At 45.1% G+C, this 60948-nt stretch overlaps 1 protein-coding gene across 1 annotated transcript; it reads left to right on the top strand.

Moving 5' to 3' along the window:
- Positions 1-9254: 9254 nt before the first annotated feature.
- Positions 9255-39111, top strand: rybpb (RING1 and YY1 binding protein b; the record flags this gene model as incomplete). Its single annotated transcript, XM_080001560.1, has 5 exons — positions 9255-9280; positions 9823-9948; positions 35746-36186; positions 37025-37123; positions 38862-39111. 5 exons carry the CDS (start codon positions 9255-9257, stop codon positions 39109-39111), a joined length of 942 nt encoding a protein of 313 aa, XP_079857686.1.
- Positions 39112-60948: the final 21837 nt, after the last annotated feature.

Here is a 60948-nt window from a genome sequence, read left to right as displayed (position 1 = left end):
GTTATAAATGGCTTTCATCACTGGCTCCCACGTTTCCTCCAATTTCTATTTTGTAGTGAGTAATGAAAGTGTATTATATGGAGTATATTTTTTTTTTGGGGGGGGGGCTAAACGTAGCTAAATAAAGTAAAAGTCGACAGAAATATAATAACTGGGGTAAAGTACAGATACTCCCAAGAAATACTTAAAACAGCACTATGTAACTTTCAGTATTTTGTATTTGCACTTTTACACCATTGTCGTAACACTTGGTTCGGTGTCCGAAAATCATTTATTTTACTGGACAAATATGAACCTTATCGCTGACGTTTCAACCACATTTCATAATCTCTGTTACAAAGGCAAATATAACGTACACCTCGGTAACAGCCCCCCTTGCATGGACCTCACAGCTTAGCAGAGCCGTGGGCTAAGCGCTCAGGCGCGGGGATCAGCCCCCTGCTACCGGTGTAGGTACCAGATGTGCTCGGCCTGGCAGATTGGCTCGCACACACGAGTCAGAGGGTGAAACAAACCCCGTGGCGCAATGAAAGGGAGGGCTGGCGCGCGCTGGCCGAGGTCAGGGTGCCGGACGCACCACTGGCCCATCTCATCCACGCCGTCGGGGGGCGGTGGAGTGGCTACTATAATATGAGCATTATTACCAGACATTTTGACTCGCAAGTCTATAATTTTTTTAACACACTTTTCCCACGGTTTCGTACCTGAACAGAAGTTACATTGTGCAAGAACAGGTGTTCGGGGGGAGACGTGGCATTCTCCATATTACAAGTCAGTGTACCATCAAAAATATTTTGAAGCTGTGATTTTAAGGTAAAAAAGAAAGTGACATAGTGTTGCTTTAAGTACAGTAACGCATTTTTACTTTACTTTGCTACATTACACCACTGTTGGCGGATGAGTCGCTGCTGTTGTTTTATTTTTGATTCAATGTTGCACACCAGAGTTAACAAAGCGTGAGATTGCTCTGAGGCCGCAACGTGTTCTCGGCTTGCAGTTTGCAGGCCCTTTGTGTGGAGGCTGCCCGGGATCCATTGAAACTCTCCGCTGCTGAGTGAGCCCAAGGGGCTCTCCCACAACACACAAACTCCAACTCCTATGCACAAAAGGCTGTAGCACTGCCAGCGTTTTTAGGGATAATCTACCTTCCTGGAGGTTTGGCAAAGCGACCCCCCCCCCCCACAGACCGCCCTCACCCCCACCCCCTCCACCTTATCAGCCCCGGTCTAGGCAGCGTGCTGCTTCCTTTCCTGCCAAACTTCTTCTCGCCAAACAGGAACACACACACACGAAGACATTCCTACTGCTGTAGGAAGTGCCGTCCTCACACACACACACACACACACACACACACACACACACACACACACACACACCTCCTTCAACAGGATCCTCTAGACACTTCCACATATCCCACCCGACCACCCCACCTGCTTCATAGGGGCTTCTTGACTGCTGGATAGTACACACACACACACACACGCACACACACACACACACACGCACGCACGCACGCACGCACGCACGAACGCACGCACGCATGCACGCACGAACGCACGCATGCACGCACGCACACACACACACACACACACACACACCCCACTGGTCGGAATGTGTGGTCATTTGTGTGTGTGTGTGTGTGTGTTAGCGATGGAGAGAGAGAGAGAGAAAGAAACAGAGGAAAGATTTCCACACAGGTGGAAAGTGAGAGCAAATGAAAGAAACGTGTGTGTGTGTGTGTGTGTACCCGCGTGCACGCCGGCACCTCTGACCGGGATTGGAAATTAATTTGGTGAAGCAATCTATCATCAGCTTATTCCACATCATTTATCTTTTCACGTCCCACTCTGACTCAACCCCCCCTAAAATTGAAACATGAATTCAAACTATATATATATATATATTTTAAATAGTCAGAATCAAACTGAAAACAGTTTATTATTGCGTAAGTGAGTAAAGCTACATGTTAATGTGTTTCCTCCATCGGCTTAGCTTTAACAACGTCCCCCCCATACTACCTGCCCCCCCCCTCCTTTTTTATGAGCGTCATTAAAGCGTCTGTTTAAACACAATAACACACGCAAATGTCAAGAGCGCTGAAGAGAGCACTTGGGGACGCCTCCATTCCTGCATTAGGGAAGAAGACGAACAACGATGTGGAAGGGATGCTCTCAGGAATCCTTGGGCTATACAAATATAAATATTCTAAAGCAGACACCGCACTCGTGTTGGGTCCTCCAAGAATGGGGGGGGGGGGGGTCAAGTGTCGAGTGGACCTAATCGCATTAACACACCAGACGCAACACGACTTCCCGGGTGTTTTTCATCAGAGAGAGCGAGCGCGTCTTGGAAGGCAAAAATAAGAACAAATAAATATGCTCCTGTGGGAAAGCTGTCGCAGCTGTCGTCACAGGGTCACAAGAGAAATTGCAGTGGCTCTGGAGGAGGCAGAGCGGGTCGTCTAGTAATCGAAAGGTTGCCAGTTGAATTCCCCGGCTCCTCCCGGTAGCGTGCTGAAGTGACATCTAACCCCCCCTCCCAAACGCTCCTGGCGAGTTTTGCATCTATGAATAAGTTGTGAGTCGCTTTGGACAACAAAAGTGTCCCATCAATGACTTGATGTAAAATTTCTCATTCACTTAAATTCATTTAGCAGATGCTTTTGTCCAAAGCGACTTACATGAAACAATCACAGCACACATCAACACTGACCTTAAAGCAACACTATGTAACTTTTTTACCTTAAAATAACAGCTTCAGAATCATTTTGATTGTACACTGACTTGTAATATGGAGACTGCCCCCCCCCCCCCCCCCCCCCCCCCACACACACACACACACACACACACACACCCTGTCCGCACCTTCTCTCCCCCCAGGGGGGCCGTGGACTGAGTGCTCACTGAAGGGCTGATGTCAGAGAGGGAGCAATCGGGGCGCAGAGCCGGGATTATTTAAAATGATATAGGCTGATGTACGCAAGGAGAGCTGTAACCTAGGTGTACATTATATTTGCGTTTGTAACAGACTGTTATTGACATGTGACCGATAAGTTTCAAATTAGTCCGGAAAAATGAATTATTTACGGACACTGGACTGAGTTTTAAGACAGTGGTGTAAAAGTGAAGTGGCACTCAGACCGTAGGGGCGCCAAATACAAAAAGTTATACAGTGCAGCTTTAAATGCATGATCTGTTTCTAAAGTTAACCACATACGAGTGCAAGATGCTTTAAGGAATCAGAATAAAAAGGGTTGTTAGGTTTTTTTCCATGTTAGTGCATTATGTCTAATAACAACTTAACAGCTGGTCAACATCAACAAGAATACTTGGTCATAGCTAAGCTAGAATTTGGTGTTCCTGAAAGAACAGGGTGTTCAGGTGTTACTTGAAGTTTGGGAGTGTCTCTTTAGAGCGTAACGAGCTCGGTAGCTTGCTCCACCACTGGGGCATCACGCCTGAGAAGAGTCTGGATTGAGAACTCATTTTGCGCAGTGCAGACACCATCAGCAGCCTCTCATTTTAAGACCTCAGAGAGCGGGTTGTGTTGTAGGGCCAATATTTCTAGCAGACTTGGATGGTATTAATGAGGAGCTGAACATTTATGCGGTGTTGAATGACTGGACCGGGATGATGAGGAGATCTGTCTTGGAGATGGCGTTTCTTCATCCAGACAGAGATGTCTGAGAGTCATGCCGAGATTCTCGCCGGGGTAGTGGTATCCCCTGGAGGAAGGGAGATGTGGAGCTGGGTGTCATCGGCATAGCAGCGGTAGGAGAAACCATGCGGCTGGATGACCTATCCCAGTGAGGAGGTGTACAGTGAGAAGAGAAGAGAGCAAAGCACAGATCTCTGTGGTACAGGGGTTTTTACCTGGTGAGATTTGCACACCTCTCACTTCCACGACACCCTATAGGATCTCCCTGAGAGGTAGGACTCAAACCATCGGTGTGCAGTCCCTGTAATACCAAGATCAGAAAGACTGGACAAGAGAGCATGGTGATTAACAGTGTCAAAGGCTGCGGATAAATCAAGTAAAATCAGAACAGATACTTCATGGGCAGCTCTTGATGCCCACAGAGTGTCCACAACCATCAACAGGGCAGTCTCAGTGGAGTGACCACATTTGAAGCCAGACTGGTTAGGATCCAACAGGTCATTCTGTGTGAGAATGAGATAAGTTTGTTTAAATACATGTTCACAAGTGTTGTGGATAGAAATGGCAGAAGAGAGATCGTTCTCTGGGATGGATGAGAGCAGCATGTCCAGTTCCACCACAAAGCTCCCCAGTTGACCTGGTGGACGATAGATAACGACAATGTACATTTAACAGGATCAGTAATAGTTATTCCATGATATTCAAATGAATCAATGCAGAGGGAGACGAGTGGAGTAGATTTCCACATCTGCAAGATTATCAAATCTGTCCCTCCTCCTTCTCCTCCTCCTCCTCCTCCTCACCCAGTTGAGCAAGGGGTGTGGGAGAAGGAGAAGTGGGTCAAGAGGGCAGCAGGGGTTCCTCTATTCTCTGTGCCCACAGAAATCCAAGTTTCTCTGGGCGCCAGAACTTGGGAGTGCAGAGTGGGTGGCAAACGGGGGAATGAAGTCGGCCTTGTTGACTGCAGACTGGCAGTACCAGAGTCGCATGGAGAAGGAGGTGGCATGCAGGTAGGCAGGCAGGCAGGGTGGCCAGTTCTCCTAGGAAAGGAATGAAGTGCGCTTGCGGTGAACAACAGGAACATACTGAAAGCACACGGTGTATTATGTTTGAATAACGTGTGAGGGGAAGATGACGTGTACTTGAGGCAGGGTGTCCTCACTCGGTGGACTCACGCAGGTAGGCTCGTGGGTTTGAGTCTTTACACAAGCCAGTCTTCAGGCGAGCAAGGCTGTCGCTTCAGTACAGCAGTGTCTACATATGTACTGTATACTACCCTTGATTTGTAACAGCAGGTACCGCCTACTCAATTATCACCACAACTGGCTGGGATTCAAGATTCAAGATTCAAGATTCAAGATTTTTTATTTGTCACATACATATACATACTTTCATACATATATGCAGTGAAATATAATGCAACGCACCCGGTGATAGCACACAATATGTCCTAGGAAAAAAATAAAAGTAAAAAATTCCTTTCTAATAGACCGGACTAACTGACTCCTAAAACGTAATACAGTAAGTTGAATACTTATAGAATAAGATAAAAATATATAGAATAAAATACAATAAAAATAAAATGAAATAAAATGGAATAGATAGAGGGAATATGCCTATGTATATACAGATATGTGCATTAAAGTGGCATGTGAATTAATTGGCCCTAATCAAATCAAATCAATGAAACTAATCAAACAATGGGTAAACAATCACGAAACCTAGTACTAACAGTTCTGTTAAAACAACAAGAATTTTGCTGTATCTACCCCTAAGCCAACTTACAACGAGATACTGATAGACAGGGAACAAGTTACAAACACTCACAGATTGTAGTGTGCTCCTCGTCAGATAGGATGCTTTGCCTGTCATAGAAGTCAGCCATTTGGCGGCCATTTTTATCGCCCCGCTTTTAGTGTGGGGGCGGGGTCGAGACTCTCGAAAAAGAGGGCGATTTGGGAAATTGTAGTTTTCCAAACTTTCTTTCTCTCTTCCCACCAGTTTTGACAGAGAGGCTTATCGATCCGGCAGCGGCCATGATTGAGGGTCATCTTGTGGAAGGGGGGGGGCAGCGGTGATTAATCATAAGTCATTTTTCTTCACCAGCCGCATGGATCAGTGCCAGAGCGAGGAGGCACCCTCATCTGCTACCTTCTTCTTCTTCTTCTTCTTCCCTCTCTCAATCTCATCCACCGCCCCCACCCCCACCCCCCTTGTTCCCGGCTCCAAAACAAATGTTTTCCTGACAAACAGAAAAAGGTGAAGAGAGAGGGAGGGAGAGAGAGAGAGAGAGAGAGAGAGAGAGCGAGAGAGAGAAATTATGGCCAAAATGGAGACGTTTTAGGGGCGAATGTCGGGTTTTTTTTGTTGGTGGGCGTATAGGCCTATTCAGTGAGCCATGGACACCCTGGGGAATTGTTGATTGCTCACTGTTATATCCTCAAAAGGAACCCTGCTCTCCATGGAATCCAATAAAGCATCAAATTAGATTCCATTTTGATGTTGCCACTTCTTTCACTTCTTGCATTGATTAGCATCCTGATAGAAATGGCCGTGAACATTTTCTTCATTTTCGCACCTGTTGGGGGACACTAGCCACTGTGGAGGTCTTGCATCTTCGGTCGTCAAGCCGTTCCCTGTTACCACGGTAATAAAAGCTCATACCACGATTCTAAATGTAGTATTTAGTTGCAGTTCTGCTGCAACTAAGCGAAAAAAAAAACCCCAAAGAAATACAATCAGACAATGGTCGCGTTGGCATTTGGGGTGAGCAAGGTCCCCCGTCGAGGGGCCAGAGATGGAGTTTCAAGACTATCCCAAGAGAGAAGCCCCCCCCCCCCCATCCTTTAGTCTATCCCTGACTACATTTCTACCACTTGTGTACCACCGTTATTCACCAGGCTTCACCAATTATTTGGTCTTCCCTTAAAAAAGGAAACAAGGAGCCTCATCAATCGAACCCTAAACAGACTCTATATGGAAGCCAGATTCATTACAGAACCAGCGAAAGACGGGCGCCTAATGTTGTTTTGACTGAATTGTACTTATCGGTACAGGGCCTCAAAGATGAGGCTCAATTAAAAAGCGGCACGGCAGCAAAGCCGTGGTGTGGGCGTGTGAGAGAAACCATTCTGCAAAAAAAAATTAAATGAAATAAAAGATCAACAACAGGATCGGGAGTGGTGGGGGAGAGCTCAGCACAAGGAGCCGACACAAGTCAAGCGCTGGTCCCCTCCCTCCCCTCCCCCTGGCGGAGGGACTCATCCTGAAAGGTGAGGAGGGAAGAAGAAGAGGAGGTGGAGGTGCACAATTTGTGCTTCACTGCATTCCACGTGTGGAGCAGCCCCTGGGAGACATGTATTAAAAAATTATATATATATACGTATGCAGTATATATAATTTTTGAGTCTGGTTACAGGTTTCGGTTAGGAAAGTGCCATTCACTCATGGTTTTTGCTGACGGATCACACGACCAAATTTTGTTTTTTAGTCCATCTGACATTAAGCACCTGACATTAAATATAAGCCTTTTAGGCTTATATATCATTGCTGGACATTTGGACCTTTTATTTTTGAGTCGTTTTTCTTTGTTTTTTCATCTTTTAATTTTAAGTTTCAAGTTTTTTCTGTTATTTTTAGGTTATATTTGTTGTTTATTACCATCCATCCATCCAATGGCTGTGGCTTGTCAAAGGCCGCAGAGGTTAGAGGTCATAATCAGGTAATGTTCAAAATGACAGCATGGTTGGTCTGGGAGCTTGAGAGCAGACACACACACACATAGAGCAGAGGTGCTACTAGGATATTATATTTGGGTGGGCATCTGGATTATTTGGGTGGGCAATGACAAAAAATGTTGCTGCTCCTGAAGAAAGTATGTACTGTAAAAAGGGGCGTAGTTTAATTTTGAGGGGGTGACTGACAAAGTCTCCCCGTTATGCAGGGGAGACTTTGTCTCATTCAATTCATCTACAACATCTTCAATACAAATACACCGTGTTCATCTGTTTTGTTTGGAGAAACTGAGCAATTTACGGGAATATTTAAACAGGACAGAAGGGCAAAATACGGGAGAATCCCGGGAAAAGCGAGAGGCTTGACAGGTATGTCATTTTTTTCACAGTTTGGGTAGATGATCCTTTGGGTGGGCAAGGCTTATCTCCGGGTGGGCAATGCCCACCTCAGCCCACTTGGACACGCCCCTGACACAGAGGGTTTGTTTTGCTGGCGATGAATGTGAGGATGGCGTCGCTGAGCTGTCGCAATTATTGGAATGTGTTGGGTAATGAGCGTCTTGGCCTTGCTATCGACAGAAATCCGCTCGCGTTAAATTATTGTTTGGCCCTGGCTACATCCCGCTATCAAGACGGTGTTTGTGAATTGTGATGTCCTATACATTTGATCAGCTTTCATTTAATGTCGGGGGCGGGACAGTTGGCTATTGCGTTATAGGTACAATGTCAGTGGAATGTGTGTGTGTGTGTGTGGCAGGGGGGGGGGGGGGTTCTCTCTCTGCGCCTGACTTCACACAATTAACCACCAGTTAATTTCATATTGAAGTTGAGGGCCGGTGGCCATTCCACATCTGGATACACAATCCATTTGGTCAGCGTTGCAGATTTCTTTGCATTTTCTGGTTATATGCCATACGCCATATGTGTGTATGTGTGTGTGCAAGATAATATTGAAGTGTCTGCTGGGTATTGTTATTTATACTCTGTGATCTATCTACCCATCTATCCATCTATCCATCTACCCATCTATCTATCTATCCATCTATCCATCTATCCATCTATCTGTTTTTCAACGCCATGGACCTAACAAGCTGAAAGATGAAACAATATACAGCTCATCCTTATCATGCGTTTTTCTCTTCTTTTTTTTTTGCCTTTCATTTTCTATTCTACTTTTTGGTTTTCTTCTTCCTTTTTATACAACGTAACTCGGGCCTCATGTGAAGTGTTTACAACTGTGTGTGTGTGTGTGTGTGTGTGTGTGTTGTGGGTGTACGAAACGTGCTCTAAAAGACAGGCTCGCCTTGCCTCGCATCCTGGCTTCTACCGTCCAGCCCTATTTCTGCGTTATTATCCATAATAACCCTCCGTGACGTCCTGCCTTGTCCCAAGATGAACTTCGCCTCAGACTGCGATGCGCTGCGAATGCAACACCTGGCCGCAAGCGGATCCCTCTGAGCAGCCCCCCCCCCCCATCCGCCGCCGCTGAGCCTTTTCTGTATTCCATACCTGTCAACAACAACAAAAAGAGGGTGGGAAAAAAAAAAAAAGGGGGGGGGGGGGGAGAGAGAGAGGAAAATAAAATAAAAAAAGATCGCGTCTCCCGGAGCCCGGCGCGCGGGGCGACGCCGCCGAACCCAGAGACTTTTAAACGGAGCCGCGCGCGGATTGGGCGCCCGGCGGTCACGTGGCGCCGTGCGGTCTCGAGCCAGCCCAGCCAGAGCCGAGCTCGAGCCTCCTCCCGTGCGCCACAGCGTTGGTCGAGCCGCGGCTTCAGTCCCGATCCGCAGACCCCGCTGCCGCCCGTTCCACATCGCCGGAGCTCCGCTTTTGCCCTTTCCCTCCCGAGGAGAATCCTGCACCATGGGCGACAAAAAGAGCCCTACAAGGTAAAGCCGCGGAGTGTCCCCGTCGACCCGCGGTCGGGCTTGACATTCGTCTCCCTTTTTCTCCGGCGTTTCTCCCTCTCTCCCCCTAGCTAGCAGAGCACAGGCACGATGGCGGCTTCTCGCCGCCTTCCAACCAGTCTCTTCCAGACAAAGGGATTTTTTTTCTGCGGGGTCCGCCTGCCGTTCCCCTGCGAGGCTCAGCCGACTAGGCAGGGGCTGTTTAGACGGGCCGACGTCGAGTAGACATTGCGGGGTGTTCGTTTTATTCGGCGGACATGCTAAAAAATTGCTAGCTGGAGCCACAGCCGAGCGAATCCCGACCAGTAAAGGTCTCTGAGACCTTTACTGGTCGGGATTCGAACCCGCGACCGTGACATCACGATCACACCTTTTTGTCATGCGGTTCATGCGCCGTGGATCGCGGGCGTTGTTATTGAGAATTGTGCAATTATTATTATTATTATTATTTTTTTCAACAAACTTGATTGTAGCCCACAATAAATTTTTTTTTTTTTTTTTTTTTTTCGATTTTGCTTTTCAAGGCCAAAAAGACAAGCCAAGCCGAGCGCCGACGACGGCTACTGGGACTGCAGCGTGTGCACCTTCAGGAACACCGCCGAGGCGTTCAAGTGCAGCATCTGCGATGTGAGGAAGGGCACATCCACAAGGTAACAGCAGCTCTCTTGTCTGATCGTATTTTTTCTCTTGCTCCCCTGGCTGGCTGGCTGCAGTGTTGCATCGCAATTTTTAAGAGGCATGACAACTTTGGATGATCGACCAATCTGGAAAAACAGGCTGGTCCATCAAAGTTGTGTCATGCCTCTTAAGAAAAATGTGCGAAAGTGGAAGGTGTGTGTGTGTGTGTGTGTGGTGGACTTGTTGATGGAGGATCTGGGAAACCAGATCTTGCAACGTGAATCTCGCACGGTTTCTAGTCACACAAAACCCGCCTTCAGATTTTGCCTGATTGTGGAGGCAGTTATCCACCTGCTCATCTGCCGTTGGGCGGGGTGGGGTTTATTGCTCGAGGACCCCTCGACATGCTACCAGGCTCAATCCTGGGATTGAACTGGCAACCCCCCCCGCCCCCCCCACAACCTGCTCTATTGACGTCCCATTACATCCCTGATTGCCCTTGTCCGTCTCTCCTCAGGATCCAAAGCCCACGTTACAGTGTTTTTATTCATTGGATAGTTCCTCACTAGCCAGAGGTGGAGGAATGGGATGGGGACGGGAACGGCAGAGCTACCATGCCTCATGATGTGCTGTGCAGCTTCAGTGCAGCAACAGGGCACAGAAAGGACTACTTCGCTGTTATTTTAATTAATTTTTTTAAAGATATGTACACCATATGAGTTCATCTGCGAATGTTACGCCTACCTGTCGGATTGCGGAGATGCTTGTCAAAGGGTTGATGAGTCAACCTTGACAGGTGAGCTGGTGGGTTGACTGCAATGTGGGGAGTATTGGGAAGAGTTTGAATAACCAGTTCAAATGATAATTGTTTTTTTTTTTTTTGGTTTTTTTTAGATTTATGACAGTGACTCTAGTTGGGTCCAGGTAATTTTGACCCAATGTGCATGATTAAGTGAGCTCAAAAAGTAGGCCACCGGCAGAAGTTTATCAGCATGCAGACATCTTACAGAAAACAATCCGTTCTCCGGATTTAAGTCATTTCATTTCCTAAGTTTGTCGTCAGATATGTCTTTCAAATAAACAGGGCCAATCTTCCCATCAACACGTCCCATGACAGAGTCAGAAAGTTCATTTTTGTGATGTCAGCGGAGGGCTGGGTCTTATGGGAAATCGAGATCACATCTCGGTCGGGCTGGGTGACAACATGACGGGATTCCCTCTTGGGTTCCCGGTGTGCGCCACTACCTCCCACCTGTGGCGGCCAATGATTTTTTTTTTTTCTTTTATGTATTTATTTGCGATAAGCTGTCTTGTCGCACGGTGTGAGTCCCGCACACGCTTCTCATCAGCTGCGCAGCGCTATCGGAGAGACAGATGAGTCATTTGTGGACGCATTTGACAGCTCCCCCGTGCGGTAACCTTTCGAGCTGTGGTTTTACAATGAGTGGCTCGGCTGACACCCCTTGCGCACCGCAGACGGGGGAAAGCACTCCCGACATGAGTTTACTGAGAATGCAAAAAAAGAAAAAGATTTGTGTGGCTCCCCCTCCCCCACGTCATTTTCCTTCTCCCGTAGCAGCATGTAGCTTAAGCCCATAGCTGATGATGCAGGCTGAGCACGCTGCAGGAAGCGGGGAGAGAGGCACGTCGTAGACCCTCCTACCACTGTGCTCTGGCCACGACCCAGAAGGCCTCTTGTTTGGTAAATAGGAAGTACATGACATCACTGACGCGATTGTCGCACAGCCACCCCCACCCCCCCGGTTTGATCTAAATAGTTTAACCTTTGATTGATGAAACTCTTGGCTGTTGTAGTGCTGCCTGTTATTCTAATGAGAGCTAATTAGCCAAGAACTCCCCCCTCCTCGTTTGATGTGATCCAGCTGAGCATAGGACAAGAGCAGCATGCGTTCAGCCAAATGATCCACACTTAGGAGTGTGTGTGTGTGCGTGTGTGTGTGTGTTCCTTTTATCTGCGGTTGTTACTCGAACTGGCCTTTGTAAGCGCATTACAAACACCCCTCAGTAATTACTGGAATTCCTCACTGGTGATAGCAATCAAAAAAAAACAAAAGGAGAAACTCTTAGCTTGACTTTGTACTTTGATTCGTGCAGCCTCGCTTCTGTTGTGTTTGCTTTAAGGTGGTTGTGCTCGAGTATTGATTCCCGCATCGTTGTAGTCTATAAGATTTGGCACTCTGTGCGATGGTTGAATTAAGTCTTGTTCGGTTCTCAAATTCACAGGAGAAGCAAAATGAGATATATATATATATATATATTTTTTTTTTTTTTTTTTTTTCTTTTTTGCAAAATTGAAGATGTAAACTTTGATTCACTGAAACCATGAACTAAATCGCTATCGGCAAACTGTTTGTTTAAAAATGCTTCTAAAAAAGGTACTTTGATTCGGCTCGGTAGTCACCCTCACTTTATGTTGTTGTAGCTCAGTAGCAGACTGCCAAATATTGCAATAATCCATGAATGGTGCCGTCACGCAATTTAAGTTATCCTTATCAAACACGTTGATGTTTAGCGACTAAACACAAACGCTTTTCATAAACAAATTTAAAGAAATTGTAAAGAAAAGGATGTGTCAAGCTCTGTGTGCCGTGATTGGTCCGTGAGTAATTTCCCCAAGTTCCTCCATATTTGTTTACATTCACACCCATGTGCAGATAACGTAAAGCACTGTGACTCCAAATGATGTAAGATATTACCCTAAAGCAGTTCTGTCGCTGATTTGCCAAATATTGATAGAAACCGTGTAAAAAATATATATATGATAGTAATTGTCTTACATTGTCATATCGCACAGCCCTGGTGAAGTATGAGGAACCAGTTGTCTCTGCCTGTTCACACGGTTGGCACTTCAACTACCAAACGGAGCATTACCATGGTGATATCCTTAAGGCGTCTGCTGGCTTGACCTGTATTCTTTACCAAACTGTCAAAGGTTTCCATGCCTACGGTGGGCCTAGAAGGTGTGTGAACCTTCTGGAACCTTCAGAATTTCTGCATACGTTTGACCTAAAATTTGATCAGATGTTCATCCAAGTCCCACAAATTGATTTACTTTTTCGACATTCTATGTAAAATTTCTGGAAAATCTCAGGAAAAGATTAACAAACCTTCCAGCCACACTGTAGTAACAACAGTGCACAGTTTAGTGGGTCAAGTCTTTACATTTACAAGTTCTGCATGAATAATGCTGGTCAGAAAAAGAGATAAACCCCTAGTTATAGGTTAACCAGGCGGTATACTACAAACAACAAAAAGACCTTGGGGATGAATAGGGCGATGGCCATGTCCTCCAACACCGCTGCAACATACAAAGTGTACAGAGGGAATGACCCGGGAAAAAGGAAGTTGAACCCTGCAACTGTTGAAATGCGACACAACCAGCCGTGTGATATTTGGACCACTTGCAGACGGGGGGAGGGGTTGTCTGTGAACCGACCAACCGTTCGCTGCTTCTAGACAAGTCGTTCTCGCAAAGCTGCATTTCATCGTGAGTATACAGCCGCCTTTTGGACAGAATGCGCCCACTAAGGGTGGTGGGTAAGGTGGCTAATTCTGGGTCACGTCGCTCTGCTTTACGTTCGGGTGGGGGGAGTTTAAGACTTGTGTGTTAACAGGAGCATAATGCCGGCTACTGAATCAGCATGCACGGAGAGGCCCTGCTTTTCCCCAGCTGAGCGCAGGCTCACAAACCTGATGACCCACTCCAGGCTCTGTGATGTAACGCGATACCCAAGTAGGCTAAATCCAGCCTCTGCCACTCTTAACTCTTAAACAAGAGAGCCCTATCCGTTTTGTACCTGACCTCTAATCTACAAGTCCAAGTAGCACCAAGTGCTCTGCCTCTTTTGTTGCTCTGTGCCCATGTTGCGTAGTAATTGGAGCAGGGTTTGTACTGGGCACACGCACGCACACACACACACACACACACACACACACACACACATATATACACACGCACACGCGCGCGCACACACACACACACACACACACACACACACACACACACACACACACACTGAGACGCAAGCTGCATGCTATCATATTCAAATGTTTCTGGCACCTGAACCCGATCGCTGTGTGAATGTGACACTGTGTCGGCGCACAGCCGTCTGCGGCGCGGTCGTGTTTTTGGTATTCACCTCAAGTTGTCCCCCGGGCCCAGGGAGATACCATTAGAAGCCCTCTAAAGTTGATTGATGGCAAGGATCACAGGAAGTCTTGAGGTACCGCCTTTCTTGACTGCCGAGCCGTTATCTGTTTTTCTCTGTGAACTGTTGTCGACCATTTCAACAAGCGTCCACCCACTCCATCTGAAAGAGATCAAATAGAAGGCGTCTCAAGTTGGCATGTTGTTAACTTTAAAGTTTCAATAGGTTAATTCGACAGAGAATGGGGTTTAATTATGGGATGGTTCAATATCTCCAGACATCAGACAGGTGATGGGTGCAGTGACACACTTTGGATTCAACAGTAAAATTTGCTGATGGACAATGTCACGATATCTGGGTGGAGATTTAAGAATATCAAATGAATACAAATATTTTGAAGTGGCAATCCGGAAGATCAACTGTGTTGGGTGGATTACACTAAAAGTTCCAGAGTTCCATTAGAAACTGCTATGTTTCTGTGTTGACCCTAGTCTTTCCTCCAAGACAGTTAAATGATTTAAAAAAAGTGTGATTTGTTTGTTTTTATGGGTAACTTGTGGTGGTGGGGATATTGGTTCATGCGAGGGGGCTGTTCCTTTCGGTGAATGTTCATCCATATCAACAGTTTACTGACCACAACTCCCAATCTTTGCATTCTTGCTGGGAAATGCAGACCCCATCACCAAAAATGGAACAGTATATATAGGAGCAGTATTATTTTCAATTCCTGCTTGTATCCTGTGCAATCCAATCTCTGTTCAATTATCAAAATTACAGCACAATTTATATTTTTTCTTATAATCCTACAGATCATGTGTGTATTACTATCATGTTTACTATTACCCTGTGAGATTATCCATCATGATCATATCGGTATAAGTGAAAGGTGTATATAATTTTTATTAAACTTTTTATTTATCACTTAATCACCCTTTTTCTCTACTTTTGACTCTTGAGCTACTGTAACAAGTGAATTTCCCCGGTGTGGGATTAATAAAGTTTATCTTATCTTAAACATAAGGCAATATATTGTTCAGGTGCTGAATCCAAATGAAACAACTCTTATTTTCAGTGTAATTTCCACTCATGGAATCCTATCCCTGCGCTGTTCTTGAGAGGAATAATCACGTTAACAACGCCTCTCACTTGGAGTGGATTTATGTATTATTTGAAGCAGCTCTCTAAATAAACAAGCCTGTTCCTCATCTCTCGTCTTAATACAAATAAGGGGCTTAATTGTGTTCAATGCAAAGGTCAACTGCATTTATTTGTGCAAGTTAACAATAGTGTAGGTGAGCCATAACTTCACTGATATGACTCAACTTTATTTTCAAATTTTTGAAAAACACATTAGGTCTTGTTTCCCCTTGAATTTGTATTTAGTTCAGACCTGATGTGGCAAACAGACAAAAACCCCTAAAGGTTTCACGATTAAGCAGAACTTGACCAAAACGATGTTCAAGAACAAAATGGCACTGCGTTCGAGTCCCCAGAGAGAATGGTTCAGCAATCAGCCACAGCCAAGAGCTTAATTTTCTCTTCTGATTTTATGACAATGGTGTGGATGTATTCGCTGGTGGTAATTTTTGTAAAGTTATTCTTTTGTTTGTTGTATTTGTTTGTAACACGGAAACTGTAATTGTGAACAGTGATGGTTTATCAGGCTGTCCGCAATTTCAATTTCCATGTAACCCTAGCTAGATAGAAGTGTTAAGCAACTAGTATTTGTTTCATCCTTGTTTGAGTTTGATTCAGTTTGGGGGGGGGGGGGGATGTTGCATATAAGGAATAGTAAAATGCTATTTTATGGACTGCAAGTTTATAATCTCTTAATTTCTACCATTGTTGCATATTAGTGCAAATGCCTTGGTTGCTTTACTATAGTTAGGCCAATCTCTTTTGTTCAGGTTAACATCAAGGTGTTTGGAAATGGCATGGTGCAGGGGATCCAACGCTCATGTTTTTTGTTTTTCTTTGTTTTGTTTTTTTTTTCCCTCAGAAAGAATACTCAGTGGTTGCTGTTATTTTTGGCATAGGAAAGGAATTTATCGGACCTGGCGGGGGTTCTTGTTGGCGGCCCTCCAAGCCTGTACAATTATATGGGGAAACCCTGTAAGGAATACATGAAGCAAATAAATAATGTGTTATCGCCACGGATTTACATGGTGGTGGACGGATGGACTGTAAAGATTATGCAGGGTGGCAACTAGGGAGTGGGTACTTTTGAAATATCTGTTTTGTTTATTATTGTGATCTGTCTGATAATGCTGGACGATATAACGATAATTATCGCATTTTTCATGTCTTCTGCAAAGTTGTTCATTCATAGAGGCATTAGGCAAGTGGCAACGAAAAGCCAATCAATTCACCTCTATCCAATTACGTTTGTTGTTATGGAAAGAAGCCCCGCCCGCTCCTTCGTGGGTCGATTGCACTTGTAAACACGCCGGCAGCGGCGACAGAGCGGCAGCGTCCAAAATGAGCAGCTAACGAAAAGAGAAAGATGATGTGTTATTGACCAATGAGGGCCACATACATTCATACCTTGGCATTTTTTGGGGATATTTAAGTTCCGAACCAAAGCAGATGGTAAATATCCCTTGTGTAAAATATGTTGACGAGAAGTGCCGACGAAGCGGGCAGCACCACCACAAACGTAATTCTTTATTTTGATTTAGGTCTACTTGCCATATTTGTGTGTTTTGTTTTTATTACGAGTGCTGTGCAATGTTCATTATATAAAAATAATTTAGTTTAGCATTTTAATTTCAGATTATTTCCCCCTATTTTTTTTAATACTTATTTTGTTTAAAAAAAAGAGGATGCTAAATGCGGCTAAGTTTTGTTATAACTTTTTTATTTACAATACAGATTTTAAGACTAGTGTTCATTTTTGACAATTTATTCCACCAATAAATGTGTTTTTTAAAATGAATCATGGCATACAACAGCCTTCTTTATTTAAAAAAAAAAACAGTTAAGAGAAATTGTGGTTTATATATACATTGTGATAAATATAATTATCGAATGGTATGAAATATTTTATCGTGATTTTTGGCCATATAACCTAGCACTAGTCTGTGATTATTGTAGGAGCAATGGAGAAAACGTAGAGGCTGCACAATTTCTGTAATATAATTAGTGCGTATCAGTGTTTTCATGTGTTTCTGTGCCTCTGCATTTCTGTCTGTTAAAATGATGGAATCAAGTCGTTACAATCCATGGATTCCGCCGCTGCTGTCACATTAAGGCAAATTGTCGAGGATAATGGAATTACATAAGAGGGACATGCTGGCGCAGTCCATTTGTATCTGCGCTTCCTTTATACACACACACACACGCGCACACACACACACTCAGACATACACATGCAGCAGCCCCTGCTCAAAGAGAACTGCTTTTGCTTATCCAGCATTATCAGCAGCTGCACTAAAACCCTAAACACGAGCGGCTATCCCTAATCTTCATGTGTTAATTGACGGATTTAAAAGTTCTTAATTACTTCATGGGATTTCGCAGAATGTGAGTGATTAAATACAATGGCTAATTTGGCAATCTGACAAAGCTGGAAGAAATGTCGAGAGAGGGAGAGAGAGAGGGAGAGAGCTCTGTTAAATCGGTGGGTCCTCCCACCCCAGGATGGAGACGTCAAGCGAGAGCGAGTGTGACTGAGTGAGAGTGACCGTGAGCATGTCTAAAGGTACAGAATAGCTGAAGGGCAGGCTGGGAGGAGGACAAGGAGAGGTAAGGTGACGAGGGAGGGAGGGAGGGAGGACGGGGGGGGGGGGGGGGGGGGGGGGGGGTTGAGTGACTTGTCAGGTATGGAGTCTTAGCCAGCTGAAAAGTAAGGGAGAGGGTAAGGCAGGACAAGTAGAGATGGAGCAGACGTGTGTGTGTGTGTGTGTGTGTGTGTGTGTGTGTGTGTGTGTGTGTGTGTGTGTGTGTGTGTGTGTGTGTGTGTGTGTGTGTGTGTGTGTGTGTGTGTGTGTGTGTGTGTGTGTGTGTGTGTGTGTGTGTGTGTGTGTGTGTGTGTGTGTGGAGGGATATGATCAGTCAGTCAGGAGTCTCCGAGGTAGAACACAGTACATTATTACCCAGGAAAGGAGAGGAAGCCATGCCGCATGGCCTGTAGTATTGCAACTTTAGATTTGAAATTTACAAGAAAAGGGTATTTTTTTTTAACTCTGAAAGGTGTAAAAATGTGTTTTTTGTATCAAATTTCACATGTTTAAAATATCGTATGGCATCCCCAGATTATGTTAACTCTCAGCAAGTATGTTATAATCTGTGGGACTCTTTCCTCTGTGATGACAAAGGCTTACACACTCTATTAGCTCAGTCTATCCCTAAATATGAATCAGAAGATTTCATTGCCAAGCAGAGCTCTGAACTGTCTTGAACGAAGAAGCCCGCTTTCTTAACCTAAAAGAATGGCAAACAAAGGAAGGGCTAAAACTAGAATCGGCGTCGGACTCTGACTGTTTTACAAGATGGAGAGCTCTCAGAGAGGCAAAGTTCCTCAAGGTCGCCAGCCTCTCCTTCCCTGCGACATGGAAAATTGTGCAGCACTTTATTTCAAGAAACCTCAGCATATTCTCTCTCTCAGTAGTAACTTTGAATGTTTGAACATTGAAATTTTCTGACAAACCAAATCCCCTATTGATTCAGGCTTTGTAACTGTAATGACAAAAAACATGCAGAAATGGAAAATCCTCATATTCAGATTTTGACTAATAACTGCTGCAACTTACTAATTTCTCTGATTGTGTCACTGGTTGTGAGTTTTTATTTTTATTATAGGTTTACTCTTGTTTGTGTTTATTGTAGTTTGGTATGTGTCATTGTTACTTTTGTTCCATTCGATTTGTCTAGTCTACATGAAAGCCTGCTGTAATTGCAACCCCCCCACCCCCACCTTCTCCCATGTCCGAGGTGTTTGAGTACTTGAGGTAATTTAAAACGGTTTCTGTTTACAACGGCGGTGGGAGGTAGTTGGCGGCAGGCCGATGTACGACCAGCTGTCAAGTGGCATGATGCTGGCCAGGCGATCTCCCCAAAGGGTCAGCCAGGGATTTCACAGGCACACTGTGTGGTACTCTTGCGTTTGGCCTCCCGACAGGACACTAGTTTCGGTGCTGGTGTAGAAGTCGAGATGAGCGTTTGTCGCGGATTCTCGGGCTCTCGTCAGATCTCCCAAGTGCTTAGATGAAGTACGTCGATATGACAACTGTACATCACCCCCATTTGCCCCCCTCTACCCCCCCTCACTCTTGTGCCGTCTGGTCTGATCGCAAACTGTTTGTGCTCTGGGGACCCCCGCTACGCCTAATAACTGTGTGTGTGTGTGGTGTTTGTGTGTGTGTGTGTGGGTGGGGGTGTTGGTTGTCCCTAGAGTCATCAGGAGTGGAAAGCTGGGACCGCTGCCTTAAGTCCGCAAAGTCCCATGTCTGTGGGGGAATCGCCAGGGGGATGAATGTTTAATACCTCCTCCCGGCACCGACAACAAATGGAGCGGCGCTGTCGCCCCCAGGCTGCTCCTCAGGTAGCTCTCCTCGGGCTACCTCAACCTCCGGACGTCTAGAGGTGACAACAGGCTCCCACACCGCCCCGACATGCGTCAGATCCACAATTCGCTGGTGGGGGAAATCGGTGTCCCCATCCCCCATCCCCCGCCAGTTTAACACATGGACTCTGGCTGCTCTCCGCTCTGTCACTTTCCATGCTGAAAGGGGAAAATGGGAAGGGAGGCAGGGAGGGGGGGTGGGTTCCTGCATAATGATCAAGGTGCAGAGCGGGATGTTGACACAGCTGAGCGCTCGTCAATGTTGCGTCGCCGCTAACACGGTGTAGGGAGGCGTGCGATCAAACCGATTGCCCTCTGGCTGCAGCGGCAGCCTGGCTGATCTGGGAAGCGCTCGGGGCTGCGGCTTCCGCGGGCGGAAACAAGGTCATTAAACACGAGAAGTGAAGCCGTGTTGCAGACGCGTCCCTAAGAAAGCAGTTCTCACACTTTAAACGTGCTTTACCGCACACCTGATTACTGTTACAAAGTGTAACAGCGAGTCTGTGGGCGGGTGGGGGATGAAGTGTGCTCGCCATACTGACCACAACGAAGGAACTTATCTGTTGCTCTCTCGCTCTCTCTCTCTCTCTCTCTTCAGCTTGCTGCCTATTTACCGGTTGACTGATTTGTCTCTGTTTTTTTGCTATGTTTTTTTGGTTCCTTCGTGATCAAGTTGCTGCTGTGACATGACTTACTGCAAATAAGGGAATCTTAAAAGTCAAAGTCTCTCTCTCTCTCTCTCTCTCTCTCTCTCTCTCTCTCTCTCTCTCTCTCTCTCTCTCTCTTCAGCTGTCTGCCGCTGCATTAACTCAGCTTGGCAGGAAATAATTGCTTGTCCTCCACACAGCACTTCAAATAAAAGAGCTGTGTTAATGAGGGCTTTCCTGCATCTCTCTCTCATTCTCTCTCTCTCTCTCTCTCTCTCTCTCTCTCTCTCTCTCTCTCTCTCTCTCTCTCTCTCTCTCTCTCTCTCTCTCTGAAGTGTTAGGTCTCTTTGTTTCTCGTTTCTAGAAAGAGCCCCCTTTACAAATGGGCAGCGCCAAGCTTTTGGCTCTGCGCTTCTAGTTTTGGCTCTGTGACTACTAGCGGTAGTTTCCGCTGACTTACAGCTCAGTCTCCCACCCAGGGACGACTCCGGGTGGGTGTGTCCATCTATATGCGGCTGTCAGTCGGCCTGAATTAGGAGCGTTTAGGCGTGATGATAGCTATTTCATGGCGTCCGACGGAGGGAGCCTCCACGCACTCCCCCTGCAACTCTGGAATTTAGGGGGCGGGCACAGGAGGCGCTGACAATCATGGCCCGTTGTAGTGTGAATGGGGAGGTAATACGCTGTTAGCCCTCACAGCGGGGCGCGGGTCAACAGCAGGCTGTGAGGCTGATGCACGCCAGAAACATTTCGCTAGGAATTTACTGCCAGAATGTTGTGGCGTTTTCGGTGGTGGATGCTGAAGTTGCTTCCTCATTCTTCTCACTGTGTCAGCTGCTCTGCCTGTTCTGGTTTGCATCGTGCTGTGCGTGTTGGCATGCCTCAACCTACCTTGATATGTACCGGTTCAAGAACTTCTTTGAGGTAAAAAGCTGCAATTTGGATGCAATTTTTTATGAAGAATCTTGCATTAATAGTCTCTGAATTACTAATGAATAATCAATAGCCATTAAGATTGATGGTGACTGGATAACTCGACAATAATTGCCTGATCATGTGTTTGTCTCGCACAGTGAAGGAATTTGAGCCAAGAATAGTAGATGTATTGATTTCCAAATGAACACCATGACTAATAACTTGCATTTGTCCAAACTCTAAGGCTTAATTAGCGAACAGCTTAGTGAATTAATGGAAACAATTCATGACAGAACGTGACAACTTACTTTGAACTTCATTCGCTGCTAAAAAAATGCAAATGCAAACTGACCTCATTGGCATTTTTTCCTCTAAAAGGAAACAATTGAATATTTGTGCTGCGGAAATGCACTTTCTTTCTGCCAAGTCTAGAAGAGTGTCTATGAAGGACTTACTTTTTAAGGTTTAAAGTACACTCACTCTGGTTCCCTGGAGTCAAGTTCCCTCAGCTTGACTCATTCTATTAATTATCAAGGGAGATCAGGAAAACATGCAATTTATCAGATTTGCAAGTGGTGTGTTATCTGGTCTACGTTTGCATGATTTAAATGGGACCTATTATGCTTTTCATGTTTTCTGTCACATATATATAATGTTACAATGTTGGATGTTCATATAAGATGTGGCCAGAATGTCAAATAATGAGGTAAACTAATGACAAAGTAATCGCTGTGAAAAAATGCTAGCTTTTGACCGGTCCCAGAGTCCTGGTGAGACGCAGTGCGGTGTCTGTCTCCCACATACCTGGAGCACGGCAACGAAAGTCGGAACAAACTAGGCCTTGGGCAAAGTGATGTAATTAGGCCTTGCAGATATAATATGAGCGAAGATTCAGCAACTGGATTGCTGAATTCTCGCCTCAAATTTGTTCAGAAACAGATTTTGATGGACTGATAAGGTGAAATCAGTGGAAGTTACGAAGTAGATACAACGAAAGCCGGAAGCCACGCTCAAACCCCATTGGTTTACAGAACTTGTGGCCTCAGGTGTGTAAAAAACAAAAAACAAAAAAAAAAGCATAATAAGTTCACTTTAAGCTCAAACTCAACTTTATGCTAATTAATACATCCAGTGTAACGCATCTGGCTCACAAAATTCAATACTGGTGGTTTGGTTTTAAGATTCAGCAATTGCCTATTTCTTGTTTCAAACATCCTTCAGTGAACTATTTAGATGGAATAAGAAACCAAGGACCGCCTGACCTTGCACTGTGTCAATCCAATCCGCTGCCAGTAGTGATTCTGTGAACACAACTTATCGTTGCACATATTGTGATGGAGGAAAATAAACTGTCCATCTAAGTTGGGGTCTTTGGCGTGTCCCGGTGTGTCCTCGCCACTCAGTGAGAAAGTCATGTTGATTACAGGCATTCTTGTCATGAACATAACATCACAGTTGCTCTTGGTGAACTGTGAGTCATGAGGAGCTTAAGGAGACTGTCAATGATGCAACAAAGAAACTTTTGTGACATCCACGCCAGGGCTGATCAATTTGGGAAAATAATCTCATTGCAATTTTTACTTTATTTTTATTTATTTTATTTTTATAGACCAAAAATGCGATGTAGTATGGGACTTTTTAAGTTTCTTATCTTCTGTATTATTCACGAAACACAAATAATAAGTCATTCTATAGTATGACCAACACACCATTGGATACAGTCAACATATAAACGGATGTTTCCTTAAGGCCTACGTGTTATGATGAAATTAGATTATTTGATGCATGAATTGAGAGAAGTAAGATATCTTTTATGTATCTATTGAATTATAAAAAGAAAAACCTTCATTCACAGTAGAATATTGACTGATTGATTTAACTTCAAGTGTTGTTTGAATATGAAAATAAACATTCAAAAAATATGCAGTGTTTCAGCAGAAATGTATTATTTTTATCAGGGCCGGCAGAAGAGCGGGCCCTCGACAGCCCTATTGATTAGATTGTGGAACATGAAAATAAAAAAAAACAGGAAGGTTTTTATTTTTTTTATTTCAGCCTTTGCAGTTTGAATATTGCGTTCTATTAATAATTGCAATAATTGCAATGTTTGAATTCGATATCCATATCTACGGATAGGCTTTCCTGCGCTGGCTCTGTACGCTGGCGTTTGACGTAATGAGGCATTATGTTTTGTTTTGTTCATGTTGTCCCTCAACATATACCCCTTGTTCCAAATGATTATGCAAATTATATTTTTCTCTAATTTTCCTAAATAGTCGATGCAAATGACAGTCAGTATAATTTTCAAGTCATCAACCATTAGGGTAGTGAAACCACTAATATTGTCTAGCCTCCCCGCTCACATGCCCATAGTAGGTGCTTTCGTGGTGGACGCGTGGGCACTTTGACTGGTCTGTGGCTACTCGGCCCCATACGCAGCAAGCTGTCATGCACTGTATGTTCTGACACCTTTCCATCATAGCAGCATTAACTTTTTTAGTAGCAGGAGCAGTACTTCTCCCCATGTGAACCATGCGCATCAATGAGCCTTGGGCATCCATGACCCTGTCGCCGGTTCACAGGTTGTCCTTCCTTGAACCACTTTTGGGAGGTACTAACTACTGTATACGGGGAACAACCCAGAAGACCTGCCGTTTTTGAGATGCTTTGACCCAGTCGTCTAGCCATCACAATTTGGTCCTTGTCAAAGTCATAACAAGATGATCAATGTTATTCACTTCACTCGTCATTGGTTTCAATGTTGTGGCTGATCGGTGTATACCCCCTTTTTTTGAAGAATGAGAAATATTGTCGCGTCACATTATATACCTTGTTACAAATTATTATGCAAATGATATTTTTCTCTGATTTTCCTAAGTAGTCGATGCAAATGAGTCAGTATAATTTTCACGTCATCAACCGTTAGGGTATAATTCAAATGTTATTGAACAAACCTCCCAATGATAACAGTATGTTTTACAAAAATAAAAAACTCATAATGCACTGTTCCAAATTATTACACACAACAGAGTTTCAAAGCAAATGGTCATTTGTTGAATGTGCAGCATTAGGAGGTGATATTTACTGAAATCAAAAGCTATTTCAATCAAAAACATCTTAACAGGCCAAGTTACATGTTAACACAGAACCCCCTCTTTGATATCACCTTCACAGTTCTTGCATCCATTGAACTTGTGAGTTTTTGGAGAGTTTCTGCTTGAATTTCTTTGCAGGATGTCAGTATAGCCTCCCAGAGCTGCTGTTTTGATGCAAACTGCCTCCCACCCTCATAGATCTTTTGCTTGAAGATGCTCCAAAGGTTCTCAAGAGGGTTGAGGTCAGGGGAGGATGGGGGCCACACCATGAGTTTCTCTCCTTTTATGCCCATAGCAGCCATTGAAACAGAGGTATTCTTTGCAGCATGAGATGGTGCATTGTCATGCATGAAGATGATTTTGCTACGGAAGGCACGGTTCTTCTATTTGTACCATTGAAGAAAGTGGTCAGTCAGAAACTCCATTTACTTTGCCAAGGTCATTTTCACACCTTCAGGGACCCTAAAGCAGCCTACCAGCTCTCTCCCCATGATTCCGGCCCAAAACATGACTCCGCGACCTCCTTGCTGACGTCGCAGCCCTGTTGGGACATGGTGGCCATCCACCATCCATCCACTACTCCATCCATCTGGACCATCCAGGGTTGCACGGCACTCATCAGTAAACAAGACTGTTTGAAAATGAGTGTTCATGTATTTCTGTGCCCACTGCAGCCATTTCTGCTTGTGAACATTGGTTAGGGGAGGCCCAATAGTAGGTTTATGCACAACTGCAAGCCTCTGGAGGATCCTATACCTTGAGGTTCGTGGGACTCCAGAGGCACCAGCAGCTTCAAATACCTGTTTGCTGCTTTGTAATGGCATTTTAGCAGCTGCTGTCTTAATCTGATGAATTTGTCCGGCACAAACCTTCCTCATGATGCCTTTATCTGCACGAACCCGTCTGTGCTCTGAATCAGCCACAAATCTCTTCACAGTACAATGATTACGCTTAAGTTTTCGTGAAATATCTAATGTTTTCATTCCTTGTCCAAGGCATTGCACTATTTGAGGCTTTCCGGCAGCAGAGAGTTCCTTTTTCTTTCCCATATTGCTTGAAACCTGTGGCCTGCTTAATAACATGGAATGTCCTTCTTAAGTACTTTTCCTTTAATTGGGCTCACCTGGCAAACTAATGATCACAGGTGTCTGAGATTGATTTCAGTGACCCAAGGAGACCTGAGACACAATACCATCCATGAGTTTAATTGAAAAACAAAAAATCTAATGTTTAGGACACTTAAATCCAATTTGCATAATAATTTGGAACGTGGTGTACATTGTTTGAATTCTAGTAAGACAAGCACATGTGCATGTGAACAATGCTCAATTTGTTTGTGCTTTCTTGTTGTCTATCTCTGACAGCCTTATGTTCATATTTCCAATGTTTCATCAGTAGTGTTTCCCCTTGAGTATTATTTACTTTTGTTTTTCCCAGTCCTGGTGGTTTGCTTTTTCTTCTGTAGCTTAGTATGATTTTAGCTTTTTTAAAGGTCACATATTATACTCATTTTCAACAAGTTATTATAGGTCTCTGTGGTCCCCAAAACATGTCTTTGAAGTTTTTTTGGCTGAAAATACCACTCAGATTATGCATTCGAGCCATTCAAACATACCTCACCATTGCCTCAAGTTTGCAGACAGAAAATCATAAAGGACGACAGCCAGAACAGGCTATGGACTGTTCATATTGCTTCCGTCTGGTAGACGCTACCGGAGCATTTGTGCACGAACTACCAGACTCCAGTTTTTATCCCCATGCCATCAGGCTCCTTAACCAGCAATGCTAAGCTGCTGATCATATTGATGACACATGAACAATTCTACACATGCTCTGGTGAATTGTACATTAATGGTAAATTACCCATTCTAATGTACATATTCTTCGGCACACTTCCACTTTATATTATAATATTTAAGAGTTATATTCTTATTGTCCAGTCATACTGTTCCTCTGTCTACAACCATTGGAATATATGACCATTTTTGCATTCTCCAGTACTGCTGCACAGGTTCTATTATTGTGTTTTCCTTTTTTATTATGTATATTATGTATTATATTATGTTGTTATTTAACAATTGAATACCTTCTTTGAAAAAAAAATCAATGCTTTTAGGGTTGCTGCGTTTATCGATGTTACCAGTGTTACGTGGTGTTTGGGCGTACGCTGATTACATCACTTGCCCACCGCCCCTATAGTCATTTTGCTTTTTTTTTTTTAATAGAAATAAAACCCATTTAGTTAATTTTTCTGTATCAGTGTAAATGTCAAATTTGTAAAATACCAAGCGTGTTATCAATCGAGCTTTGTCAGTTACGCGTGTGTGTTGCCTGTGATGTCACCGAGGCACCATTTTGTGGGGTAAGTTGCAGTGAGCGTTATAGTAAAACACGCCAGTTTTTTTAAGTAAGTCCAATATTCAACCCATGAAATCAGCAAATTAAATCGTCAGACTGCATTCAGCATTCAAATTGGGCACCGGAAGTTGGTTGATTGAGTTTTGTGATGATTCTGCAAGACAACATGATCTCCGCGGTGCAGAACATAGCCCGGCAGGCTCTTCATGTTCAAAGACTGGCCTCTAAACCTCTAAGAGGGAGGCAGCTGAGAAGGTGTGGTGCCTTTGTCGTAGACCAGACAGCACGGATGACATGGTAGCCTGTGACAAGCAAAACTACGTGATTGTGTGGGTCAATCTAAGTTGTTTTGGGCTACAGCATGCACCTGCTAAAGAAGGCCGTTGGATCTGGTTGTCTGGTTGTTCCAACCACTCCAAGCAACTGCATAACAATGTAGTTTCTAATTGTAACTGGTGTTTTTGTTGTAGCTATAATGTAATATATACATATTATTTGATATATACCTATTACTATATACACATTATTTACATTATTCACATTGTTCATATTCATAATTGCAATCATCCAAATATATGTCTGTCATAATTTATATTTTTATATCATATATTATATCTTTATTTATTTATATATATTTAAACGTAAATAATCCTGTGCAATTCAATTTTTATACCATGCAACCATCCTGTGCAATCCAATCTCATTATCGACTTGAGAGCGCAATATTTTATATTTGTAGTATTATCCCACACACCGTGTGTATATTACAATCATGTGTGCAGTTACCCTGGGGGATTATCCATCATGGTCATATCTGTATAATTGAAAGCTTCTGTGTTTATAGTGTATATAGTCTTTGTTTTATTTCAATTTCACTTCACTTTTTATTCTTATTTATCACTCAATCACTCTTTTCCTTTACTTTTGACTCTTGAGCTGCTGTTACACGTGAATCTCCCCAGCTTGTGATTGATAGTACAGTCCTGATACAGTCCTGATAGTACAGTATCTTGTCCTGATGCTGCTCATGTTACTTGCTTCTTGTTTACGTATGCATAGTACTCCTTCACACTATTCTAATACAGCATCCATTATTTTTTTTCTAAAAGCACATCACTACAAATACAGTACATACCTCTTCAGAAAATTACGAATGTCCTTTTCTGACACAAAAAGTCTGATGGCCTTATGTGCTGATAGTAAGAAGTGCACATTACTGTTCTACTTTTGTCTAAGTGTCACTTTTTAAAAACACGTTTGTTCTGAAACATGGGATGTTAGAATGCAGATAAATTAACCATTAAACCTTAACTTGGTTCACGACATTTGCTTTCCATATTTTATTTGGCTATCAAATTGTCGATGTCAAGGAAACAGTCAAGAACAACACGTTTATCAATACTCTACATACTTTGTTTTACATGCAAGACAGGGTCAAATACAGTTCTAAAATGCATAACAAAGGACTTGTCAAGCAGAGCGTACTGTGTGTGTAATGTCTGTGTGGCCCAGAGGTAGGGATGGTGACCACTCTCCATGATCTCGTATATAGGTTGACCTGTAGTGATATGACAAGTTTTTAAAGATAAACCTGTTTCTGCAGCAGTCTGCTTCAGTCTGCCGCAGTCTGCTTATCCTTTGAGGAAAGGAGAGAAGGCTATAGGAGACCTTAGATCAGCTATGGATCGGGACCTGTCTCCCTCCATCCGTAATTAGCGCCCGTGCATAACTGGTACACTCTGCTCGCCAAATGTCCCATGAGTATATTAACTGGTGGGAAATATTCCTCACCGTGGCATCCCTAAATGCCTTCTACATAGTTGTCACTTGCCATGTCAACTAACAAACTAATACTGTAAACATTATTGTGGATCCTGCAGCAAGTAACGGCAGTAACTTTCAAGAAAATTGCATCTAATATGATACCTCAGCGATTAGTGTTAGCTAGTGCTAAATGGCAAAAGAAACACAATTATTTTTTAAACACTTACATTTCACTCGTCTGCAGTTTTGACACGGTTTGGGACCTTTCCATTCAAAATAAACTTTATCCGCTCAGGTTCCACTCTTCTGTCCTCTGAGGCTGAGGGTCAATGTAGAGTTTTGTGCTGGTCTGTGCAGCCCACAACAGAGCAGTTCCCATGCTTAGCTCTTATCTTCGACATGATGCCAACAGGTCCAGCGCTTGTGAGAAAAAATGGCGCACCTTTGCAAAGGTAGTTCTCAAGTCATGGGTGGAGATACTCAAATGGGGGGCGGTATTGTTCCAGTGAGCCCCCACATGATGTAAAAGTGGGAGGCAAATCTGAACAACTTGTTGAATCACATGTTTTCTGACCCAGGCAGCTCACCAAAAACTGACTGGGTTGTCTTATTACACAGTTGGTGCGTTAGTAGGCCCATCAGAGACCTACATGTATGTGCACAAGCACTGAAGAGGTGAGTTTACCCATAATTGGTGACCTTGAAATGGCATTTTCTATTTTGAATATACCCGAATGACAATTAATTGAAATGGATTTGAATATTGTGTTTTTCAAATGAGACTAACTGGTAGAACTGCTTGTTTGACAGCTTGTTCTTGGCTGTGCATCAGCAACAATTATCATATTAATTACTTTTTTTCATGAAAATTTTGGTTAACATAAAATTTTTATAGGCGATAAGTGTATTTAGGGCAGCTCATGATGGCAGGGGTTCTGCAAGCTCACTAGAGGATTAAGATAGACTTTGGCAAAACTTACTTTTACAGAGGCAACACGAGAAATTAATCATATCATCTATTTGTGGGGTTAATAGCCTTTGTGTCATCCCATAATCAATGAACCATTGCATTATTCGTGCTGGCACGAGATGGTAGATATTGGCATCAAATAGCGCAAGGCTTACAAATATTTATTTGTTTTCAGAACAACATATCACACAAGTTCCAAAAAACTTCCAAGATCCAGAGTTTTTTCACAAACATCATAAGTTGATGAGTTGTGGTTAGTGGTGCAACGTAATCGGTACGGAAAATTAAACATCATAGTGAAAAGCCTGAGCTGCAGGAGCCGGAGCTCAGCTGGAGTGCAACTCGTGCCTTCTAATAATATCGAGAAATTGCTCGCTCCGATTCAATAAAATATGATATATTTTACAATATGTCCACTTGATTTGTCCACTTGAGAGGACAGAACAGTAAGAAGTGGATTGTGATATCAAAGATAAGGTAATAATTTTAAACGGAACATGATGCTGTGATATGAGTAGAATGAGGAAAAAAAAGTCTGAGAGAAGAACGTACAGAGTGGACGCAGTGGGAGGAGGAGGAGAGAGGCACTTGCAGTAATCTTGAAAACTTTGTCTCTTACGGCTCCCAAGCATTTATTTTATCTAAGAAATTGTATGAATATTTTGTTTATGTTTATTCCACTACAAAAAATATAATTATTTATAATGATTGAATGTGACTGGACTCAAAGTTACTTATTGAGAAACAAGTGTTTTGTTTACAAATCAAGACTCGATAGGGTAAGGGTTAGTGCTGAAAAGAATACATATGTTTAAATCGATTTGAATCATGTATTGAGAGACTTACTTCATTCTGAACCGATTTTTATGAAATTTAGTTTGTTATAGACGTGAGAAATTGAACACGATACTGGAATTCAATACAGTTACTGGGGACGTATCTAATCATATTTTTTCATTCACTACCATGTTTAAAGGAAGGTATCATGCGTGCCCCATATTGCAGTTAAAATTAACAGTTGAGAATTGTATATTTTATATAATTTAACATTTTGTTCAAACATTGGACTTCTTAAATGTTGTTTTCATTTAAGCCCATGGGCAAAAGGTCCTTGCTTTAAGTGTTTTACAGAATAAATGGAAAGCTAAGATTTGTCTCCATTTTTCTTTGTTTGTTTTGCTGATCCGAAAAATGATCCGATCCATGACTGAAAACCGTGACACAATCCAAACCGTTAGTTTTGTGATCCGTTGCAACCCTAGTTGTGGTGTTTGTGTAATACTAAGTTTTGGAAAGTAGTCTTCATGCCTCTTATTAGGGCTACTCTTGCCATGTACTCTTCCTTGCCTAATGCAGCTCGCTCCAGTTGTTGTGTGGATAATTGGCATTGGAATATTGTGTGACGTGCATCGCTCTTGGAATATGTAATTGAAATTTCTCGCTTTTGAAACTACAACTTAAATGTTTCAGAACAGCACCGCCATTGATTTCGGAATGAATGGACGATTGGCGTTATTTTTGGAAATTTAGTTTGCTCAGCCAGGGTTCTAGTTTGATGCCAAGGGCGTACAAGTATAGAGGAAACGGCAAATAAATCAAATTTCAGTTTGGATTGTAATACGACTCATTTTGGGGGGGGTGAGGCTTTAAAAAAAACCCACATCACAAATAAATCAAAATTGAATGGGAGTATTGAGAGAAAACGGGAAGGAGGAACCAATTCCTCCAATTTCCAGGACATTATATTGTTTGTAAAAGCCTTGCGTATCACTTATTTGTACTTGCCATCCTTTGTGTAAAAAAAAAAAAATAATAAATAAATATTGAGTGAACATGAAAATCTTATTGTTGGTTATTGCAAATCAACAAAATGTCTCCTCTGTAGTTGTGTTATACATCGATATGCTTCCCCATATAGCCAGGGGGGAAGGGGGCATTGACACACCAGTGTGGATTCGGGAGTAAGTAGCAAAACCAACACTTGACTGTACCGTTGCTGTCTTCTGCGGCAAACCGTGATGTTTTTTATTTATTTATGTTGCGGATTAGTTATTAATGTCTATCAGTGGGGAAACTAACAGTTCCTTCTGAATCCTGGGGCAATTTTGCCCACATGCACACAAATAAAAACCAGCACCCATAATAATAGAGTCATGCATGGTGACTCGTGCGCCTGGTAAATGATGGGCCAAAGAGAGCAGCGCGCCCTATCATGCCAGCAACAACTCATGGCTGACTTGCAGCTGGCACTGAATCACAGCTTAACTACCGGAGGGGTGGGGTGATTCTGCCGCTGCCACCATTCCTGACACAAATCTCTGGCCACGGTCTGTGCTGGGGAGACAGGCAGGAGGAGGCGTGGAGCTTATCAATCTATCAATCATGCCTGCCCGCCTCCCAGCTAACGGCTCACACTGCCAAAACAGATTGATTTTGGATCCTGTTGGACGCCGTTCGCGCTCAAAACCTGTTTATGAATGTTGCGCTGTCTGCTGTTGCCAAATCCTGTGACGGATGGAGCAGCACAGATTTTGTAACTTTACTGCCGCTATGGGTGACGGACACATCGGCCGGTGTGCACGGGAAGATACTGCCGGTAACACTGAAAGCTGCTCAGACCAATGGCTGAAAAAGTTAAAACATTTTAACCATGGGCAGATTCATACTCATTAATCATACTCATACACACTGTGACCCTCAAATTGCGACTTTCACAAAACTATGAATGGAATAGTAAACTGTATGCCAAATTGGATGTTCAGAAAAGCAGATCTCTGCTAATATTTGTTTTGCATGTTACAACTATCTAAAGTATATCTTTAAAGTATCTAAAAAGCATGTGTGTTTGTGGGTCAGCACACATCACTGTGCTCCCATGGAATAGATCAGCTGTTTTACGGTTCCTGAAAAGGTTTTACTCACTGCCGTTTCCTCGAGTTTTCTTCCACAAAGCGATTCTAACACTCTTATTAAACATGATCTGGCGATCACTGGCCCTCTGCTCCCGGGCTCCCCAGTCTTGGGACTGACACAGGGGGGGCGGCGGCTGGAGAGCAATGGCAGCCTCTGGAGCAGCTGGGGCCGCCAGATCGGCAGCCAAGAGGCATCATGAGCACTAGCCACAGCTGGCGTATTGATTGAAGCGTGGCGCTAAGTTTATGACATGACGCCCTATTATGAGGCGATTGATTGCCTTGTGATCAGATCCTCTGAGCCTTGGGGAGAGACGGGGCGACTAATGGGCTCCAGCAGGCGGAAAGCAGACAAGCTTGCTGGTGCAACAGCGCTGAAAAATGGGTTTGTTTGTGCAGTGTTGGGAGGGGAGTTTATACGATGTAAAATGGATATGATAAAAACTTGGAGGGAGTTGTATGGGGTATGACTGACAAAGTCTCCCCGTTAAAAATCACTCTGATCGCATTGCGGCACTCACCTTAATCAGAGATATAAATGGGCCAGCCCAGTGTCAGTTTAGAAAATGAACCAATGAGCCGCTGTCCCTGCTTTATGGGCAGGCCGTTGGGCAATTTATTGTTCTTTTTTTTTTATTGACAAAAAATTATATCGGGCCCAAGGTGCGCCGGCCCCAAAATACCCGGTATGCCAGAATACCAGTCTACCCCTGTCCACACCTCAAAGAAAGACATTTACATTTATTCATTTAGCAGATGCTAGAAGCTAGGCTAGAAACAATCAACGCATACATCGACCATTGGAGAAACCACAAACCCAAGTGCATGATCTCCTGGTTCTAAATTCAACATGATACAAGTGTAAGATGCTGGAAGGAATCGGAATAAAATAGTGTCGTTAGTATTTTTTTTATGTATTTTGGTGCAGAATGATAAGCACTCATATTTGTGCATTATGTCAAAATAACAAAAACTACCATGTGTTGTTAGTGCATTGTCAGTAGAACAACTTAAAGCTAGTCAACCTCAACGGAAACAAAAATAGTCACAGCTAAGAAAGTACCAGGTATTCAAGTGTTTCTCGAAAGTTGTGGGTGTCTCTGCAGAGCATAGTGAACTGGGTAGCTCCTTCCTCCATTGGGGCATGAGAAGAGTGTGGATTGAGAACTCTTTCCACACAGTGGAGGCACCGCCAGCCGCAGCTTATTTGCAGACCTCTGACAGTGGGTTTGGGCACATGTCCTGATATGTAATACGATGTGTGTTAGGGTTGGGTGATAAGACCAACAACTGGTGATTGCCGATATACAGTATACATAATCGGGCCTTCCGGGGTGCAATGCAACAGCAGCATCCCTCTTTCTGTTCGCCATGTTTACATACAGGTATGTGCACCAGAGAGCACTTTGCATTGTAGGACTAGGCAGAAAAATACAAAACATTCTGATATGCTAGACTTCATCAGGGTTCACAACCGTCAGTAGGGCAGTCTCAATGGAGTGACAGCATTTGAAGCCAGACTGGTTAGGATCCAACAGGTTTTTCTGTGTGAGAAAGAGATAAGTTTGTCTCAATATAGCACGTCCAAGTGTTTTGGATAGAAATGGCAGAGGAGAGACAGGTCTGTAATTCTTTACTTGTGATGTGTTTACTGATTGTTCCTTGAGCAGTGAAGTTACTTGAGCCTGCTTAAATGTGTCTGGGAATGTATCTGTCATCAGTGATGTGTTGATGATGTGTGTGAGTGAGGGTATGAGGGTGGGAGAAATGGCCTGCAGAAGGTGAGAGGCGATAGGGTCAAGGGGACAGGTAGTAGGGTGGCTGGAGAGACAATGTTAGATATGTCAGGGTCAAATAGGGGGGAGAACGAGTGAAAAGTCAAAAGCTAGAGGGTGTAAGAGAGGGGGTGGAGAGAATTGGCTGCTGATGGCCGCTACCTTCTCTTCAAAGAAGGTGGCAAAGTCATCAGCAGTCAGGGTAAAAGTAATCAGCAGTCAAAGTAGAGGAAGGTGGAGGGTTGAGAAGAGTTTTGAAAGTGAAGAACAGTTTGCGTGAATCAGTAGTGTTGTTAACCCTGTCCTAATAGAAAGTCATTTTAGCGTTACTTAATACTAGATGTTAAAGAGGATTGACAAAAGACAGACAGAAGAAATATGTAAAAAGACAACAAATAACTTCTGTTGAGTGCTAAAGATGGTGGGTTTAGAGAGAGTTAGCGCTAGCTAGCCTGGCTAATTAAACTCCCATCCAGGGGGCCGCCCGAGTGGGCTGCAGGCCACGCCAGGGTGTTTGTTTGGGCTCCGAGCACCTCAAGTGTGTTTGTGTGCAAGAGCATGCTTGTGGTTTATTCTTCGCTGTGCCGCCAGCGCTGGCCTGTGATTAGCCATGCTGGCTGTTGGCTGCCGTCCCCGCCTGGCCAAGCCTGTGCCTCTCTGCCAGTCTGCATTCAGTCCCCCTCCCCCTCCTCCTCCGTCAGGTGCCTCTCATTTCCCTGCAGATGTTACCAGCTGGTGTCCATTATGCTGCAAGTGTGTGCAGAGGACCTGGTGTTGGTGTTTTCCAACTCTCCTCTTCACGCCCCCTAATTCGACGGAGCTGACGAAGCAACAGGCTCCCACAATTGGTGTAGGAGTGTAATGTGTGTCTGCGCCTACATGGCTTGCATTATGTATATTAGATTGTTAAACTTAACAGAGTAGAACCATGGGGGGGAGTATTTTATTTATTTTTATTTTTTCTTGTTCCTCTCATATTACTGCTGAATCAGAATGTTAGAGCTCAGATCGGCAGCTAGGAACGATTTTGTCATTGCCCACACATTTCAATTTGCCTGGTGTCTGATTTTGTTCAAAGAAAGCAGTGGATAAATCAGTGCTACAAATAATAAACAGGGTCAATTTTAGGTATTGCAATAGAAAATGAAAGTAATTGTTTTGATTTCTTGCATATAGAATTGTATATGGATGTTGGGATCAGCTTTTTGCGTTGGAGATGTTCTAATACGACCCTACTTCTGCCTGTTATCAGAGCGGCATCCCACCCCAGTGTTTGTCCGGCTGCATCTCTGTGGGCTGCGCTTGGGTAGCGCTCTCACCAGCGATCCTGGTGGCTGCAGCCTCTCTCGCAGCGTCCCAGCCTGTGACAAATGGGGCCGAGCCGGCAGTAATCAGATTAGAGGGCCTAAGTGACGTGCTGCAAATGTCCCACCTTGTGATCCTCGGGATTCATTTTATTACAGCCACTCGCTAATGAGATTAGCCTGGAAAACGGAGCAGAAGCCCTAGTAAAAGGTGGCCCCTCACTTACACCCCCACCCCCCACTCCACCCCCCCAGGTGTGCCCACCACCCATGAGCCCACAGTATTGTAGCGTGCCGGTGCGTGGCCCTTCACCTGTAAACTAATCCCTGTCTGTGCCCCCCACCCCCAAAAAACAGGAAGCCCAGGATCAACTCCCAGCTGGTGGCCCAGCAGGTAGCCCAGCAGTACCCCATGCCGCCTCCACCCAAGAAGGAGAGGCGGGAGCGGAGCGAGCGTGAGCACAGGGAGCGCCCAGACGGCGACGGGGAGCGGGCGGACAGCGAGGGGCGTCCAGAGATGGAGGGTCCAGAGATTGGGCGTCCAGAGATGGAGCGTCCGGAGGCCGAGTCCGGGCGTCCAGAGGCGGATTCCAGGCGTCCAGAGTCCGGGCGTCCGGAGGTCGAGCGTCCAGAGGCCGGGCGTCCGGAGGCTGAGCACCCGGAGGCAGTGCGGCCCGACGTCGACGCCCCCGACAAGGAGAAGAGCGACAAGGAGCAGCCGCCCATCAAAGACAAGCCGGACAGGGAGAAGGATGTCAGCCCAGCCATCACCAAGAAGCCCAGTAGCAAAAAGACCAGGTAGGTGTACGGCTGGCGATATGGCCTAAATCTTCTATCCGGATACAGGTCATTTCATATCTCAATAACGGTAAATATCATGATATAGTACGTTTTCTGCATATTCAATGATAGATAATAGTTTATATTAAAAAAAACACATGGTAAGCTGAATTTTTTTTTGACATATACATGTTTATCAAAATCCAACTTTTAACATATTGAAGATGAAGATATTGAAAATTGAAGATGTAAACTCATTCACTGAAACGTTGAACTAAATCACGATTGGGGAAACATCTTAAAATGCTTCTAAAAAAGGTACTTTGGTTCAGACCAGTAGTCACCCTCACCTTATGTTGTCACGGCGTAGTAGTAGCCTGCCAAATGTTGTAATAATCCATGAATGGTGCCGTCATGCTATTTGAGAGATCCTTATCAAACACAAGTTGACGTTCAGCAACCAAACACCACCATTTTTATAACACCCTTTAAAAAAAAAAAGTACATTACAGAGCTGTGATTGGTCTGTGAGTAATTTCCCAATGTTCCTCCATTTGTCTGTTTGCATTTGCTCCTACATGCAGATAACGTAAAGCACCCCGACTCCAAATGACATCCACTATTGCCGTAAAGCGGTTTTGGCACTGAGTTGCCATGTAGCGATTAAAAACGGTAAAACGCTAAAAAAAAAAAAATAGTAAAAAAAAAAAAAAAATAGTAATTTTTCTATCGTCTTGTGATATACTGTTGATCGTCATATCGCACAGCCCTAGGTGGGTGTCTGAACCACTCCTTCAACCACAGCCCCACCCTCGTCTCTCTGTAACCTCGCTGTGGCTCCTCTGTGCTCCCGCAGGCCCAAGTCCGACACCCACCAGAGCCCTCCCAGCGACAAACACAGCATACAGTCTGGGAAGTCTGCGACCAAGACCAACAAGAACTCTCACATCTCCAGGTGTGTAGAGACTGCAGCACCAACACATGATGTGTCTCACCTTCTTCTTGTTTTTCTGTTGTTTTTTGATGATCAGTAGTACTCGACTGTTCGTGATTCACTCGTGCGATCTTTTCCACTCTACACCCACTCTCACTTTATACCCACTTGCTCTGACTGTGTGTGTGTCACCAGCTGAGATGAGCAACAGTCTTCCCACCCCCGCAGAGCCACTAACCCCCCCCGCCGCCCCACACTGTTGCTCAGACTAGAGCCTGCACGACTCCCATGTCTATTTGTATATCAAAAAAATGTATTCGCTTGAATTATTTTGGGTTTCAATTGCCACACTGACTCCTCTGTATATTACGTTTGTTTACATGAAAGTCACACATGTTGGATTTGTTATATATTTTTATTACTGGACTCTAAGTAATATAGATGCTTGCTAGTCTACAGTTTATTTTAAAAATAAACGTTACTTTACTCATGAGGGACAAGATATACAACAATATCAATTACTTTTTTCGATAATTACATGCTAATTACTTAAAGAGACATAGTCAGTGGACTTGGATATGGATGGATATGTTGATGACATAAATGGAGGAAGCCTCAATAGTTTACAGTATGTACTGTACCTGGTACAGTACTGGCAAAAAGTTGTCACCCTTTGTACTTTTAGAAATGAAATGAAATATATACACCGATCAGCCACAACATTAAAACCAGGACAGGTGAAGTGAATAACTTTGCTCATCTCATTCCAATGGCACCTGTCAAGGCGTGGGATATATTAGGCAGCAAGTGAACAGTCAGTTCTTGAAGTTGATGTGCAGGAAAAATGGGCAAGCGTAAGGATCTGAGCGACTTTGACAAGGGCCAAATTGTGATGGCTAGACGACTGGGTCAGAGCATCTCCAAAAAGGCAGGTCGTGTGGGGTGTTCCTGGTATGCACGTGGCTCCCACCACGCACACACACCCCCGATAATATCGTATATCAGCGATCCCTGCCCCCCAGCGATCGGTGATTGAAATTTTGCACGATTGCCCAAGCCTAGTAGCTACACAATATTAGTGGTTATTAGTGGTGGTTTTAATGTTGTGGCTGATCGGTGTATATTCATGACAGTTCTGACCACAAGTATTTGGGCAGTGACCTCTCTGTACATTTCCATTCCATTTTTTTCATCACTATTGTGTTCAAATGAGCCACTGTTTTTATTATTTGGTCAGATATATTTTGTATGAAGTGACTTTCTGAAAGTCACCAGACTCTCTAATATCTTACCTCAGACCATAAAACAAAGCTGCAGACTAGATTCAACTGTAAACTACTCCAACACACTTATAGGCTGGATGGCTGGTTAAATGAATGTATGTCAAAAAGAAGTACAGGTGTGAAAGGAGCCATTGATCATCACAATCATGCCAGAAATGAGGGAGTTATGACTGGATTCTTTCAGTAGAAGCTTCTTCTGACTCCTTTTTCTTCTGAAGTCGATGACAGAATGATGAGTTATTTGTCAGTTCTTAGTATACTGCGTTTCCTCATTGACTTCAGCAGAACATTGAGTCAGAAGAAGCTTCCACTTAAATAATCCCGATGTAACTCCCCCAATTCTGGCTTGAAGGTGATGATCAATGGTTTGACCAATAGTTTTTCACCACCTTGACTTCTTGTGGTTTGACTACCGAATAGGGAAACGCCTCCCCACTTCCCATTCCTCACGTCCACTATCCTCCCACTCTTCCCAGGCCTAAACTGAAGAACATCGACCGCAGCACAGCCCAGCAGCTGGCTATCACCGTGGGCAACGTGACGGTGATCATCACAGACTTTAAGGAGAAGACGCGCTCGTCCTCAACCTCCTCGTCCACCGTCACTTCCAGCGCCGCCTCCGAACAGCAGCACCAGAGCTCCGGCTCCGAGAGCATGGACAAGGGCTCGTCCCGCGCCTCCACCCCCAAGGGGGAGCTCTCCCTGGGCCACGACGAGTCGTTCTGAGGCCCAACTCAAGCCGTCGGCACTCGAACCCCCTCCCCCTCTCCCTCCGCCTTTCCGGACACTATGGAACCCCCCCCCCACCCTCCCCCACCCAAGAAGGAGAGAGGTCCACATGTGACGTGCCCCCCACCCTCTGTTCAATAACCCCCAACACACACACACACACACACACACACACACACACACACACACACACACACACACACACACACACACACACACAAACACACACACACACACACACTTACACTTCCTGGATGCTGACTGGTGGTAATGTATCCTCTTCAGTTGAAGCATGGATGGGGGTCACAGCCACTGTACAGGCCCTTTGGATCCATGACCCCCACCCCGCCCTCCTCCCCCCGGCGGTAGCATCCAGACACTTGTATGTATTGTTTTATATTCGTACGTGGATGTGAGGCCGAGTTCTCCCCTCTCTCTCTCTCTCTCTCTCTCTCTCTCTCTCTCTCTCTATCTTTCTCTCTCGCTCTTCTCTCTCTATCTCTCTGTGCTCTTTGTTTTTGTTTGTTGTTTTATTTGTGTTTTGTAAAGAAGAAATTCTCCGCTGTGCACAATAACCACCATAATTTTAATAACGATGAACTATTATTACCCTTATTTATTTATTACCCATTGCACCCGTATACTTTGATATTCTTTTTTTTTTTTTTTAGATACATCTTTTTTCCCCCCTTGGTTTTGTTCGTCCAAGCTTCGCCGTGTGGCGCCGGTCCTTCTCCCTCCGTCGGGAACGATACGACCAGGCTCCCAAGTCTCTCTCTCTCTCTCTCTCTCTCGCTCTCTCTCTCTCTCGTGTTCTCTCTCTCTCTCACTCGCGCACACGCACTGGTGCTAGATACACTGTGAAGCGATCTTTCTTTTTATTCGTCCTCCATTTGGCCGCTCAGCCAAGCTGGACTCACTCCTCGCCTCCTCCTCTGAACACTGCTGAGACCTCCGCTAGGTCCGACGGATGGATTTGTACAGGTCAACGCCCGTCAGGTCACCTCAAGTTCAAACGGCTTAACCTTTTTTTTTATTATTTATTCCCCCCTCCCCCGACTAGGTTGTCTATGATTTATGATTTTTGGTATGCTATAGCAGATCACTTACGCAGTAATATCGCGTCCTTTTATTGTACAGCGTAGGCAACGTGTAAAACACTAAAAAAAAAAAAAAAAAAAAAATAGGCTGTCGATGTATGCTCTGCATTCCATACTTTGTTGGCTGTTTTGGGTTTCCGTGGCTGGAGGTGTACCTTTTTGTTCTTTTCTTTTCTTCGAGCCAGGCTCTCTTCTGTTGTGATGGGAGGATGGTCGCTTGCGATTCCCAGTTGGTAAGACCACACTGAACCGCCAGTAAAGACCCGCCCCACACCCCGACCACCAACACCCCCTTTGCCGCTGCCGGCGAAATGATTTGATTTGTGCGACGTTGGTTTTTCTTTTTTTTTTTTTTTTTTTTTCTCCTCAAGACGACTTGGAAAATCCGTTCCGTCACTTTGACCTCCTCAGTCACTTAAAGGGTAGGTTGGCCGTTTTTCAACCCAGCCCTTGTTAAGCTGTTGGTTCCTCATCGTTTATAACTGTTCATAGCCTCGCTTGAGCCCTTTACGCTTCAGAAACGTACCACTCTGCTGCAACGTCTCACTGTAAAACACAGTCCAACATGTGATGTTGCTGACATTTAAAAACATGTTAAAAAAAAATAAAAATACACTAAGACATGTGGGACGATCATGAGTTTCAAAAAGAGATTTAATGTTTTATTTTTTACCCCACTGGACTGCATTGAAGCCCATTGAGAAGCTGCAGCAGAGTGTTAAGTCTCTCCATCGTAAAGTGTTCAGCCAGGCTTTGCTATGAAGCGTTCTAAATGATGGGAAGAAGGCCCAGGTTGCAACATTCAAACAACCTATTCTTTGCAAAGTGCAAAGGCCTGAACAGTTGATGACGATCAACAACTGCTTCTCAATTTAATTTAAAGACTCCAATATGTCATTGAAGACAAAATATACATAATATTCCCAAGTAGTCGGTAGAACTGAAATGCTCTTTTGAAGTTTTCAGAATGGTAAAAGGTTTATGGAAGGGGTTTCCAATTCACTTTCACCTTAGCTGATACTAGACCAACATAATTACCTTTTTAATTGTATGAAATTGTACAAAGAACAAATGTGTATATGATATCTTAGTTTTATTTATTGAAGGACCAAAGGAATTTCATAACGACGCGATGCGTGGGCAGGTGAATAACCGTCTGAAATGCAATTATCGAAAATGTGTGAGATGAAATGACAGTTTAAATAAAGACTAATATAATCCTTGTAAAAGCAGTGTTCTTATTGTCCACTCCTCCAGTGTTGCGGCTAAAAAAAAAAAAAAACACAGTCCAAGAACACTAACCACTTCGACTTAGGGTTGTTTGCTGTCTCTCGAGCGGGGTGAAAACAGTGCGTGTTGTTGAGTAAGCGTTGTTTGGGCGTCCCAGAGGTATATCATTCATGGCTTTTTTTTTTTTTTTTTGTTCTTTTTATTCTTTCCTGCTATTCAGCTATGATCATTATGTAATTATGTACTTTTGCTACATAATAAAATGAAATTGTTCCGAGCGAGGACAAACTCAATGTGAATAGAAACACTGGGACAGCTTGGTCAGGATGTGAGTCTGTCCGAATTTCATTTTTAATTTTTGATATTTTTGTTTTCTCGTCTTTTTAGTGAGGCTATTACCCTGCTTTGTAATGCAATCTTGTTAGAAAATGGGCCCTAAAAGCCATCTTTTCACCTGCCTTATCTGCACCCGAGGACCGAAAGGATTCATTGTGTTAAATTATTGACAAATGGCCATTTTGCTAAGTATATTAAATATTGCTTGTATATAGAATTTGAAATGGTCCAAAAGCCAACACTATGAGAAACGGCGTTGAAGCTGAACAGTCTTTTGTTCCCGTCCCCCCCATCTCCTTCCCGCGCAAGCAGTTCTGTTCTTGTGTGCGACCAGTAACCTTAATTTACTGTGTAAAGATGGTTACATTTTTTTAGCTTTGTTTGTCAGAGAACCACATATACAATGCTTGTTTACTGACTGTATAACCTTAACCGTGAATTTTCAATTTAAGTGTATTATATGGACTCTTCTCATTTGCTCATATAACAATGTCTTGTACAATGCTTTTAAAAGTTATTGCTTGGTAAAAACGAAAAAAGAAAAAACGTACATAGGGACAATATAATAATACATACTTTGTTTAATCCAGTTTATTTTAAAAAAAAATTGTTTTTGTTCCTTTGTTTTTTCTAACTTAACTAGCTGATGTGTCATTGTTTCCTCTTGTGAAATGGTCACATTCTGTTCTGGTGTGGAAAATGTATGAAGCATTTTCAGCTGATCACGGCTCCTTGTCCAGCTTATAATGTTGAAATACTACATATTTCTGGCATGTGCACGACTTTGCGCTTATAGGCTAAACCTTATCATTTCCCCCCTCTGCTTCAAATAGAAATGTCTATTTATGAATTTTGCTTGTAGTTTTTCACAAATAAAATTGTTAAAGTTATCTACTTTGGCGAGTGCTGTGTGTCATTTTATTCGTGTTGAATTTCCAGAATGATGTTTTCCCACATTTTGTTCGATCGCTTTCTTTTCTGGAACGTTGGCCTGCTGATCAATTGATTTTGTTTTTCTCGGTCACTTGAGGTTGTGGGGATCCTAAATCCTAATCCTGCTGAATGCTTAAACCTTTGTAGTATTAACCGACACTGAGGAGAATAGAATTAACGTATGAAACAATCAGTTTCTTCTTCTTTTAGCTCACATCTACCATGCTTCAGTGTGAAGAAACGGCAGGAAATCAAACCTCTTTCCTTTAATATCTGACATGTTCCGTCTGGGTCTGGATATCAGATTTTTGTGTCGGGGAGTTCCTCTCAAACCGATCCCCTATTGTAGCCTGCTCTCGGTAAAATCGCGGTATTTGCCTGGTATCAATCGCTAGATATAACCGAGGTGAACCTAGTCAGAGTTCACCGAGCACCGAAAGCACTGAAACATTCTCCGCCGTGTCCCTAAAGCACACAATTTCAGCATCTTACTTGCGTTGAATTTGTTAAAAAAAATAAAAAATAAAACAGTTTGAATTTGCTGTACTGGACTGAAACGGCATGATGTGCAATTTAGGTATGTCACCATTAGCGAGTAGGTAAAGATGAGCATTAAGAATTCTGCAGTAAAAACAAACGCGTCTAGCTGAGGCTCAGAGGGTAAGGTTTCTTTGGCTGGATGCTGGAACGGAGAAGCTTCTAGGAATTGTGTGTTTTGGAAGACATGACACGCTCCACAAAGAGATCCAGCAGGAGGACAGACGCCTCCAGTCATCCCTGTTGGAATGCCCTTCTCATACCGAGCTGATCTGCAAGGGTGGCAGTGCCAGACTCTGTCACTTTAAACCATTGGCAACAGTCCCTCGCTGTCAGCGACCACCAGAACGAGTGGAAGATCTCGGAGGAGAGGAAGGAAAACGCTCAATATTTTTAGAAGCAAACAGATTGACATGTCCTGGTGAGTGCACAAACACACACCACAAGCAATCTGTCCACATTAAACAGACAGATTGTTTGGATATTAGATTGAAGGGATGAATTTGGTGTGTAAAAATGTCTCATTGCCACCACAGTGCTGAGGTCGTTGATGGCGTCATATGCCGCCGCAATCCTTGAGAGAGCTACAGGAGAGTTTTATGCTCAGATTAATTTGCACGGTGCTCCTCTGCGCCGGCCGCCAAATAGTGGGAACCAGCCGGGCGGTGTACGAAGCAGAAGGTGACGCAAGCCTCATTTCTCCTCACCAAATATTGTGACGCGCCCGTGCAGCAGGGCTGGAACGAGTTTGTGAATCTGCTGGTGTTTTCCATGGGTTAGAGGGGCTGAAGCGCCTGTTGACAGTCGACGGAGCCTTGAACGCGCCGCGGTCATCTGCAAAGAGCGGCACGGCTTTGACAAAGACGCGCGGTAGAAAACTTGTTTGGCCCTAACAAACCGGCGTTTTACACCGATTCCGAGCTTCTCCGCACACTAAGAAGGCCAAACGTAAAAAAAAAAAGGCTCCATCTTGGAAGCGGAGAGGGTGGTACAACGTTGTCACGGTAGGAGTCCAACTGATTGACTTTTTCTGTTCGACATGATTGGTTGTTTTTTTTATTGCAGCGACTCGTTATCGGCTTGAGAAGTTATCTTACCACGCGGATAAATATGAACCATTTCAAAACAGGAAGCCACGTTGGAAACACGAAACCAATAGAAAAACCACCCCAGGTTTTAGCTTTACCGCGGTAATCGACGGAGAAAACGATTGAGTGTGATTTCTCGCCGGCCAATATGGCATGGATCGTCACTCTGGGGGAATGGTATCTGCTCCGAACCAAAAAAAAAAAAAAAAAAAAGGCTCCAGCTTTGCAAAGGCAGCGGCTACGTCCGACCTCAATCTGATTCTGATTCCTCGTCAATTTTGTCAAGGGAACTTTTCCAGAAAAGGCCGGCGTTTCCCGAAAATCTTTGCACGGAACTTTGCAGTATCTGGATGGATGACTGTGCAACAAAGCCGAGGAACGAGATGCTCAGTGCGTGTATTGCCCACTGCGAAGGTTCGAGCCTCAAACACCGATGAGTCACCTCCACCACCAGGAAAACGTGCTCTTCTCACCACCCTCACGCTGGCACGACCGATGCGCACGTCTAGTACGACCAGTTGCCTTGTCAGCGCGGTCCCTGTCGTCTGCCAGGACGACAGAAAAAGCCTCGGGTATGACGGCCCCATTGTGAAGCTTCCCCCACCCCTCCCCTCCCCCGCCTCCTCCAGCTCCATCTGTCCCGCCGAGATCAAATCTCCCAATAAAAAGCGCAGTGGTAGAGGATTTATCGCCCGGCAGACTGCGCACTCATAAAGCGGAACAGTAAATCTCCGCTGAGAGAACTTTGCCTCAAATTGTCATCTCTTTGTTATTTTATTTTTTTGTCTCAGCTGCCAAATATCTTCTTGCTAGTTGTGCCAAAAAAATTGAAAAAGGAACGGGAAAAGGGAGGAGCTCTCATTTCAGAAAATTCAACGCAGCACCACATACTTCTTGGGTCTTAAATAACCCTTACAGTCAACAGTAATAACCCCGCTGACTACAAGGTAACCCCACCCCAACACACACACACACGCACACGCACACGCACACACACACACACACACACACACACACAAAGACCTCCCACAGACTTTGTAGCCTCTACTGCTAAGGGATACACAACGGCCTGCCTTATGAATATGAATAATGGTAATGTGGCTGGGCGGAGGAGTAAATTATTAAGAAATCGGAGTCGGGGTGAGAGCGTCCCGGCTCTGATACCTGTCAAGTACAGTATCGCACCTGCCCCCGGGGGGGGCCTTGGACTGCCTCCCTTGAAGCATTTGGACCAGTTTTAGCTGAGGGGGAGGACCGTTCGTTTTTTCTGGTGAAAGCCACCTCTGATCAGGTTCTTGTTTCCATATTTCGAGAGTTGAGCAGACACAATCCTCGATCTGCGACGCCGCTTTTAACTGTCCCTCGGCCGCGCCTGTCTGCTCCGCGATGCCTCGTCTTACTCTTCCTTAATGGCTTACATTACTTGATCATTTAGGCTAATTACTGCCGAACAAATGGTTTCTCACCGCCTGTCAACTCAGCAGCCTGTAATCATTCCTGACCTACTCGCTGAACTTCCCCATTTTAAGTAGCTATAACAGCAATAATATCCCCCCTACTTAATTATTAATCAGACCAATTTGCACGAGACGTGCTGCCCCGCTCGGTGCCTGCTCTGTCGAACAACTGCGGTTTGCGGGGAAGCGACGGCCGTGTAAACACGAGGCAAAGACAGCGAGGACACGGTTGGGGGGATGTGTGTGCGTGCGTGTGTGTGTGTGGGAGGGGGCAAACCGAGCCAACCAAGCCAAGCGGGCCATCGAGGAAGGGAAAATGAAAGTGGATTTGGAAATGATCATTAGATCATTAGGGTTATCCCCGACCTAACCCTGGCATCCATCCAAATTTCCATTTTCAGACGGAGAACGCTGACTGAAGCTCAGCGGCTGCAGGTGAGATGACTGTAACGTATCAAGGAGAAAAGAAAAGGACGCTGAGTCAGAAACTGCTTCACTTCTGCGCGTTCTGTGCCTCCCCCCCCGCCCCCCCCGCCGTCGTCGGGAGAACCTCCTCCCACCCACAGCCGTTATTCAAACTCTGATTTGTGCTCAAAAACTTGATGTGTTTCTATTTGGGAACCGTCCAAACGAAAAACTTCGGTGACCGGCCGAGGAACTCCTAATGAGCAAAAACCAAAGAATTGGGGGTGGGTCAGCCAACGGTAACTCCTTCACTCGCCTGAACCCCCCCTGTGAAGGGTGGAGGCGAGTTCCAGGGAGAACTGCTTTGTTCCACAGCCAGAGAATGTCTCTTCCCTTTCAAACGGTAGCCCCCCTGCCCTGCGGTGCGAGGGGGAGGTGGGGGTCGGGCACACACACAGACACACACACACACACACACACACACACACACACACACACACACACACACACACACGCACACAACTCTAGCTCAACAGCCCGGCTGACTAACCTTCAGCGTGTGGTTGGTCGATGGAGATCATTCCTACAATAGACGACTGAGTCATCCGCAAAGACCCTGACGTACGCAAGAGCAGGCGCTAAATTTCACGGGCGGACGTCAGGGGCCGAAAAAAAAGTGCTCAAAAGGGACGCCACGGAGAAAATAAATCTTCCAACTCTCACAAACAAATTGGAACCCGTCACGTAAAGGGGCCGTCCTCGGCGGTGGGTTAGCGCAGCCTCCTAAGGGAAATGTGAATGTGAAGAACTCGGGTGAGAAGGCTCCAGATCATTAAGACCAGTGTGGCATCGGGGGCGGCGGCGGCGGGGGAGGCAGCGGGGGAGGCGGCGGGGGGGGGGGGGTGATAATGAACGAGCAGACGGTGACATGCAACAGCTGTTTTGCCTCGGTTCCTCGGTTCCATCCTTCAGAGACTGCTTACTGGTTTGTCTCTGCACCGGTGCCTTGGGAAAGTCCCTCCTGGTGTCTCCCCCCCCCCCTAGTGGGACGGTCCAAGCCTGTCTGAGCAGAATGAGACGCCTGCAGGGGCACGCATGAGCAGCAGCGGGATGTTTGGTTTTTTTCCCTTCTGCTTTTTTGTTTGTTTGTTTGTTTGTTTGTTTTCCCCACAGCTTTTTGTGACAGCGGATAGCCGAAAAGCCCTTGAGACGTGGTGTGGTGGTGGGTTTTCAAGTTTCAGGTTTTTTTTTTTGGTCTTTTTTCGTGTGCCACAGTGACGATACACGGTAGGCAGCCTGCCCTGTAAAGAAAGCCTTGCTCTTAAAACCCTGTCCGTCATATGCTGAAACAGAACTATATACAAGGATCTGAGGACTCTATGTAAGCAACGTGCAGGTAAAAAGTATAAATAATATTGCATCATAGACAGGTAGAATATAGACAAAAGATCTAGACGGCAAACGGTGCAGGTAGTAGGTGTTGATTTGCACTTATACGTACAGTATAGCAGATGCCTCGGTCCTCGTCTCTGTGAGAACAGGGCAGTCCCGATCAAGACATTTTCGACGTGTTTGACCATTAACTGTCACACTAACAATTTAATTGTCTTTTGTTCATTTTACGCCGTGATAAAAGTGCCATAACGTAAAAATTGTAGGAATGCGTGTTGCCGAAGAGGCGTTTAAGAAGAGCTTCAACTCAACTTACTGTGGCAACTCGAGGGACAACAGCCCAGGAGGTCTACTTGCTTATGCCATTTTCTATTGAGTGTCCTTTGAGTTGCTTACTTTCCTCACATCAATTGCTTTGCCGAATAAAACACTGTATGAAACTGCCATACCTGGCAGCTGCTTACAACCTGTCACCTTCTTTCCACTGCCATCTACTTTTTTATTTGAGGAAAAAGGAAGGGGAGGAGTGAGGGGCAAAGCCCTGCGCCAACAATTTTGGCACTAAAATTCGTCATGCATGCAGGCGCATACGGGGGGGGCACAAGCGCCAGCACCTGCCCCTTAGCCCCTTGATGTCCATGGTGCCCTTTTTATCAGGCCTTTTTTTTCTTTTGTTTACCGTGAATGGTTATCGAGATTTCCTTGGAAACAGCTTTATTATATATGGACTAAGAGAGGTGTCCCCAACCCGAGAGACCCCTGTTTCAGTCGTACTGCTGGAAGGGGGGGCCTGATGGGGGGACCATTTCTCCCAGAGAGAGACTCGCAAAGGCAGAGCGGAGCATTTTCCTTCTCTTTCAATATTTGAATATTGATTGTCAACTTTGGATAAAAAAGAATAATATACGCCCAAATAATAGCCACTGTGTGGTTCCAGTGGGGAAAAAAGAAGAGATTGCTCCTTTCCCAACATTATTTTTAATAATCATGGCAGGAGAATAATGGAGCAACTACAGTGTTTTAATGAGTGGCATTTTCCAGAATAAATGACTTTGTTTAGCCGTGAGGAAAAAGGAGAAGGGAAAGTCCAGATGATGAGCAGGAAACTGATTTATTTTCTGGGCCAGATATGAATATTCATGAGGTTATTATCATTGGTCAAGTTGTTCCACCAATAGTTGACAGTTTACACAAGCATACAGTAGGCCTAGATTTGGGGGTGGGGGGGGGGGGGGGGGCAGGGGACACATCCTCCTCAAATTTTAGACCATGTGCATTTGTACCCTCCAATAAAAACATGAAAGAAGCAGACGACTATTATATTTTCATAATGAAGACATTTCCACCATAATTTGATCATAAAAATTCACCAGAATCCAGGAAATGAAGAATTCGACACTACCCCCACCCCACCCCCCCCAACCTTAGTGTGCCCCCCCAATGTTCAAACAAAACTCACGCCACTTCTGATATGAGTTGCCAAAATTCAATAGGTCACGCTGGAAGTGACATTTTAAAATTGTGTTCCATGTGCCATTTTTTTTTTACTTTGAGCACCTGCCCCTCTTAAGCTCTCTCCACAGGCCTGAACACAGGTGATCAACTGCGCCCCCCCACACCAGAATATAAGAAACACTTTATGATTTTCCTCTGGCATTTACTTTAAATAACTTTGCTAATCACGCAGTGACTATGGTCTCAATTCAACACGGATAAAAGCCACCTTGAAACAATCAGAAATGCTGCTCATGCAATGGCGAATGACGGAATGGAAAAAATGGTCGTCAAAAGGGATTGTTCTCGACATGTCAACGGCGTGTACAATCAGGAGCAAATACTTTGGAGTCTTGACTCTTGGCTTTGCCCATGGTGTTGTGATTTTGGCCAGGGCCGCTGCTCCGTTGTCGCACGCCGTACGCTGCACGCTGCACGCTGCACGCTGCACGCTGCACGCTGTGCAGGATGTCAGCGTTGTGCTTTACACCGGTTCCTGAGAGGTTACAACCGGCGGCGGCGTCTCGCTGCCAGCTTGCACGACGGGCACCGCATACTTAGCGTCTCTCCCTGGGCGGGCCACGAAAGTGGCACCTTCCCCGGGAGTCAGCAAGGCGGTGAATCATTTATGATCTTCGTTCTTGGCTCGACTCGCCCAAAAAAACGAAAACCCCCGGTGAAACCCACATTTTTTTTTCCTGCGATAGGATGCGGGGTGAGGAGAAACACATACATACACTCCATACCTCCCTCCCTCCCTCCCTCTCCTCCTCCTCCTCCTCCTCCCTCCTCTCCAACTCCCCAGCCTGTGTGATGTTTCTTCAGTCTGATTGAGATGCAGCAGGCTGGGAGCCTTACAATAAAATGATCACCTCTCTCTCTCTCTCTCTCTCTCTCTCTCTACAGCAGTACGCACACCTCACAATCCAACCAAAACAGAATGGAGTGGAAGAGAGTGAGGGGGGTGGGGGTGGGGGTGGGGGCGGGGGGGTTGTCTGTTGGCTTTGAGATAGAAATTGCCTCTGCTGCTCGTATATATTTCATCAGCACTGGAACTTACCACCAGTTCTCGGGGAAAATTAATGGCCAGGCTTTCTATGAATGTGAAAGCAGGCCGACCTCCTCCGCTGAGCCGTGCTGCCGTGGAAACTGGCTTGGGGGGGGGGGGGGGGGGGGTGTTGAGAGTTGGGGGACTGGACTCAGGGATGCTCAGCTGAGAGTCTGGCAGTCACATGGGTTTTCAAGAATCAGAATCTCATTAACTTGTTAACAGTGAGCAGTGTATACCTGGAGGGGGCACTTAACCCTATATGTACCCAAATGATATTTATTTTATTATTATTGTTGCTCTTGTTAGTATTATTATTATTATTATTATTATTATTATTATTATGATTATTATTATTATTATTATATTCATATTCATATAGAACCTATTAAAAACAGGGTTTACCACGTGCTTCACAGATCTTGAAAGATAACAGATAAAAGGCATTTGCATAGAATAAATAAAACATTCAAATAAATGCAGCCGGGTCAAGAACGATTGAGACAACGCATTGGAAATATGAGGGAAAAATAACAAACATTGTAACTACTTCAATGCGGAAAGTTCCAAAAATAAGTATGCATCAAAGATAGTCCATAAATAAATAAATGAATAACTAAATCAAATAAATAAATAAATACATAAATAAGCAAACCTGAGTGATACGTTTTTTTTTTGCCAGAATAAATCAAGTAATTGATTTTAAGTTAATTTGTCAGGTGGTACTACCGTTTCTCGGCATCACCAAACGTAATGGGGGTGGTTGATTAAAAAAGTAGAAACGTGAGGGAGCGCTCTGGGAAAAGCCTCTTGTCTAGAAACGGCGTGTGAGTGCCATCCTCGCTGCTTGGCCGCCATCCTTTTCATTAGGGACACGCAGCCTAGACCTGGCAGATGGGGTGGTCGGCCTTGAACATTGGACCGTCGGCAGCTGCTCTTCCAGAAGGACGGACGCACAAAACCAAATCAGTCGCGAGCCACGTCGCGCCGCTCCCCGGCTCCACCGCTCCGCTGCCAAGCAGTCTCCATCAAGAGTTGGAAGAACCAGGCCACGCAGCACAAACCGCTGCCTGCGGACTAAGGGGAGGGATTCCCTTTGGGGTGGGAGGCTGGGGGTGCGCTTCTTGAACCACAGTGGAGATTAACCACTACCTGGGCCCTTGGTGCTATTAGTGGAGGGTATAAAGGTGTTTTTTGGCAGCCTCCAGGGTGTAGGGGTCACTTCTAGTAATAGTCAAACACACTTAGGATCCTTGCAAAAAGGTTGAGGACCTTCTAATGTTTTCAAGATTGCCTGGGTTTTTTTTTGTTTTTTTTGGGGGGGGGGGCGTGTGATTTGCATTGCAGCTTCATATTCATTTACATTCACCTCTTTTCCTGTGCGGCAGATTTCTTGAAGCCTAAAAACGGATTTAGCACGAGCCAGGCTGGCCGATCCCCTCCGCGGCCATGCATTGAGCTGACACAGTTAGCCCGTCGTTGTCTCGGTACTGGACACACGGGGGAGGGGGTGGGGGCGTGGGTGGGGTCAAAATTGGCACCAACCTTCTCGTCTGAATCTGGGCAAGATGCACAAAAAGAAAATTTCCCCCAAAAAGCGGAGTGCCCCCTTAATGGCACTAGATCTACAGAGCCTGCAGCAAGTGCTCATAGTTTGAAGGTTTCTTTAAACATAGAATAGAGATGGAATAGGAGCATTCAGAGGATGAAAACCCACAGGGGAAATGTTCTTCTCATGTAGATGTATACATATAGAGGAGGGAGGAGCTGGTTTTAATATAATATGGTAGAGTTAAGGTCAAAAAGGAACGAGTTCAACTCCCGCAGCATAATATCTCTACGCTCCCTTAGTGGAGAAAGAATGTTGGGGCAGAATAAAAGGGTATTTTTGTATTATTTGGGCGATTTTAAAGTGGATCGGGCAGCCTCGCCCAGTCTTCTCATGGTTTTATTTAATTTATGACTCGAGAAACCTGCCGCTTCCAAGAAACGCATCTCGTCTCTGGGCTCAGAGGAGTTCTTCCACGGTCACGAACCAATAACTACATTTCAACTTCAAATTCACCCGTTCCCATCTTTATTGAAATCGTCAATATTTAAGTACCCACCTTGATCCAGAAATATCTGATATGGAAATCATGAAAGTACATAGTAAATACAGACAAAGAAGGGAAAAAAAACAAAAAACAAAACAGTGTCCATTTAAAAGCGTGAAAATGCTCCAACTGCGCCATCTCGTGGTCAGAGTAGGAACAGACGACGCTTCCGCGCAGAGGGCGCTGGAGGAGCCGCGTCCGCGTCGATCCCGCTGTTGAGACGAAGCCACGCGGCCGTGGAGCGGAGCGGAGTTTTCTTTTCCTCTTTCTCTCTTTTTTATTTTTACTTTTTTTAACTTTTTTGTAACTTTCTGAACCCGTGGAAGCCATCTCAGCTTTCCATCCCAGAATAATCCCCTACACCTCCCATCACTTACTTAAGAGAGCGATCGGCGCGCGGGGGGCGCTCCACCCGCCGCCCCGCGCGGCGCTCCCCGGCTCCTCGGCTCCTCGGCTCCTCGGCTCCTCGGCTCCTCGGCCCCTCGGCCCCTCGGCCCCTCGGCTCCTCGGCCCCTCGGCTCCTCGGCTCCTCGGCCCCTCGGCTCCCCGGCTCCTCGGCTCCTGGCCCCTCGGCTCCTCGGCTCCTCGGCTCCTCGGCTCCTCGGCTCCCTGGCTCCTCGGCTCCTCGAGCTCCCCGGCTCCTCGGCTCCCCGGCTCCTCGGCTCCTCGGCTCCTCGGCTCCTCGGCTCCCCGGCTCCTCGGCTCCTCGAGCTCCCCGGCTCCTCGAGCTCCTCGAGCTCCTCGGCTCCTCGGCTCCTCGAGCTCCTCGGCTCCTCGGCTCCTCGGCTCCTCGGCTCCTCGGCTCCCCGGCTCCTCGGCTCCTCGAGCTCCCCGGCTCCTCGGCTCCTCGGCTCCTCGGCTCCTCGGCTCCTCGGCTCCTCGGCTCCCCGGCTCCTCGGCTCCTCGAGCTCCCCGGCTCCTCGGCTCCTCGGCTCCCCGGCTCCTCGGCTCCTCGAGCTCCCCGGCTCCCCGGCTCCTCGGCTCCTCGAGCTCCCCGGCTCCTCGGCTCCTCGAGCTCCTCGGCTCCTCGGCTCCTCGGCTCCTCGGCTCCCCGGCTCCTCGGCTCCTCGGCTCCTCGGCTCCTCGGCTCCTCGGCTCCTCGGCTCCTCGGCTCCCCGGCTCCGGTGAATCCCCAACGCAGCAGCGTCCTCCGCCGGCGCTGGATCACCGACGTCCACCTGCTCGTCGCCGGGAGAGCGCGGCGCGGCGCCTTCGGGGGAGCGAGTCCCGGCGGCGGCCGCGCCCCGGCGCCGGGCCCGGAGCTCAGAGTCCCCCAAAAGCCCAGCGCAGAGATCCGTGGTTCGTCGTCCAAAACGCGTCAAACCCGCCGTGAACATATGAGCGACGCCCAAAGGAAGGAGAAGAAACGTTTGCGTCGCGCATTTCATACGGCGCACGGCGGGGATCCATGCCCTTGACGGTCATCGCGTGTTTGTCGATGGAAGAAACTCGATATTCAAAGCGAGATTGATGGAGCAGGAGCCGGATCAGACAGATTATAACAACATCACGTTACTAGGACTGATTTATTTTGGCAAGCTAGATACAGACAATTTGTATGGAAAAAAATGATTAACACTCTGAAAAAGAACCAAAGAATGTATAAACAAACTAACAAATACATAAATAAAACAATTAACAAATACATGGACATATACAAATTAAAATAGCCAAATATACACAAATAGCCCCAGAAAAACAGAACACAAATAGTAAAACATAAAAATGCGTAGGATGAATGATTAGTATTGGAATATAGTGTATACAATGTGCATTTAGACTACAGTATGTTCTTACTGAGTTATTACAGAGTCGATGGTTGTATTTCAAGATATTGCACTGATGTTGCACAAGTTGTGTGAGTGTTCCAATTCCTGCAGAGTCAGGTGAAATGCGTCAGTGGCGACTCCACGGTGCAGATTTCACCGCCAAGGCCTAAGTTCAGCGCAGGCGGCGACGCTGCGGACGTCAGGCAGATGAGCATCGGCCTGGTATTTATAGGAGATCCGTCTGAATAATTGATCTGGGGGCTGACGTCACAGGGGCCGCAGCGATAGAGCGAAAGAGCTTAAACCCCCTCCAGGCCCTGCTGCACTCCCCAGTTAATAAATAGTTAATAAGCAGATGATACTCACTTAATAAGCACTTGATAACGGTTAATAAGCAGATTATAACCATTTAATAATATGTTAATAACCACTTGATAAATAGCTAATAAACAGTTAATAATCAATTAATTACCATTCAAAGATGGAGCTCCCCTCCATCCTTCGCTTGCTCACTTTCACACTTTTTAATTGACAAATGAAGCGATGTTCAATGACATTTATTGGTGAAATATCAACATTTTCATTGACATCATGTAACATCAACATAGCACAGACAGTAAAGGAAACTTACTACGGTTATAGACAAGATTTAAGATTCAAGACACTTGTTCTGCGGCAGCTACTAAAATTGAAAATAAAATGGCATGGCATCATCTTAGAAGAATAGATATTTTATTCAATCATTTAATATCATTATATTTTGTATAATGATATTATTATATATTATTATATATTAGATATATTATATTGTATAAATTATTGATTTAGCCATTTTATTTATTTATTTATTACTTTTTCACTTTTACAATAAGACAAACAAGCTGAAACCCTCATCCCAAAAAGAGTGTACTTATTTAATTGTATACATTGTATATATATTAAAAAAAAAATAGCTTTCATATAAATATAGGGAATGGAAAATATCAGCACCAACTATCAAGTGATAATATCCAAAGATTCAGTGGGAAAGACAAGTGTACGTGTGGAAAGCATCAATAGAAAACAAGTGATCGTGAGAAGAAAAGACAGAAATGGCCGCAGCATTTCATCCATAATATTGACATTCTATTATCCTGGAAGTTTCTCATCGGTGCGGCTGCGTTGGGCTGACGGAAGCGGCTACGACATTGCTTCTGACGCCCGCGCCCGCTGACGTCCTTCCGGTCGTGGGAAGCACGCTTTACAAACCAAGCCCCCTCCTTTACCTCGCTCTGCACAGGGGCCCTTCTTCTCCGCTCACGCTTCATTAAGTCCCCTCCATGCCAGCTCCGACAGCCTCTCGCACCGACCCCTGTCTCACCATTCTCCTCCAGCGAGAAGACAATAATCAAGGTCGTGTACTTCGTTAGCGCGGCCCGCGCGTCAGAAGAATTTTGAAAAGTCATAAAAATGTCACATGAATATGCAGCTGTCTACGCAGCCTCGGACGGGCAACAACAGCTGCGCCCTTACATCTTCATCCCCATCCACAACCACATCCCCATTCGTTCTAATTACGGGGGATATGTTAATTGGGCATCTGTTGCCTGCAGTCAGATTTGTATTTCTATCTCTCACGCCCCCCTCCCCCCCCCGGCTCTCTCTCTCTCTCTCTCTCTCTCTCTCTCTCTCTCTCTCTCTCTCTCTCTGACAGCTCTGGCTTCTCCTGCTCTGACTGGTCCAGCTGTCTCTGGGGCAAAGAGGACCGCTGTGGAATCTCTTCCCCCGGTCCCGGGTCTCCGTTCAGGGCACGCAAAAGCTGTGCGCGCGCACACACACACACGCACACACACACACGCACACACACACACACACACACACACACACACACACACACACATACATCAGCATGGGGGCAGACCATCAAGCACGCCACATGTAAGTTCTGTTATCGATACTAACCCTAACTAAAGCCACGTAACGCTCTTTCAATCGGCTGCCAATTGCATCAAATGATGTAATTTGGTGTCAAACAACATCTTAAGCTATGGTGGCACGACCACGATGAATATGAATGAACATGATGGCATTGAACTACATGAGTGTAGTGTTTTTGATAATTTGATCTGCCACCGACGCCACTGTCCCTATGACAGTGTTGACGAAGGGCCGATATATTAACAGCTAATGCCAAAATTGTGCGTCCCTGTGCTAAGAGTAATCTTTCAATCAATCGACAAATTTGTTCCCGTGAATGAATACAGCAAAGTTGACTTTGTCAAGCCTGCAAGAATTTGAATGCCCTTGAAAATTTTAGATATATGGAGCAGGAATCAATAAGGAATCTGATCTACGTATAAAGAGAGTCGAAAATGTAATCTTAATCTGAGAAACACTGGGTAGGAAAAAAAACAAAAAACAGCGGGAACAAACGCCTTAAGGGAAACGGTCCAAATGAGAACTTGACGATCATCATCATTTCACAGGCATGGACCTGGAAAATCAGTCTTTTTTACTTGATATAGACATAAACCCCCTACTCTCCTTCTTGGATTATCAGAGTGTCTCCAACACGACCACGTCGTCAAAATCTTGTCTGGACCTTTGTTCCTTCGACTTTGAGGCGTATGTTATGTTGTTACGTACGCAAGTTGTGGTCACAACCCTCTGATTCAGTCCACATCTGCTCTGGTGGCAGAATCCGAGGCTGATGAGTTGGTCTTTGTTTCTCCAGGAAATACTGGCTGCCAACCTGCTCCGCGCTTTCTCTTCCATGGCTTCCCTCACTACCGAGGTTATTGCGGAAGGATAAGGCGGGCGCTCAGGCACTTATAAGTCACCGCTGTCTCTCTTACTCTTCGGCGGCACTTCCGTGTCCATCACCTGTTTAAGTCAAGGTGTCACCTCTTTCTGGAGCCTCGTAGGCGCTGTCGTCTACCAAAAGTGAGAAGTTGGGGATTGTGAAGCGGGGGGGAACTTTCCTTCTCATGATGAGCGGCATGTCTGTCATTCTGCTCCCTCAAACTGCTCCAGTAGCTCCAGTGGCTACAGCCAGAGAGCCAGCAGGGCGGGCAAGCTTCTTCAAACACGGAATGCTGGGATGCAGGAGTCCTGTCAGGGACTGATTCATCGTGTTGCCCACACGCAGGTGTGCAGGTACTTCGCAGGGCGGACGGATGCCCATGCATGTGACGCTGCCAGGCGTGAGATATGGGGGGGGGGGGGGGGTGTCCTTGAGAAATTCGGCCTTTATATTTTTTTCCCTTTAATTATTCAAAAGAGTCATGGAAACTGTTTGGTGTCAAAGCCAAGAAAAGGTGCTTCCAGCGCATTATTCAGCACGGCGCTCCCATCAGTCAGGCACACTTTGCAGTCGCAGAGACCTTCATAAATAATCCCAAAAGGAGCATTGATCCATAGCGTGCCATATTGATATTGAGCGCCCCCTTGTTAAGAAAAGAGAAAAGAGATTTCCCCGCCCGAGTGCCCAGGACGGTAATGATTAATAACGATACGCTGATGACTTATTCAACATATTGCCGTGCTATGTCAAATAGTTGCATCACATCCGCGGCCGAAGATTATTCGTTCCTTCATTCCCTGCTTTATCAGAGAGAAAGAGAGAGAGAGGGAGAGAGAGAGAGAGAGAGAGAGATCGAGAGAGAGAGATCGAGAGAGAGAGAGAGAGAATGAGAGAGAGAGAGCAAATCAAGAACAAAGCACCTAAATAAAGCACCTCAACGGTCATCAGGGCAGTGAGAATAATAAAACAGCACCAACCAAACCAGAGGCATATAAAGGAGGACATGCAGCCTTCGGGAGGATTGTTAAATGTCCTTATCTAAGACAGGAAGCTCTCCGAATTTTTTATTTAACGCTTCCAAAACCTATCTTATCAAACGTTAGTTTGCGCTGCAATGATTTCAAAGGAGTCCCTTGCATTTGTGCAGGTGAAATGCAACCTTTTTCCAATTTGGCCTTGCCGTCCACAAGCTGTCACCATGTTTGTGGCGAGTGGCACGGCATTTCAAAGTCATTGTTGCGTGTCAACTTAACATTTGTTGGAGATTTCACGTTATTTAAGGCTTATAATGTTGCCCCGTTTGACAGTAGCTACAGACACTGTTCTTGACGAGTCACTCAGTAAAAACATTAGCTTCGTTTTGCGACTCCTCGTCGATTCGATTCAGTCGGTGTGATGTACGGGTGAGCGAGGGAGGACTCCCGGTGAACGAGAGTCAAAAGAGTCGACAAACGACTCTTTTTCCGGAGTGACTCCCGACTTCTGGGTCATTTCATTTATTTTTTATTTCACTGAGAACGAATCGTTTGCACCCTGCCAGGATATTCTGGGAGGATGGTTTTGCACTGTTGGCGGTCCCTGGGCTGCCATGGAATCCTGGCCCCCATCACCGACGGGTCCCTTCCATCTCTCCAACTGTGCATTTTACCTGGGATGAATCGGATCCAACGGCTCAATCTAGGTCAGGTTGATTTATTTTTTCATTTGTTTTCTTGAATGTTGTGAGGCTTCGGATGGATTAAAAATACCAAAAAGTAAATTATGAATGGAACGGCGACCAGCTCACTGCCAATTCTAGTCCCGGAACATTGCTCAAAATAGCGGCGTCCCTTTGATTTAGGCACACCGAGTTCTGAGTGTTTAAAAACACATGCTCGTACCGGCTGGGTTCGTGTGAGGCCAACACTACAGCAAACTGTGATTCACACTCTCTCTCGTTGGATTTTTTAGGACTGAAAACAGATGGTGGGAGGGACGCGGATGATTCCCCGAACCCTCCGCTCGCTGCGCTTGTATAGTTTCCTGCGATGCTTTTTTGACATTTACTGCATAATCTGGTCTCCCCTTTCACAAATCAACCCTGATCCTTTACAAGTTATGGTTTGGCGTGTGTCTTTTCAGTTAATTATTACCAATTCATCGTACATTTGGAACTACATTTTAGCATTTAAAGGAAAATAATAAATTATAATAAATTAATAAATAATTGTTATTTATTGTTATAATGATTATAACTAATAATTGTAACTAAATAATAAAAATTTTGTTATTATTTAGTTCAAATAATAAAGGTTAAAAATATTATTAATTAATCATTAAAAGTTAATCAATCATTTTATAACAAAATAAATAATTCAATCTATGAAAATATGTTCTAGAAACACCAGAAATGGCAGTCATATATATATATATATATATTTTTTTTTTAATATATATATATATATATATATATATATATATATATATATATATTATATATAAATAAAATTAATTAAATTAAATTTTTTAAGATTTCAGACATTTTTATCCTGCTGTCCTCTAGGCTCCTTTTCTTCTGTGTGCGAGCTCCTGTTTACATCCAGCCCCTCGTATAGAGCTCCTTAGAAGACTCCCCCTCTCTCCTCTCTCATTCTCTCTCTTGCTTTTTAGTGAAAGCCCATCCTTTTTTTATTTCCCAACCACGCACCATTTCCCCCCAGAGCTGTCTGCTGTGCGCTCTATTTTTAGCGGGAGCACGCTCGCCATGGAGCAGCATAATGTGCCGGAGTCGCATCTTTGTTACCATGTGATCTGGTGGTGGGATGCTGGCCGGAGGCGTCGCATTTACAATGTGAGAACTGCGAGTGAGTGTGTGTGTGTGTGTGTGTGTGTGTGTGTGTGTGTGTGTGTGTGTGTGTGTGTGTGTGTGTGTGTGTGTGTGTGTGTGTGTGTATTATTGACCAAGTCGCCTTTTTTCACGGACCCAAAGGACCCCCTTTGCCCGCCCGCCAAGGCCTGACACCGGGGGGACGTGCACGGATCCCATCCCCACACAGGAGCATCGGACCGGTGCATACCGTATGTTACGATACGTTTGCACTGTCCTCTCCCTGTCTGTTGTCTCCCATAATTCAACAGGGGAGGGGGTGCCTAATTAACTTGCCTCATTACCGCCGGAGCAACCGCCAAACGCACAAAACTCCCCTCGTGTCTCAAACCGCCCGTCCAAGGGGGGTCACGCGGCGATCGATTTCCACGCCATGTGCAAATTAAACAGGTCCACCCACGCGGGAGTAAACCCGCTCGTGTTTGCGCTAATGAAATCACAGGGTTTTTTTGCGCAGCGTCGTAAAGCCAATTAGGGGCTTTAACGGCCCTCCCAAATGTCCCCGTTAGCCGACGACGAGAGGAGGTGCGGTAATGTTTTCGATCTGTCCTTGGCAGTTTGTTCTGGCGGGGAGTGGGAATGAACCGATTAGGGTTGGGGGGGGGGGGGGGGGGTTCTCATCTTCCGCCGAGGTTTGCTCTCACACAATTGACGCTGTCGGCTAATAGAGTCATCGAGGCACTTACAGCAGGAATATGAAAGAGATTCCTGGAGAGCACTTAGAGAGAGAGAGGGAGAGAGAGAGACCAGGTGGGTTTTTCAGCAGTAAGGCGTCGTCAGATACAGCGGGAGACACTGCACTGTCGGCGAAAAGATCTGACTCCTTCGTTCTTTTGATTCGGTCGGTGTGACGAGACAGGATCGACGGTTCAGCTCGGAGTGAGTTGTGAAAGGATTTCTCACAAGAATAATTTTACTTGTATAAAAACGGATTCATTTCGGAAGAATGCAAAGTGTAAATCAGTCACATTCAATATGAATTATACCTTCTGGCCTGCGGTGTGAAAAAACACAGCAGGGTGCGTGTGTGTGTGTGTGTGTGTGTGTGTGTGTGTCTGGAAGGTGGAGGGGGGGTGTAAACCACAAACCACTAGCCTACTCTTTAATCATTGGGCCAGCTCGAGGTACACCGCCAAGAGTACCAATCTAAAATACTGCCTTAATAAATCACTTTAACGGCACCTTGCCATGCTGGTCCTAGGCTCTCACACACACACACGCACGCACACGCACACGTACACACGCGCGCGCATGCACGCACGCACACACACACGCACACACACACACACACACACACACAC

Source organism: Zeus faber, assembly GCF_960531495.2.
Source record: "Zeus faber genome assembly, chromosome: 5".
In the NCBI taxonomy this organism is placed as follows: domain Eukaryota; kingdom Metazoa; phylum Chordata; class Actinopteri; order Zeiformes; family Zeidae; genus Zeus; species Zeus faber.
The sequence above is the reverse complement of the archived record's forward strand: the minus strand, read 5'-3'. Positions and strand labels throughout refer to the sequence as shown.